Source organism: Ictalurus punctatus, chromosome 20, assembly GCF_001660625.3.
Source record: "Ictalurus punctatus breed USDA103 chromosome 20, Coco_2.0, whole genome shotgun sequence".
NCBI classification, from domain to species: Eukaryota; Metazoa; Chordata; class Actinopteri; order Siluriformes; family Ictaluridae; genus Ictalurus; species Ictalurus punctatus.
The window spans coordinates 17,254,778-17,326,866 of NC_030435.2; the positions used below are offsets into that span (position 1 = coordinate 17,254,778).

Here is a 72,089-nt window from a genome sequence, read left to right on the forward strand (position 1 = left end):
TGCTGTATAATTACAATATATTATCAAATCAATTTGATTTCATTTCCATAGCACTTTTAACAAAAGACACTGTCACAAAGTATTGCATCAAAGTTTTCTTCAAAATATTCTATTCATATGTTATAAATGTTTTTCTTTTTATATTTACCTGTCATAATGTTTGTCTTTTTTTCCATTGCAGCCACCAATGATCAAATTGTACCACAAAACAGAAAGAAAAGGCTTGATAGAAACATTGTGCAATAAATTGGACACCACACACTTATTTCACAAGGATGAAACCAACAAGGCATTTAAGAGTTGTACTTTCTCAAGACTTGTACTTTCTCAAGTAACAGAAGTTGTTAAAAAAAAAAAGTGTAGACTATGATATTAAAACAATAAAAATGACATTGGTGAATGTGATTTTTTTTTCTTATTCAGTTTTTCAGGGGTTCCAGTAGTTTGTTTTGGATATCCAGCAGGTATTCAGATATTTGACTTTTTTATTTAGTGCTTTATATTTATCTTAGTTCTTTATACACTTTGGTTGTGTCTTTGTATATATATTTTTTTATTTCAGAATGATTGTTTGTATTATTGGTAATAATATCCCTAGAGACTCCCTATATCCCCTAAAGATATTTTATATCCTCTTCCATCTCTACGAATGCTCAATATATTCAGTTTTAGGTTTCAAAATATCTGATTCTTCTAACTCATAATTTACAGAGAATTGGAGACTTATAAAAATGTCATTGGACACCTTAATGAGGCACATTGAAAGAAATTACCTAGAGCGTATCAACAGGAATCGAACTCTTGAGGAAAACTGCTGACAATGCTGTATGAAGAAGCAAGAAAAATAATCAAATTCTATTTTATAGATAACATTGGGCATTTTTTCATCGAAAAATGTTTTGTTTATTTTTAATTTGTGTATTGGACTATTGCTGTGCTTTTTCTGTCTTTTCCCTCATAATCCAAGTCATGATTGATTTGGATATCATTGTTTTCAGTGATATAAGCGCTGCCTTTCAGTCACAGAGCCTGTAAAACCTTTCTCTTATCTTTCAACACCTTCACAACAAACCCCATGGCCAAAAGGTTGACAGGACTGTGAATTTGCCAAGACTAGCATGAAAAAGCTTGCACAAAAATGAAGTGTTGAAGTAGCTGGGTGGGCTAGCAGTGGGTCTGTCATGTCATTTATAGCAATTCTGCCAAACTCTCTATCAATTATCATTCCAATCAAGACCCACTTACACCAAACGCATTGCTGTTTCATGGAAAGAAATCAGTTACGAGATGTCAAAAAAAGGAATGTATTGTCACATTATGTCAGATCTGTGCAATAAAGTCTTAGATTATTGAAAACAGTGTAATCAACTAATATGTTATCACTATGTAAGAATGGGTGAAATGCACTCAGATTCATGCAGACTTTATAAAGAGTCATTCACCTCTTGCCAGGTCTTACATAAGTAAAGATATTGCTGTAATATAAGGCATTAATGCGATAAAAAAAGTAAGCTTTATGGAGAGTTTTTATGAAACTCAATCCCAGCAAACAGTGCTGTTTCAACTTGTCAGGATGAGAAGTGCTTTCACTTGTAATTTCTCTCTGGGTATCAGTAAGGAGTGTCACCATTATGTGACAAGCCAGGTCAGCATTTCACGTTCACATTTTCAAACATGCACTCTCTTGTACAGTAGAGGAGTGGTCCTTCCATTTTTCTCATGCTTTGAGGCAAACAAGAATGGTCTAACATTTTGTTTTCATATCCCGAGGTTGTAATGTGAGCTTCTTTTGGCTTTGTTATGTCAGCATGCCCTGAAGCTATGGCTTTGTTCATAGCACAGAAAGATGTGAATACAGTTGCAATCAAAAATATTCAACCCCCACTGCAAATCATGTTTATTGTTAAATTTACAGACTTTCAGCTGTTTGCAGTGAACAAATCATGCAAAAGCAATTGAAATAGTTCAACACAACAAATGCTTCAAGTGGTTCCCCCAAATTCGACTGAAAATGCAACTTATAATGACTTCTCCAGTCTCAAAATTATTCAACCTCTTCATGGCAAGCATCTTTATTACTTAGTAGAGCACCCTTTTACTGTTATGACCTGCTCAAATGAGGTGCATATCCAGACACCAGCTTCTGGCAGCGTTCCTGAGGAATCTTAGCCCAGTCCTTATGAGCAATGGTGTCCAGTTCAGTAATATTCTTAGTTTTGCATGCTGCAGCCGCCTTCTTCAAATCCCACCAGAGATTTTCTATGGGGTTCAAGTCAGGTGACTGTGATGGCCCTATAGAATCTTCCAGGACTTTTGCAACCAAGCCTTGGTGGAATTTGAGGTATGCTTGGGATCATTGTCCTGTTGGAAGGTCCAATGACGCCCAAGCTTCAGCACCCTCACAGACGGCATGACATTTTCTCCTAGGATTTCCTGATACGTCAGTGAATCCATCTTGCCTTCCAGACGCTGCAGGTTTCCAGTGCCAGAGGAAATTTGGTAAATTTTGACATTAAACCTGATGTGCAATGGGGGTTAAATAATTTTGATTGCAACTGTAAATGTTTGACCGAGGTCTCATTTTGACAAGTAAAAATCTACCATTAGTTTGCCTCATATTTAATTGTAAACATTAACTAATTAATCTCTCCATCTTGTAACCACTTTAGGGTCATGTTGGATCTGGAAACTTTCCTAAGAACACTTCGTGCCAGGCGTGGATGCTAGTTCATCGCACGGCAGCATGTATACACGGGCAATTTAGCTTAGTTAATCCATTTACTGGCTGAGAACCAAAGGAAACTCGCACAGATACATTCTAATCTCTACGCAGATATTAACCTGAGCACAGGATCAACCTTTTAGCCTTTCCTTTATTAACTGTGTACAGTTTAAAGTTTATATACTGTATGAGACATGGAGGAGGATCTTTATTATTGACTAAAAATTTATACACACACCTATCAATTGTGAGAATGTAGTTTTGCTGGTCAACAGGTTTTTTAAAAATTATTATTATTATTATTATTATTATTATTATTATTATTATTATTATTATTTAACTGGAGGGATTCTATTGTTTTGTCAAGACAGCAAGCAAATACCAACTGTTTATTTATTTTAACAGAGAATAAAATGCAAAGTATTCAATAAAAAGGAGACTTTTTATATGCTTTCATATCTATGCAGTTCCTTTAGAGCTATTTTCTAGAAAAGCATTAACTTCCCAGAGTAATTAACAAGGACTAACCCAACCCAATCAATACAGAATACAGTAGAACAGAACACATTGTAAGATTCCTACTTTGACACGATTTCCCTTCACAGTCATACTGTAGAGATCTGCTGAATCATCACATTCTATCTCAAAACATTAGGCTTATGCAAACATTCCTCTATGCCCTCTTTGACATACGTCCAATATTCAAACATCTGTAGGCCTAGTTGAGTTTCACATCAGGATGACAAGGGCATGGCACATAGGTGGTATGGTGGAGGCACTGAAATAAATCTAATACTACCTGCTACTTGATCTCTAACCTCATATCACACATCTGATGAGTCTTATTCATGGTTAATCCTCATAGATTTGATGAATCATATCTGTGTAGTGTTGGTGTAATCGCCAAATCTCTTTTTTATATAACTATATAGCAGCTATACTGATATTATGTGGACATTCATTTTGAATAAAATAACAAATTCAAACAACCGTGTCCTAAAGAAAATTAGGAGCTGCTGCTTCTTAGTGTGTTCTTTGTAACCCAGTACAGGAAACTTGAATCATAAAGCAGCACAACATATTTTATGCTTCTACACTTCTTAGTATGGTTCTGTCAGAGCTGATAATCCATAAGTCATAGCTAATACATGGTAAAACTGATTGGATTTGTTCTCAAAGACCGCAAAAAAGCAAATAATGATTTGTGCCACACTAATACTTCTTCACACTAAAAAAAAATCTGTCATTACTACATTAATTAGTGTGAATTATTGTTTTTAAATCAACTTTCCAAAGTTTCATTCCTTGTCGTGCATCAAATTTCTAAACATGTCTTTCTCAGATAGTATATTTTGTGTAACAAGACTTTATACCATAATAGATTGATGTGTTTTAACGTTTATTTAAGAGTTTGTCCTGACATTTTAATCTCTGATGCGTTTCTTCAAGCTGGAGTCGCGGCACCTCGTGCTCGCAGGCTATTTTCTCTCTCAGGTTGGGTCATGTTCTGACAGTTGCTAATATTTCTCAAATTTCAAGGTCTCTTTGTTATCAGTTCTTGCAATGAGGCCTAATGTTTTGCTCATGTAGCCCCTAGTTTCCCTGTGCTTCCTGTGAATGACACTTAACAATTCCTCTTCAGGACAGGGTTTAAGGAAGTGGCTATTTGATAATGCTTCTGAAGTTTAGACCCTCACATTTTCTTTCAGCAGACCAGTGAAGCAAAATGTGTTAAGTGGCAGAACTATTTTCAGGAATTTTAGTGTTGACACTTATACTTTCCTCTTAATGGTTGAAGCAGATCCTGAAAACACACGCATGCTCCAAAAATGTTGAGTTCCTTGATCAAACATATTTAACTTATTCTTGCTCATGCTTCAACGATTGTCATGAAAACATGTTTGAAAGTTTTGGGGCACATTCCAAAATGTTCATATAAACTTTTGATACCTAGTATTTTACTGAAATGTGAGCCAATGATCTCTGCAGCCTCAGATTCCTGTTCTTGGCTGATTAACTGTAATGATTCAGTTGTAGGTTTAAGTGGTCTAATTCAGGGATTTTTCCCACCCAGGGACCCCTTTAATTTAACCCCTAAACCCATTAAACTCAAGTGACCAGTTAAACTTGGCTATGCTTCACAGACCCCAGACACCACTTTAAGAATCGCTGGTCTTGTTGTTAAAGAGATATGTGCAGTCAGTCTGGTCTCACGCAATATCTGCATGAATTTTGAGAACTGACAGCAGCTATTTTAACCACATACACCGGTCAGAAATAAAGTTGAATCTTGAACTGTAAATGTTGTTCTGTTATCCCTCAAGGGAAACCATTAAAAGTCCTGTGTAGATGCCTAAAACAGATCATTTCCCTGTCAGAAGATGAAAATCCTTAACTAACAATTACCGACTGAAGAACCTTTATAAATTTGCAATAATTACACAGCGCCTGTATAATCTTTACCACCAGCTGGAACTGTTTGGTGATGTTTCAGGTGTTATGATTATGTTATATATAATAATATATCTCATTAAAGGTCTGTTAGTCAAGCATCCATCTTAAAACATGTCAGTATAGTTCTGTGTCACCCCACCTAACTGCCAGGGGCGGTGAGAATCACCTGGATACCTTTTAGTGTGCATGCACATACCCACTGGGACCTTTCAACAAAGTCTGTCTGACTGACTATTAACTTTACTGTCACTCACATCCAATGTTGCTTTCCAATTTCTACAGCACTTATAATTTTTGTGCATTTTGCAGTGATCTTGGGGGGGGGGGGGGGGGGGGGGGGGGGGACTTGGTTTAACAAAATTACAATGTCTTAAAAGTACATAATATTAAAAAAGGACAAGGACAAGAGTTCCCATTGCACAATATGTTCACTTTCAGTAATGGCTTTATCCTGATCAGGGTCCTGGATCTGGTGCCTGTCTGGGGAATGCTTGGCATAATGCAGGAATACACCCTAGGTGGGAAACCAGTCCATTACAGGGCACGCTGCACACACACATTTGCACTTTCATTCACACCCAGTGATGATTTAGAATAGCCAATCCATCTCCCAACATGTTTTCTGAACATAGAAGGAAATTGGAGTACCCAGTGGAAACCCACATGGACATATGGAGAACATGTGAAAACCCACACAAAGAATAACCCGAGCTCAGAATCGAACAGGAGACCCTGGTGTTATGCTGCCCAGTACAAATCATGATGCAGGTAAATCCTTGAATGTGTCCTTGGACCATAATTCCTGGCATATACAGTATTGTGCAGAAGTCTTAGGCACATGAAAAGAAATGGGGCGACTGTGGCTCAGGTGGTAGAGCAGGTTGTCCACTAATCGTAGTGTTGGCGGTTCGATTCCCGGCCTGCATGACTCCACATGCCGAAGTGTCCTTGGGCAAGACACTGAACCCCAAGTTGCTCCCGGTGGATCCCAATCATCTACATTGTTTCCCACTCATGGTCATACCTGTCTTCATGGATTAATTGCAGTAAACTCTTAATGACAGTGAAAGCTCACAAAAAATCTCTGAAATATGATGGTCTATTGCCAAGCAGACTTGATGGTGCCTAAAAAAAACAAATGCATGAGTATTGTCCTCCACATTCCATCAGTTAAACATCACATATTATTTTTGTATTTCTGCACAAAGCCAGTGATCAGGTCTGCTTTGAAGTTGAAATCTACGCCGTGATGTATGAATGAACCATCCTTGACAGTAAGTCTGACCAAATGAAAAATATATTGACAGGCAGATGAAAACAAAAGATTTAATGACAAACGTAATAGAAATCCTGACTAAATGTAAAATGTCCAATTGACAGATAGGTTGACAAGAGATTTAAGGAGAAAAAATGGATTAAAGTGCTCTTAAAGTGCTCTAAAGTACTGTGTGTGTGTGTGTGTGTGTGTGTGTGTGTGTGTGTGTGTGTGTATGTGTGTGATAGATAGATAGATAGATATATAGATAGATAGATAGATAGATGAAGTGCCCTAAAATTTGGTGCACCAATAGTACAGTCTTAAATAAAAGCACATAATTCCCAATATGCCACTGATGAAAATTGAAACTGAAAGGAATGGTTTCTGCATATAGTACTTTGCTTGTGACATATTCACAAACAGTCAGCTAAACTGTTTAGGAAATTCCAGATTAAGAAATAAACTTTATTGACAGTAATTGTTTATAAGTGTTTGAATTGTATGTGGTAAGCAAGTGTGGGGGAGTCTTGACCTCTACTGGAGACATTAATGAGCAATGGAAGAAGCATTTAGAGGAACTTCTTAACCCAGTGGACATGTTCTCCCTTTAGGTTCCAGAATTTTCTGGTGTTTCAGAGTCCATCAGAGTGGTCCAACTTACTATAGTGGTCTGTGGCACTTTCAGTGTCAAAGTTGTAGGGGTACCTTCAGTGGCACCTTCAGTGGCAAGGTTGCAGGGGTACCTTTAGTGGCAGCTTCAGTGGCAAGGCTGCAGGGGTAAAAAAATTAGCACCCTGGTATAACGATCAAACGCGAACCTTAAAACAGACATCTCGACAATTAGAACGTAAATGGCATCAAACCAAACTGGTGATATTTCAAACAGCATGGAAGGAGAGCCTACAGAAATATAGGGAATCTCTTGGCGATGCTAGAAAAATCTATTTCTCCACTTTAATAGGAGAGAACAAAAACAATTCTAGATTCCTTTTCAACACGGTAGCAAAATTAACTAGGAGTAAAACCACTACAGAGAGAAACACTCAATCATTACATAGCAGTGAAGATTTCATGAAATTTTTCATTGATAAGGTTGAAAATATTAGACGTGAAATACAGGCCATTACATTAAAACCGGACAGTACTGTAACAAACCCATTACATGACAATGTAGCAATATCAGATCAATGTTTAGAGTGTTTTGCTCCGCTTAGAGAGACCGAACTAGCTTCATTAATCTCTTCAGCCAATTCATCAACTTGCATACTAGATCCCGTACCTACATGTTTGTTTAAACAGATTTGTCCAGGAGTAATTGAACCACTTTTAAATATAATCAATTCTTCCCTAAGCACTGGCTATGTACCTAAATCACTTAAATTAGCAGTTATTAAACCCTTGATTAAAAAACCTGACCTTGACCCATCTCTGTTGTCCAGCTATAGACCACTATCAAATCTCCCCTTCATCTCTAAGATTTTAGAAAAAGTTGTAGCAAAGCAGTTATGCTCGTACTTGCATAGGAATAACATTCATGAAATGTATCAGTCAGGATTTAGACCTCATCATAGCACAGAGACAGCGTTAGTTAAAGTAATAAATGACCTTCTACTGACCTCTGATCAGGGTTGTGTCTTGCTGCTTGTGTTACTTGACCTTAGTGCAGCTTTTGATACTATAGATCATACTATTCTCCTTGATAGATTACAAAATGTTGTTGGCATTAAGGGAACAGTCCTCTCCTGGCTCAGGTCTTATCTGACCGATCGTTATCAGTTCATAGATGTAAATGGTGATTTCTCCATGCGTACTGAGGTTACTTTTGGAGTTCCACAGGGTTCTGTTTTAGGCCCACTGCTCTTTAGCCTACCCTGACTAGATTCTATTTTACTACTTCGCAGTCATAATAATCTTTTTTCTCCCTCTCTCCTTTTGCCGAGCCACACACGAATTTATGGAGATACTAGAGATCCAGATCCTTTCTGCCTCTGGATGGAGCTCAAATCTTCTCTAATTCCAGACTGCTGGGACTACGGCTGCTCCTAAGGCCATACAGACTTCATATAAATCCATAATGAACTTTTTCACACTATCTGTTGTTACCCAGATGAGGATGGGTTCCCTTCTGAGTCGGGTTCCTCTCAAGGTTTCTTCCTCTTAAAACATCTTAGGGAGTTTTTCCTTGCCACTCTCACCACTCAATGGCTTGCTCAGTTGGGATAAATTCACACCTTTAATATTTGTATAATATGTTGATATTTCTGTAAAGCTGCTTTGAGACAATGTCTATTGTAAAAAGTGCTATACAAATAAAATTGAATTGAATTGAATTGAATCTTTAGTGGCACCTTCAGTGGCAAGGCTGCAGGGGTACCTTCAGTGGCAAGACTGCAGGGGTACCTTCAGTGGCAAGGCTGCAGGGGTACCTTTAGTGGAAAGGTGCAGGGATAGCTTTAGTGGAAAGGCTGCAGGGGTAGCTTTAGTGGAAAGGCTGCAGGGGTAGCTTTAGTGGCACTTACAGTGGCAAGGCTGCAATGGTTGATGAGATTTGGCCGGAGGTGTTAAAGGCACTGGACAAGGTTGGGGTTGAATGGCTAGCACGCCTCTTCAGTTTTGAGTGTAGATAAGGCAGTGGACTTTGGACTGGAAAACTGGAAAGATTGTCCCTATTTAAAAAAATAATAAATAAATAAATAAATAAAAAATTAACCTGAGAATGTGTAACCTGTAACCAGAGATTCCAAATTATAGGGAATCAAACTCCTCAAAGTCTATGTCAGGCTTCTGAGGAAACTGTATGTCCCAGAGTGTGGAACAATGGACACGATAATTACTCCTGCACAGCTTTTAAAATAAAGTCTATTGTGTACCCTTTAGGGTCCTTTTGATTGTCCCTCTGATAAAATCTGAAAAGGTGCATGACATCGTACAATAGGAGATATTATGTCCAATTTTTAACAGATTTTTTTGCAGTTCGATTACACCAGCCCCCTCAAACAAAGCCATTCTTTTCTGTAAAATAAAGCCAAAACAAATAATTTAATTTAAATCAATAAAAATCATATAAAATTATTTAGTTACATATTGAAACACTTACAAAAAAAACATTTAGAACGGAGATGAAGTTCACAGAGTAGATCAACAACACAACAGAGCACTTTTCATGTTTTGTGCTATTTTTCCAAACATAAAAATACCTGATGTTTGTTGTGGTGTAATATGATATGTAATATGAAGGACCCCTAAAATAGTAGGTTTTTGGTATTCCAGGCCTATTTACCTGTCATATGACTTGTGATTTGGCATACATAGACCTGACAGTTTGTGTGGTGGTGAGAGCTGCTTATTTTTGTACCTTTTTAATAAGTGCATGTCAGTGAAATGTTTTGGCCGTAGATGAGAGACAATTCACAATGGCAGCTTGATGACACTATTAAGCTTTGAACTATATTCCTTCCTAGTGAGCTTTAATATAATACATTGATTATATACTATATTGATCTTGGCAAAAAAACAAAACCCTTTTAGTGTGCTTAACGGTTTGTTAACAATCCTTTAGTTGAAAACATGCTTGTTCCTTGGCACCTCCACTGAATTTGTACTCAATTCAATGTATTCAATTGTGCATGTATTCAATGCACAATAGCTCAACACAAGACACTAGAGTGCAACACAATAACTCTGTCTGTATCCGAGTCTCTTTGGTGCTCCAAATATCTGTATTTTTATTCAGATTTAAACCAGAACTGGACATGGCTTAAACTAGAAGGGTTTTAATTTATTTAATAATAATAAAAAAAAAAAACACAATGGAAAAACTGGAAAACACTATAAACTAATCGCAGCACTGTAGGCATGGCGTGTATGTCCTGGCTGTGACAGTTCCTCAACCTAAATCAACCTAAAGCTAAATCACTCAATGTCTTGAATTGTCTCAACTAGAGATCCCACTCGAGCGATTATATATATTTTTTTCTTTTTAAAAAGAATGAATTTAGTTGTGTCTATTTCTCTATTAAAATATAAACAAACTAGCAGGCAAACCAATGCAATCTTTTAGTGGGAGTTAATTCAGTGGAAGACATGGTTTAATCTATCTAAATTTGTTGTGTTAGTTGTGGTGGCTCAGTAGTTAAGGCCTTGAGTTACAGATTAGAAGGTTTGTGTTCAAATCCGCATAGCAAGAGGCATCAGGATACTGGAAGATTGGCTAGTATTTGCCCCAAAACATGATATTTGTTGGGTTTTTTTTTTTTTTTTAAGTTTTGACATGTATATTGGGCATTGACAGTATTAAGATAACATTACAACTAATTGCATCAGTGATTTGTACAGTACTATGCTGTTATCAATATGTATAAACTATTTGAAAATGCACTACAATGTGTCATTACTGTAAACAAACGTTACTGTAGGAATACTATAAATACTAATTACAGTAACTACCTGGCTCTCAATCAGCTCTATTGCTGGTAGGATACTGCAAATTCTTTATTAGGTAGTTTTTACAGCATATCTTTTGGTAGCATTAAAGGAATAATAAATAAAAAAGTGTTAAAAAACCGCAAAATCGCCATGGGTGTTTGAACAAAAACTTTCACCATCAGCTCAGTTTGTTTACAGTGTAAGGATGTTGTAAAACACCCGCATGAAAGTCTTTGTTGCATTACACAAGACCAAATGCCCTGTGGACCTTTCTGCAAGCTTTATAAAACAAAACAAATAATGCACCACATGTTAATATCTGTATTTATATCTATTTAGAATACATTATTTGTTCATTCCCAATAATGTATTCAGATTCCCTTACATCTCTACTCCATACAATACCTTTATGCAATGTTGGAGTTATTCAGTAAAAAAAAAAAAAAAAAGTCTTAGGCACAAGAAATACCATAGAGCAAAAATTCCTTCAAAAATAATTAAATTAAATGTTTTTACATAAAAAAAAATACTATACAGAGCAGTAAACAATAATAAATGAACCATCTTCTTAAAAAAATAGTAGTCTCAGGTACACTTTGTATAGTTTTATAAGGAAATGAGATGTAGGTTTGATTGAGCATCTTGCAGAACTAGTCACGGTTCTTCTGGAGATTTTGACTGTCGCACTTGTTTCTTATTTTTGCAGCAAAACCCAGCAGCCTTCATTATGTTTTTTGTCCAAAAAGTGTCTCTTGCCATTTAATATGCTGCATTTTTTTTTTTTTTTTTTTTTTACTGACCTACGAACATTTTTCTTTAACATTTAATTTTGCGCTGGAAAACTGTTTGGAATTCTAAAAAGTTTTTGAACTGACTCGGTAATGTAGAAGTCCCCCTTTGGGGAGGGGGGTATTGGGGGGGCATATTGTAGAATTCCCCCCGGGGGGGGGGGGGGGGGGGGGGGTTAAGGTTGGGATTAGGGTTGGAAGAGAAGCTCACAGGTGTCCATTTGAGAGTTACAATGCCAAACCCATTACCCTAACCCCCCCCTCCCAGGTGAGCCCTGTGAGCTTCACTTCTCATCGCTATTTAGCAATCTATTTTTTTTTTTTTTTCATATTATTACATGAATAGGAAAAAGAAAGAAGCAACATGCAGCTGTTTTAAAAGGATTAACCCTCGATAATCCTGGCCCACAGCGAAGTTTGAATAGGTGTTTTGAAACTATTATCTAAAAGGTGTTTACATACACCATAATTACAAAGTAAAATGGCTTTGCAAATTCCTAAAATTTCTTTTATTTATTAATAATTATTACACAAATTAAATGTAGTAAAATATAAATATTTATAGAAAAGCTTCTGTCTGTATCTATCTTTTCCATCTAAGTAGATTGAAAGCTTTCACAACTAGATTATACCTGCAGTTGATTAGCAAAGAGTCAGCACCTCTGCACCCATCAATTCGCACTTTTTCTTTTATTTACGATGGATTTGTGAAGTTACTCCACTGAACATGTGAGTACATGGGGTTTGCCCAAGGGATGTGTCAAATGTACCGCACATACACAGTTAATTCTAAGAGGCATATCCTAATCACATACCCTTAATCCATTTATCTCTTTCTGCCTTTTTATTCTTTGGTGCATATACAGGAATGCCAAAATACCTCGGAATGATTTATGAGGCTGTTTTCTTTAAGGATCTCTTCAAACATCAAGCTGTTTAAAGTACTGTATAAAAATGTAATTAATTTAACACAACCAAATAACACTATCATGTTATATGTAATATAATTATTCATTCATTTCTTTAACCACTTTTACACTTGTCATGGTTGTGATGGATCCTGGGAGCACTGGATTGCCAAATGCATGCAAATCAGTCCTTGATAATCTGTCTTGTATGTCACGGTCCTTAAGAAAAATCTTAAGGCTTCAGAGTCTCAAAAGCAGCATGTCCAAATGATTGCACACAAAAAATCGGTCTCAATCGAGCCCTAAACAGGCAAAGTTACACCCTGGTGCTTCAGTGCTCCCCATTCACCCTGTGGGACATGTTCTGAAAAGCTGTAGTCAATTGCTCACTTCCTGACTACTTCCTGGTTTATAAGCATATGTCTCTGAGCAGTTTAAAACAAATTCTTGCTATTCTCTCAGGTTAGGGATGTTCTGTGCTGTGTTTCCTTGTTAATCTTTACCATGCTCTGACAATTTTTCTACAACCTGTTTGACTACTTTTTTTTGGATTTTCTTGTTAGTTTGTTGTTTGATGCCATTGTGTTTTCACAACACTGTTTTGTATTGTTATTTAATTATATTTAATAAACTCTGCACCTAACTTCTGATTGAGTCTGGTCCATTACAGGTTGCTAAAGCTATGGGATGTAACTCATGCTGTGCAGCTGCAGGACTCTTCATTTCAGTGGTTCAGTGTGATGCATATTTCCTTGTTCCCATTGCCCCAGAACACAAATGCTTTTGAGGCTCGCCTTCCAAAGACAGGCACATGTCAATGACATGTGACAATGTTCTACCCTTCAGTTTCTCTCTCTAGTGCCACTGATGTTCTCGAGATGAAGGAAAGCAACCCTGTGGCACCTCTGAGGACAAAAGGCATCAGGATACTGGACAATTGGCTCCTATGTGCCCCAGAAACCTCATGATATTCCTTTGCTGGATTTTTTTGCAAGTTTGGACATATATATATATATATATATAATATAATTCCTAATTACAGTAATTACTAAGTACAGTCAGTGGCTCTCAATCAGCTCTACTGCCAGTAAGGTACTATAATTTTTTTACAAGGTAGTTTTTAACAGTGTATCATTTGGCACCATTCCAGAAATAATAAAATGTTTAGAAACACCCCAAAAATCATAACGCATCAATGCACAGAACTGCATAATTTAGTTTCTTGTATATGTCACATTTAAAATCAACTATTAGACATTATCTCCAAACAAAACTATCTGTGTTACAGATGCCTTATAATTATGCACAGGTCCTTATTAGTGATAAAGGCTGTTCAGTACAGCTCATGGTATTATAATGAAGAGTGACATTTGCATTACAACATGATTATAATTTAACAAGAAATTACTTATACCATACCACATTAATAAACTTTATGAAGCATTTGAGTTTATAAAAATGATTACAAGGAAACATTACCAACCTACAAAGAAGTATGAGCACAATTATAATTGTTAAAAAATATAGGCTTCATAGAAAGTGTCACCTAGTTTTTGTATACTTATATTAGTTTTCTTAATTTATTTAACAAACTAGTCATATGCAATAATATTCAGTAATTCAAAGGAATGTGATCCTTTTACAAAATTTTATATACAAAATAATCCAAATATGTCCACAATTTTCTGATTTTCTTAAGTGTTTTACACGTTTAAAAAATAAACCCAATATCCAGTTGCTTGCTACCATGTGAATGTATTTAATGTCATTTTCGTGTCACATAAATTCTAGACAATACATGCTTATCAACAGGGTGCATCATGGAATTTAATAGAATATAACCTGTAATGAGTCTATTGACTTAGGGCAAGACACTACAGGTAAAAACCAAACACCTCTGTTTCTAAATTACCTGCATTCATGAATTTGTACCTGTTCATACATATTTAGAAGGGTATTAAAGTGAAACTTTCCAAAATGTTGACAATTGTTGGATTTACATTAGATTTTATACTAAAAAATGAAAGAAAAAAAACCCACCTACACATTTTTTTAATAACAGTCTGTGATATCCTCTTGGTTGAACAATAAATAAATGATTTTCATTTTAAAGGGTTTTCACAGTGACATAAACATTTTAATTCTAACATTATTCAAATAATAGATGCTTTTGGTTTTATTACGTATGAAAATGTATGCATATTTATGTAGATTAAGCCTGATTTACATAAATAAATGTAAATTTATGACAAAACAAAAATAATAAAATACATGCAAGAATACCAGCAATCAACTGGCAAAGATTGAAAAAATATCGTCATTTTGTTTATCTTCACTTGTAGATAGTTTTTGGCTTCAATAAATATAAATATTACATTAAGGCCAATAATCAAAATCAGACTTTTAACTATCCACATACATATTAAATCAAGGGTTTAAGGAATAACCATGTATCTAGCCCAAGACATTTTCAAATGTTCAATATTATATGTACACTTGCAGAATTGCACCATCTAGTGGTTGAAAAGATAAATGCACAGCTCTTCGAAATATGTGATGCTCTGGACTTTTTCAATGTAATTTATTGAAGGAAATGGTAAATGACAAACAAAAACCCACCACAAACATAAAAGTAACACACAAAACGTAGGATTTATCGCGTTTGATCTGAATAAACCTGTATCACATTGACGGAGAATATAGGGGTAAAAAGAAGCTTATTAGTTATGAATTGACTCGTAAATAAACAATAAATGTACAGAAATCCATTTACTGAATGGAATATTAAAACTGAAAAAAAAAAATAAAATGAAATAAAATAAACCTTAAGATTATATATATATATATATATATATATATATATATATATATATATATATATATATATATATATATATATATATATATATATATATATATATATAAACACAGTGAAGCCTATTCATCTCGATTTCTCTCCCAGCTTTTGTTTCTTAGCTAGAAATAACGCCTGTGTGGCGCGGTGCATTGTGGGTGTGCTTGGAGAAGTAAAATGGCGGACTTGGCAAACGAAGGTAGGCAAATGGGGCGAAGCAATGAAGCCACAAAACAAAAACACAAATGACTTAAAGAAGTGCAGAAGCATGTGGGTGTGTGTTGTAAGAGTGCTGTGCTCATTTTGCGCTTCGTTTCTGAGAATCGGATTTGATTTAATTCGCCTGCTGTTAATTTGGTGCCAATGTTTCAGCTAGCATGGTTAGCGTGAATCTGTTTAGCTTTAGCCTGGTTAGCTGAACTGAGAGGTGCTAGCCCTGGTTAAATAGCCTCCTCCGGAGCTAGCTAATGTTCCGGGCCTTTCTGTTTTCTTTGATTTTTAGGCGGGTACGTCTCTCTCTCTCTCTCTCTCTCTCTCTCTCTCTCTCTCTCTCTCTCTCTCTCTCCTTTTACTAGTTTCACGTCTAGCGATTTGATTTAGCAGCGTTTGGAGCATAGAAACACTTTAATGCAGCAATAAAGTCGCAGGTCTTTAAAGCTGCCTGAATGTTGTGTATTGGTTTATAGGTTATATTTAATGTTTAGCGGGGAATTAGTGATGTCAGATCTGTGTCAGTCAGTGCAAGCATTTTAACACAACCAACAAGGTCGATCGTATAGTTATCATCATCATCATCATCATCATAATTCCGCATCACTGGTTTAGCTCCTTTATTAGTTAGGATTATTTTGAGATCTGACTGGTCGGGATTTGATTTGATCTGATCACCCAGACAGGATTGCTTGCTTAGCTCTTAGCTAACATTAGCTAGATTCATTAATTCGCACTTGATTAAACCAACACACATGTATATATTTCCAAACATCTTATCTTTAGGAAACGATCTAATTTAGTGTCTCATCGTTAGTTATCACAGTAATCCAGAGTGTTCGTGATGTAAACAGTTAAGGCATTGCTGCTCAGTAAATAAACGAAGCAGACAGTCCATGTGCACACTTCTCTTCTCTTTTTTTTCTTCTCTTTTGATAAACACGATCAGATTGAGGTATAAAGAAAATCCGGGTACTTTTGCTTGAAGGTTAGTTTAGCTCACATAGCAGGTCTCTCTGATATCTCTGTGTATTTATTATTATTTATTATTTTACCTCTGAAATCTACAGCTCAGCTTGGCGCTAATCTTGTAACTGGAAATGGTCTTTGCTGTGCTTTTGAAGTGATGTAAAGAAACCGGTAGTGTACACAGGTAAATATTTGAAGGATGGATGGATGGATGGATGCATGCTTGTGTAATGACACGCTGTTCTTTGCTAATGCTGAGAAATGAAAAGCTCGCCTGTTAAATTAATTCGAGATGTCGTCATTTTGTCGTTCACGTGGGGTTGGGTGGTTAGGAAAATGCACATTTGAGTCATGACTTGCAGTACAGTTCTGTTGTGTGTGAGTGAGTGAGAGAGAGAGAGTCTTATGCATCACTTTAAGCCCTTTCAATACAAGTACTGCATCAGATCAGTGGATATCAGCATCTCATGTGGAGGCCAGTCTAGGTACTTGGGTAATGAACATTAATGCTGCTAAAATCAGGCTGTGAACTCTTGAGTGTAATAAACTCTTCTGCATATGAACATCCAGCCCAGTTATCTGGGTTCATTATGTTGTGGTGATATTATTATTATTATTATTATTATTATTATCATCATCATTATTATTATTAATTATTATACATAAATTTTTTTGCATTGGCCACTCTTAAACAGTATGACTAGAATAGTATCGACTGCCCCAATGTGTGGTGATGGGAAGGCTGTGTGTATGTTTGGATGGGGGTTTGATGGGAAATCAGAGTAAACCAGTGCTTATAGCGTACACAGAAACCGAGAGCATCTATAAACTATTTACAAGCCAGTGTCACTTTTTAGAGAAGTGTGTATCCTGATGATTACTGACAGAAGGTGCTGATGTACACATTGTGCGATTTATAGTTTGTGTTAAAAAGCAACCCCGGGGAAACTTGATTTAAAAAAAAAATTTTTTTTTTAAATAAACGCACAAAGAACATTTCTTATTTTGGTCCTATCTGAGTCTAGACCAAAAGTGATGCGAGTTTCTTGGAGGTGGGGTCTGGGGGAAGGGCTGCAAATTAACTTAAGGCGTGGTCGCACTACACTTTTCGTACCATTGACTTCCGTTCATACTTATGAGAACGCTGAAGACCGGAAACGCAAGCTCATACAAAGAGGTTCACGTGAATTCATTCACCGGAGTTTGACCTGCGGATTCGTGTCGCGTGCATTAGTTCACTAGTTTGACCTGCGGATTTGTGTCGCGTGAGCACGTGCGACCAATAGAAGATCGACACGTCACGGCGTGTTCAGAAAATTCAGGAAGTCTTGTTTTATACAACACCGCTTTAAAAGTATATAAAATCAACATCAGGAGAGATTTGGTGACCCCACAGCCTTCTACTTTGCAGATGCTCGTGTCTCCGTCGCAACAATAACAATTCAAGTGCGTCGGAATCTGTGACGTGTGGATTAATAAATCCGCACCGCTTTGGTGAGTGATGTCATATCCGGTCGTTGCCCATATTCGTAGCACTCTCTCTGAAGAAGTTTTGCATGCTGAAAGTGTTGTGTGACATGTCTGATGCACAGTAAAAATTGATCTGAAAACAAATGTTGGTCGAGTGGGTATACATGGCTGAACATACGGCGGTATGATATCAGTTTTGTCTTAAATTACGTCACTTTTCTGAGATTGTCGATATCGGGATAACTTTTTATAACGTTTTAAAATTTAATGAAATATAATTTAATAATATAAATAATTGCAAACTAAAAGGAACTCAGTGGATGTAGCTGAAGTGACTTACTCTTTCAAATTGTTAATTGTTTACAGATTTGTTTTTTCTGTTATTGGTTTTAGAAGTGGGGACTGTCTGTGTTAGAATTTTAGTTTTTTGAACATCAAACTCAGTTACAAAGGTTTTACGGTTTTAATGCTGCATTTCTGTTTTGTGTGCAGTTAGCTAAATAGTCTATCGTAATACATATTACGTGTTCTATAGTAACTTTAAGTGTTTGATTCCGATCCAACAGGTTTGACCGAACGCTACATATATTACCTGTGTGTATGTATGTATGTGTGTTTATATATGTTTATGTGCATGTCATTTATGCAAGTGAGAACACAGTATTCACACTTGGACCAGAGCAACCGTTCGGGGCCGTCTGAGCCGAGGTAGTCTTGCTCTGGTTCAAGCCGAACTCTAGCTTGGTTCAGACTCAGTGAGAAAGTGACTTGAACGAACTGCAGGAAGTGAACCAAAGATGCTGTGTGTTTTGGGTTGCATAAAGCATTTTTTGGAGCTCTGAGTTGCTAATCTGATCCATGAGGCACAAACTGAACCCAAGGGCATAGCTGTAGTGCTGCAGAAATGTAACGCGTTCTGGATATTTGGACTGACGAGCAAAAAAATAAATCATAAAATGCTGGATGCAGTACCTAAAACCGACTGTTTATTTAATCATCTATTTGATATATTCCATGTTTGCTGTGCTTGGTGGTTTTGGGTGAAGGCTTGTTTACCTTTATTCATCACTGTATGTTTGACTAATGATTGAGAGTTTTACAAGTGAGTTTTCGTCCCTATGCACCCCTCAACCAACCTTCTTTTGTTTTTGTTTTTTGGTTTGTATTTGAAGAGTGGAACCAAAACCTAAAATCAATCTGAATCAGACGAATGAATTAATAGTTATGAAAGCACACTTAAGCACCATGCTATGATATACCCATGAAGCAGGCACACAGGTTATTTGAGTGACGAGCTGCCCAAATGCATTGTTGTGCAAACTTGTCTTTCTGCTCCTAGATGGCATTGTTTGAGTGCCAGCTCGTGGTTTGAAGCTTTGCTAGATTAAAAACAACAACTGGAAGACTTTCGTTTCCCAATATAGGTGTTCAAATTGAGACAGGATGTATTTGAAATATTTGCATTTGTTTGCTTGATGTAAAAGTGTTGCACATTCTGACTTGACTCTCTTTAAGGTGTCTCTGCTTGCCTGTGTGTCAGTTCAGAAAGGGTCACGAAAGGGCAAAGCCAAGAGTTTGTGGTTTTCAGGCATGACATTGGCAAAACCGCTGTCTCTTTATCTTGTACCCAAGATAAACCGTGCCCGATTTTTTTTTTTCCACCTTTACTCTGATCTAACAATCAACAAAAGTCAAGTTGAAAGTAAATTGAAACATTTTAGAAAAGAATAAACTCGTAATAACCGGGTAGCACAAGTGTGCACACCTTTTTGCTCAGAATTAACCAATCACACTCAAACTCCTGTTCAAATGAATTGTCATACAGCAGTCATCAATAAGTGCTCCGGGTTAACCACAAATAAAGATAAACTGTTTCTGTAGGATTTTCTTTACATCGTCTTGGTTTCATCGACTGCTGAAGCCATGGTTCACAAAGAGCTTAAAGTTTGAAGGTATCAATCAGGAGAACGCTGACAGCAATCATCAAGAAGTGGAGAAAATGGGACCGCACAGTGACCTGACCAAGAACAGGACACCAAGAACATGAGGTCCCATTCAAAATTGACGAAAGGACAAGATGAAAACTTATCAGGGAGACTGCCAAGAACCCGAAGGCAAAACGGAGCTGCAGGAAGATCTACAATTACTAGTTACTCCCCCCATGTGGCAACAGTCTTTCTTCTCATGTTTGGGCTATGTGGTAGGGATAGAGATAGAAACCCTTAAAACCCCTCCAAGCTGGCATAAATCACCTCAAACCATGTGGCAAGATGAGTTATGGTCTGATGAAACTTTGGGTTTAACTAACATATATATTTGGTGCAAAAACAACCCAAAGAACACCATACTCGTGGAGAAGCATGGTGGTGGCAGCATTATGATGTGGAGCTGCTTCTCTTCAGCAGAGACTCTAGGTAAGATAAAGAGAATCATGAATAGCTCCAAGTACCAATATATTTTGGCACGAAACCGACAGGCGCCTATTGGACCGCTGAAGTTGAAGAACAATTTCGCCTTCCAGCATGATAACGACCGAAAGCACAGATCCAAGTCAACAAATCTTCAGATGATGATGATCAGAGACCTGTGCGCAGACGATGCCCTCGCAATTTTAATGATGGGGCATTTTTGCACGGAATAAAACGGCCAAATCAGGATGTGCTAAGTTGACAGACGCTTACTCAAAAAGAATGAGTGCTGGATACACAATAATAACCAGGGTATTGTAAGTTTTTTTATTATTATTATTATTATTATTATTCATTTATTTTTACATTTTCCTTATTTACCCTTAAAGGTTTTTTGTTTTTCAGTTGAATTTTGCTGGTTGCTATACCACATTAAGGGTGTTAAAAAAAAAATCTCACAAAACCTGCAGTTACAACAGGGGTGTGTAGACATTCGCTATCCATTATCTGACCAATAGGAAGCCATTTAAGACTCGCCTTGTGGTATCGCTAGCTAGCTAAATGTTCCGATAAAGTTTCCAGCAGTCAGAGCTCTACAGCGTATTTGCATTCTAGTTCACAAATGATCCTCTTGATCAGCTTTTAAGCCAAAGTGAAAAACGTATTGGGAATGTGTTGCCTACTTTCGCATTACCAAGTGCCAAACAACAGATGACCGTTAATTGTCTGTGTATGTGTGAGACAGAACTGATTATTTAATTGACAGGGCAACAAGTGACATTTGAAATGAGATCCCCCCCACCCTAACCCTAGTGCACATTTTTAACTAACAAATGAAACTGCAAGACAAACCTTGAAAACAACCGTGGCTTCATCTTATTATACTGTCCTACAAGGATTCCTTAGATATATACAGAAATAAAGCTTGGAAAGAAGTAGCAGAGATTGCTGGTCAGTGTATGTAGCTGGTACAGTTAGCTTGCTTTGCTCATCTGCCAATGAAGTGAGTATGTTTCAGACTGATTAGTGGATTATTTGTATTTGAACTAGTTAGTTTTAGAAGCTGTGTGTTTGTGTGCGTTTAACATTGGTCAGTGCGCGGTCACAAGAGACTTGTCACTTGAGAGTCTGAACTTAAGCTTAACCAACGTTATTCCAATGCCTTAGATTTGTATATAGATATTCTGTTTATATATCATTTATACACAAACAAGCATAGCTTGGATTTTTCTGTGTACGTTTACACCAGTATTTTTGAACCATTTAGTATCAGCTTTCATTTACAGCAGTTACAGCAACTACTACTGCTGTTAAAAATATCACATAGTGTCAGGCTGATCATGTGTCTTTGTTTATTTACAAAATGTTATGTGTATTTGAATCCCTCTTAACCATGCCAGAGTTTTATTAGGACCATGGGTCATTTCAAGTGCTTTAAAAAAAAAAAAAGAAGGAAAAAAAAAAAAAGGTTTACTTACTTTGAGGTCACTGGAGGTGTTTGCGTTACTGCTCTGTGAGTGTGATCGATCAGGTTTAGATTAAAGTTTGGGATATTAGGTATTAGTCAGTTTCATTACAGTGTAATGTAATTATTTCACAATTAATAGAATGCTGATGTCGCACATTTCCACAATGCACATCATTACATTTTTGCATCAATACACACTTATTTGATTTCCATTTTGCTTTCAAAATTGACCGTTCAGTAGTTTAAAGCCAGTGCACACTACATGATTTTAGGCCCAGTTTCCCAATTGTAAGCTAATTTTGTGTCTAAGTGACTCCATAGTACCCCCCGGCCCACCTCGATCTGTGTGAACTATTCAGCAATAAGAATTACCAAATCTGAGCCCTATCAGCATGTTTGATTTTCTCCTGATAAATCAAGTTGCAAGTAGTTGCAAGTACAACAATGAGAAACAGCCAATGAGAGTCGGAGAGGAAACGGATTCATCTGCAGTCATGTGCAGCAGATGCCTGAATCCAATTTATCATCCATCTGTTCATGTTGGAGGGTGAGAGCAAAATGTAAGCACATTAATAATGCTTCTATAAGAAATTATTTGGCATGTTTTACTCAAATGGTTGTTGGGGAACAGCGAAAATAAAAACAAACATGGCCCGGTTCCTGCTGGCACACAGAATATAAATAGCTCCCTTTTTACACTGTAGCTCCAGTTCTCTTTGCAGAACAGACAGTCCTCACTGCCTGCATTTCTAATCCTTCCTACACTATCCTTTCTCCTCTGGTATTTTCTCTTATTTCCTTTTTTTCATGTTTTGGTAAAAAATAGTGGCACAATCGCACAGCCACATGATTGATATTGCTCATGTTTATCTTCATGAGAAAGTGGATTTGGAGATTAGGCGTGCTTCGGCAGACATTTCTCCAGGTGAAAGGTCATGTAGCGCGTGTGCCTCATTTGCAAGACGGTGTAAACTGAGTGGTGTGAAAGGGTCAGAAATTCTGCTTAAGCTGTGGGCATTATTAACCCATCTACCAGTGGAAAAGTTGCTGGATCTGTTTAATCCCTGCTTTCATCTACCAATGACGATGTCAGACAGGAGAAGCAATTTTATTGGTCAGAATCTGTAACCTTTTCAGACTAGTTGACAACTTTTGATTGGACAAGAGCAGGTCGAAATATCAAAAACAGGTTACAAGCAAGCAGGATGAGTTTAAGCGTCCATTCACACTTTGTAACTTTAAGAGTGAGAACAGTAAGAGTTGTGCTAATTGGATTAAAATATTGTGCTTTCAACCTTTTGTTGAAAATCGCCATAACCACCAGACAGTACACGGTTGATGTTCTCGTTACTGTTAGGAGCAGGAAGTATGCTTGTGAAAGTTAATGAATGACTCAATGAACGGCATTGTTAATTAGTCCAAATGACGTTATTAACCTAATCACTTGTTTTTATTTGTATTTTTTTGTGTTTGTTTTTAGGAGAGAAGCCTGCCATAGCTCCTCCAGTGTTCGTGTTTCAAAAGGACAAGGCACAAAAGGTAGGCCTGATTTTAATTCAGTGAATGTTTGTTTTTCTAGTTGTTGTCTATAAATTCACTATCTGGAGGTATGGCGAGAAGGATGGGTTTACATTGTAAGTCCTGGATGCTCTCCATGGTTGTTCTTGCTACAGATCTTTGTGGTCTCAACATGGACGCCTTATGTAAAGCTACTTTGCCATTGTGACTTGCATAACAAATAAGGTCGGTAAAATGAAAATGGGCATTCTCTGAGAAAGAAGTGTGATGAGTAATTAGATTCTGCTTTTTGTTGAATAATTTATCATCTTAGTTTAACATTTCTAATGTGAGTCCCTTGATACAGTCCTGTGGCTCAGCAAGTGCCATTAGTTCAGGGGCATTAATATGAAGGACTCTGCTTAAGTCTACAGTAGGGATGGGCAATATGGACGTAAAACTGTATCATGATATTTTCTGGTATTTATTGCGATAACGATATCAGTGACGATATAAATATAGTACCATTCACCACTGTTTTTGGCTACAAATGATATCTGTGATATAGAGAGCCTCAGAAACACAAGCGTTGATCTAAAAGTAAAACTGATTTACTGTAACCAAACCAGTTCCAGATTGTAGAGGTATCTCCTCGTTTAGCAATAAACTCCTCAGCTTCACGTCCGTCTTCCGCCATACTCGTTTTCGCTCTGCACGTGAGCTACAAATGGGTCGCAGATCACCGCACACAGAAATGCGTCGTAAACTAGGCTTTACCGTTATTATCGCAGGAAGACTCATTCTTATTGTGGGGAGGATTTGTACCGGTATATCACAAACGATAAGATATCGCCCATCCCTAGTCTACAGTGTTTTAATGGTCATTGCTTGTTGCTCAGGTTCTGTCAGCGTGTTAGTAGCATGTATTCATTTATATAATTTCAAACTGCAAAAGCTGTGCCTTTTAATTGTAGCCTACGTTATTAATAATATCATCATCGATATCAAGTGGTTAGGGCAAATAAGCAAGCAGGTCCATCAATCAGAAGCTGTCCATGCAACAACAAAACCAACAATTACTTCCCAGTTATTAGAGCAATCTGATCTGAATTTGGGTTTTTTGATTTGATCTAGCTAGCTATTGAGATTATGTAGAAGGCTGATTTATTTGGTTATTTGTCTGCATTCTGATTCTTCCTAATATCCTTTCAGTGCAAAGCTGTTATTTAATTTAGCACATTATTTTATGGCATCGTCTCTGCTGTCTAGCTTCAACTAATAGAGCTTGTTATACTTTGTCACAGTTGCTTCTGAGAGCCAAATGAATCAAACTCTGGGAAAGCCCTGAGGTTTCAGTAGGCTGTCTTTTGGATCAGTAGGCTGTCCATCAAACAAGGCAGTGTAACAGCAAGGGGTAATATGCGAAAGGGATTGTCCAATCGTTAAAAAAGAAAAGAAGGTGGCTTGGATGATGATGGGGCCGTTTGAGCTGTGGTTTCATCAGCGGGTGGAACCGTATCTATGGTGACAAGATGGACCAGCACGGCAGGGTGACCATCACCAAACTGTACGGTCCAAATTCAGCTGACTGTTGGCACAGTTGACTGTATAGGACTCTGCACAAAAGCAGCACTTAGTCAATTGTTTTAGTTTCTTGCAGGCAGGAAATATTTGGCTGTTTACTGAGCTATATGCTGTTTTATGCTTGGATGTTTGTGGTTTGGCCAAACGTGTGTTTAAAAAAAAAAAAAACACCACATGTTTTGAATGTTCCTCAAATGAATTTTATTCATTAATAACTGTGTGTTTTTCTTTCACTTATGACTGTAATATTGCTTTGACACTAGTTTTAATATTAAGCAAAAAAAAAAAAAAATATATATATATATATATATATATATATATATATATATATATATATATATATATATATATATATATATATATATATATATATATATATATATCTCAGCGGTAATCATGTCTGTAAGTAATTACATCATTTGATTTCCATGTGGGAACCAGATAAATTACAATGTTATTGTTGTTATTATGCTTGATGGATAGGAGCATAATATCTGGAAACGTGAGTGCCATATTGGTTAGGCTTGCAATGAGATATTTTCTAGTTGTTAATGTCTCTCTCGTGGCACATTTTCTCCATTGCAGCGATCTGCTGATGGGTCCAGTGCAGAGGATGGGGAAGGTACATCTGCTTAATTTTCCGTCTCAAGCCACATTTAGTGTTACTTTGTATGTTGCATGCTATGATCCTGGTTTAAAAGGGAATAGGGTCTCCAGTCAAATCGGCCATGCAAAGTACAAGCAGAACACAAAGGATGCACATTGATTATGATATAGCATACATTCAAAATTAAATATTTATTATACTATAATAGTGTTATATATAGCTAGTACAATATAATATACGTTTCATTTTGAATGTACGCATTATCATAATCAATGTGCATCCTTTCTGTATATAAGTTTCCTGTAGCTTATTATAGCTATAGGAATCATTAGCTTGACCAACGATAACTGTAGGAGAGAAAATGAACTGGTGTCCCACCTGGGTGTACTGTACTGTACGCTCCAGATCCACCGGGTCCCAAACCTTTGCTGAAGATTAATGAATTGATACCATTGGCATCTGTGGATGCTATTTATCAATATAAATGCTTCTTTTTTTTTTCTTCTTTTTTTTTTTTTTGCTTAGGGGTAGATTTTTACAAACAAATATGATTTAAGCTGTGCATATATCTTAACAAATAGTGCCAAAAGGTGAATGTAATGCTGTAAGCATTTTGGATTATAGTGGATTTGTCTTGTCTTTAGACTCGGACAGAGAGGATGGAGAATACTGTCCTCCAGTGAAGAGAGAGAGAACCTCGTCCTTAACACAGTTCCCACCTGCACATGCAGGTAACGCAACAACTGTAACTCACTCGGATACGCTCGTGATGTAATTTGAACGTGTAAGCTTTGCTCCTGCATTCCGGTCTGACAGCCTTGATGTGTATTTATGTAAATGTCATGCTAATGCAAATATTGTTTTGTCCATGAGAAACACTGTGATTCTTTCAGTTCTGGTTCCTCTCTACAATGCTACAAACTACTTGGCACTTCAGCTGTGTGTTATTCTGACGTGACCTCAGTTTGGTGCCAACTGTTAACCAGCCATCTGTCAGAACTGTTGGCTCATCATGCTGTCATAGTCACACTGCCTCTTCCTGTGTGTGTGTGTGTTGCAGTTTCCAAGAATAATGTGTTTATGCCGTCAAGTTTCTGTCAATCTCCAACAGGCAACTCGGACTCAGAGCCAGGTAAGAGAGCATGTGAACATATTACTATATCTGATGCAAGTCAGAGTAAAACTACTATTTAAATCTCATTCAAGGTCGACATGATGTGATGGAAGGTTTAATTTGTAATTATAATTGGATTTCTTGTTAGTTGCACAGTGCTAAAAGATAGTTTGTCTGCTTATTATGAAATGATCTTTAAAACCAAAAAAAAAAAAAACCCCAGATATTTGTTCTGTAATGTAGAGGAATCAGTGCTCCTGAGCGCAATGTGAGATGCAACACTTTATTAATGTCTTGCGTATGGCACACTAAAAAGAAAACCAAAACCTTTTCATGTCACATAACCCGTATACTAAGAAGACAACCAGCAGGGATTTGACAAAATGCATCATGAAATACACACATTGTTTTTAATGAGTTCTGCTTCAAATGAGCCAAAACTAAATGTGAAGTTCCTCAGTGCATACTCCAAATGGTATTATAGTCTCATCTTAATCACATTTCAGGCTGATACAAACAATGCAAGCATAGTGCCGGGATTAAATTCCTTGTCTAATCCTTCCAGTGAGCTATTCATTTTTACACGGAAGTGACTGACTGTAATGCATTGATTGCATTTGCCTGTTCTACAATTCAATGAGAGAATTAACATTTAGTTTTGTTTCTTTTGCTTTTCATTTTTGTATGCTGCACATGTTGTATTTCATATTTTCTGAGGACTGTGTTTAAACATGACCGCTTCCTATCCATGTTTCTAAATAACTTTCTTTTGATTCAATTGTGCAAGATGTCTTTGCGATGTTTTCCCCTACCAGGCTAGTTTTATGTAGCAGAGGAAAGAGGAATAAAATAGTTTCGCTATTTTGAAATCATATCAAACACTTGCCAGGGCATGGCTCATGTTTATGAGCTTAGTGACATGCTTTTATCATGATTGTACACCACCCAGAAAAAGTGTGAGTAGGTGAAGTAGGGAGGAAAATCAGAGAAGCTTTCTATTTCTATCTCTTCTCTGAGCAGTCAAACAGGCGGAATCAAAATATGCCCAGATACCACTTCCGAGAGCGCAGGAATGTGCTGAAGTAGGTTTCTGGGCCAAAGGAGATTTTATATCTATTTTATGTGTGTGTATGTGTATATATATATATATATATAAGGAATAATATAGGAAGTGGTAAAACAGTGCTCTTCTGTAAGACAAACAGGGGAGAAATCAAACAGCTCTAACCCTGTCTTTTTCTGCTTCTTTGCTGCTCTGACCCTTTTAGAGGAGAAGCCAGTTGGATTTCGGTTGAAACCTCCAACTCTGATCCATGGTCAAGCGCCGAGTGCAGGTAAGACTTACTCTTTCCATGCAGTGAGAGCAAGTTAATCGGTCAACCTACAGGAAGAAGGGGTGTCGTATGCAAGGGGTGTATTTGTAAAGGTTTCATGTCGATTTTGGGAGTGTTTCCCGAATTGAGGTGGTTGTTTTCATGTACAGAATCAGTGACACTTTTATTTATTATTTTATTTCCTTGTGCATTGGGATTTTATTTCAGTTTAGATTCATTTCCTCTTAGTTTTGAAAGTAGAAAAATGTCTGCTCAATTAGCTTGACATCGCTCACACTGAAAATATTAGAGAAAACATTTGGCATGCCTGCATTTAGTCATTTCTGCTACTTCCATTTGCCAACATTAAACAGCATTGAGTCTCCTATACTGCTTGATGAGATCCAGAATACAGTGTGTGTCGCCAAAAAGCTGTATTTTTGTCTGATCTGGACAGTTACTGTCAAAGTTCCAATAGCTTTGAGGTTAGATGTAAGAAAACACTTTTCTGGGGTGCCAATAATTCTGGAGCTGAGTATATATTAGTAGAATAACACAAAAATAAAATTGGGTATGTATTACTTGATGCATAAACTGTTTGTCTCCCAGTACCTACAAACTTTTTGACAAGTTGTCATATAGACATCTAGTAAGCTGTTAAGCTATGGTTGCTTTTGAATAAATAAATAAATAAATAAATAAAAGACTTAAAAATACTGTCATTGAACTGGCTAAATCATCATTTTAACTCTTTACGCTTGGGCTGTATTTTCTATTGTAGATTCCCAGCATTGGCTGGCTCTTGTAGGATTTTCGGTTTCCGTTCCAATCCATTAGTAGGCTGTTTTTCAGGTGTACCTAGTCAGAAACCCAAGGAGCAGCAGCGTAGCGTCCTGAGACCTGCGGTCCTGCAGGCTCCACCCACTAAGACCCTCCCTGATCCCAGCAAGAGCAGTGAGTACACTCAAAGCAGCCTGCTATTCCTCTGATTCCTTAATTACATACTGTACACTAGATTCAGCTCATTAGTGCTGTCTGTTTTATTAGATTCATTGGGGGGGGGGGGGGGGGTCATTAAGTGACATTAATACTCTCAAAGTAACCTCCCACAAGGTGCGACCTCTTGCAAAACATTTGATGCTTTTGTTACACCTAGTTGGTTACTGGTCACTGTAGAGCTGAATGGTTACAGCTGTCTCATCTCACCTTTCCATGCAGGTGCTGAATAGTGAGTCTTTCTCTCATGTTTGTGGTCTTTTTTTTCTATGTTGTGAGCTAAATCAAAACTAAAGACTATAGTAATGGCTCAAAGTGACCGTGTCAGTGACTGCCCCTTGTCAGTTATAAATATGTGGGTGGCACTTATTAAATGTGTGAAAACTTATACTGGTGCACCTGTTAAAAAAATATAGTATTCACTAGTAATGTGTGGCATTACTAAAGGAAACTAGGCCTATGTTAAGATTTAAGATTCAAGACATTGCCTTGGGCAAGGAAATCCAATTATCCGCCAAGCAGTGTCACCTTAACATGCAAGATAAACATGGAATATAAATGTAAAAAAAAAAAAGACAAACATCCACTCTTTCACACATAACTTGCACACCTCCAGTATCCAGTATTGTAAATACACTACCGGTCAAAAGTTTAGACACACTCATTCTTTATTTAAATTTTTTCCCCACATTTTAGAATAATAATAAAGTCATCAAAACTCTGGAATAACACAAATAGAACTATGGGAATTATGTTGTGATAAAAAAAAAAATCCAAAATAATTTCATATTTTAGCGTCTTCAACGTAGGCTACCCTTTTTTGCCTAGAATTTCCAGAGATGTATTCTTGGCATCTCCTCAACCGATTTCTTCAGGAATCCCCCTGAGATGCTTTTTAAACAGGATTAAAGGAGTTCCCACCTATGCTCGACACTTGGAATATTTCGCTCCAAGCCATCCTTTAAAAAAATATCCAACTTTTTTTTTTTTTTTTTTTTTTTTTTTTTTTTTTTTTTTTTGTAAATAAAATCACACCTTCAGTTCAAAAAGTTTTTAAGATCCTGAGAGACATTTTAGTCATGTGTCTCCAAACTTTTGACCGGTGGTGTATTTTTGTTGCACACAGTGCAGTGTATTCAAAGCAAGCCAGAGCGTTGTAAACATTGCTATGTTGTGCAGCCCAGTGAATGGCATAGGGGCTGCAGTGGCCATATAAAGTGTCTGAGCATGTCAAATATAAGGTGTTGGACATGACTGTGGCATGAAGTTATCATGCTATAAAAAGTGTCAGAGTGTTTTAATTATAGACTGGATGAAATCTGACATCCTCTGTACAGTAGCGTTCTGTTTCAAGCTGTGATGTTCAGTGGAGAAGCAATATTATTAAATTCTTACCCAAATAAAGTTGTATATCCAGTATTACGTATGTCCTGTATTAACTGATGGTGTTTCCCTAATAGACTCGAGCTGTGGAACAAATGGAGTGGGCAAGTTTTCAGAGGCAGCTACAGAAGGCCGGGCGATTTTCCTGAACAACTCGGAAAGCTCGGAGAAATCACCGGTGAGACTTCTTTTTACTGTTGTAATCTCAACACACTGAATCATAAACACACACACACATACTTCCGCTTGTCTATACAGGGTTATTTTATTTGTTTAAGGAGACGATGCCTTAGTAATTCAGTAAACAACTGCTAAAAGCACTCCCAACTCAAACGGTATCTAATGATTCTGTTATCTTAGCTGCCTGCGTGTTTATTTTACATTGCATGATTGTTTTGTAAAATTGCTGTCAGTTGCTGACATGTAACTTTCTTGCAGAAGAAAGACAAGGAAGGAGCAGAGGATGACTTGGGAAAGACAGAGGAGAACACACAAAAGAAGGATGTTGTGGTCGACCCCGGTTTCGTTTTCGGACAGAATATCAAAGATCGAGCAAAGGTCAGTGAGTACTTATGGGCACTGTTCAAGTCACAACCCTTATGATTCTATACGAGTTGTTTAAATCTCATATTCTCCGCAGTTGGATGAGAACAGCACAGGCAGTGAATCTAAAGACGCCACACAGGACTCTCAGTCTGGGAGTACTAATTACTTCCTGCAGTACATGGGTACTTCAAGGTGACTCTCATCCATCTGTTTGTCTTTATGCATTTTTTTTTTTTTTGTCTTTCATGTTCTGATTTAAATAGCAGTAATTTTTGTCAGTAATTATCTAATTCTGTGCATGTTTGGCTTTCCAGCTCTCTGAATGCCACAAACAACACAGACAAAGGAGCCAAGTTTGTGTTTGGCCAGAACATGTCGGAGAGAGTGCTGGTAAGATGGATACAGTATTGCAAAAATGTTGGCACTACCTACTGGTTCTGGCTTCTAAATGTTAGAAAAACAAAGTATCGGTATGCTGTAGCTTTTACAACAACTTGGGGTGTGTGTGTGTGTGTGTGTGTGTGTGTGTTTTCAGAGTCCTCCAAAAGGTGGTGAATCAACAGCAGAGGGATGTAAAGAGACAGCTTCAGTATCAGAACCCTCGTCACAGGAAACCACCCCGGAAAAGAGTGAGCGCCCTTTGCTTCTATTTCAGCTAGCTAAAAAATAATGACTAAATAAAACGTTTTTAATTATAGTCAGTGACGGTTGGTCGTGATGTTGAATATATTTTTTTTTCAAGCATTTCAATTCCATAAAAAACATCCAGAAAGAAATCAGCCACAGCCTCTACTTCATACTTCATCTTTTTTTTTTCTTTTTTTTTTGGTTGCTGTTCTTGGTTCCACACATAGTCAGAAATAATCCACTTAGCCATTTGCTAACAGTGAATAGGACAATGTGGATGTCAAAAACTAAGCGTTATTTTGATCATTTTTTCATTGAAAGAGAGGGGGAGGGCCCAGCTCATTTATATCAGCTGCTATTGATTCAAAATACAGGTTAATGATTAATACTCTGGGTTTTTAATTTGACTGTAAAATAATCTCAATAGGAAAAAATATGCATCCCCTCGCTCTGCTCCTATTCAAGGTGCATCTGAATACTGTGTGTGTCCAGATCACAGTGTGACAGAATCTCTAGAGGAATCGGCAGCAGCGTACACCAAAGCCACGGCCAAGAAGTGCATTTTGGAGAAAGTGGAGGTCCGCACTGGAGAGGAAGCAGAGAGCAATGTGCTGCAGGTAAACTGCCACTTTCGGTTTGACGCAGAAAACACCGTACTCGTGCTTCGTACCTCTGTTCAGGGTATGAGGAAATGTAACCGATTTGTTTCAGTCAGTCAGCGAAGGTCATTTTTCACATTCCTGAAAAGCACCTGTTATGGATTTGGTCCAAAAAAGTGGAAAATCTGATTTGCTGGGTTTGTCGGCACATGTATAAATAGCAGCATTAGGTTAAAATGTTGAGTTATGGTTTTGTCTTTGATCTACAGATGCAGTGCAAGCTGTTCGTGTTTGATAAGCCAGCTCAGTCGTGGATTGAGCGAGGTCGAGGGCTGCTGAGACTCAACGACATGGCCTCTACCGACGATGGCACACTACAATCCAGGCTAGGTCAGAGCCTCAGTGTTTTGTGTTGCTTTTTATTGAAAGCAGATGCATGTTTTGAGGTTTTGAGTAATAGAAATGTAGCTTCTTGTTCTATATTTCCTTAACTTTTTCTTTCTCCACTTATTATTGATCAGTGATGCGCACCCAGGGCAGTCTGCGGCTGATTCTGAACACTAAGCTGTGGGCTCAGATGCAGGTGGACAAGGCCAGCGAGAAGAGCGTCCGCATTACTGCCATGGACACAGAGGACCAGGGAGTGAAGGTCTTCCTCATATCGGTATGTTGAGCGTGTGTCTGTGTGCCTCTGTCTGTGTGCCTCTGTCTGTGTGCCTCTGTCTGTGTGCCTCTGTCTGTGTGCCTCTGTCTGTGTGCCTCTGTCTGTGTGCCTCTGTCTGTGTGCCTCTGTCTGTGTGCCTCTGTCTGTGTGCCTCTGTCTGTGTGTCAGTTACTGTTCCAAGAGAAGCAAGTAATGTTTTTGTTTCGCTTTATTGGATCTTACATCCATGTTTTTGCTTGGTTATTAGGTTTAAGAAAGCATGTCAGAATGAAATTGTGGAAAATACTAACTCTTCAGAATGTTTCATGGATATTTAATCCCCATTGTCTGTGCTGTTTTGTGGAATGTAGGATCCAGTACAGTTTGACTAGGTTATCCGCAATCTGTTTATCCACAAAGGAATGCAGTAAATCCTTCCTTGTCTGTGTTCTTGAATTCCCTATTAGAGAAAAGGCAACTTGTTTTAGAAACGATCAAACATTCCCCAAATTGGAGGACAGAAACTGAAAATACCAGTGCAACAGTTGCAGTATCGGGTTGAACCTATACATCAGAGTCTACAGAGAATCAATTTCTCTGTTCTAAGACATTTGACTGTCAATACGTTTAAATTCACCCTGCTGAAGGAATAGTTTTAGGGAAATCTAATTTGTTCGGATTTACAGCTGGCCTCGAGACGGTCAAGTCTATCACTGGGCCAAGAGACCGGTTTTGTGTCCGGATTTTGCTTTCACTTTTTTACACAGCAGGATAACTAATTTAACAAATACTGGATGCTTATGACCACGAATTAGCTTCATGCAAACTGAATGCCCATATCTTCAGACTTCACAATTTATTTGATTGTATTTTAGGCTAATATGCAGTCATTTTGTTTATTTGATACAAGCTTAAAAGCAAACGCAATCGCCATAACTGGTACTGAGAATCTCTTCCTCAGTGTGTTTTGACAAGGAATACCCTGAGAAGTACTCTGACTCTCCTCTTACAGGCCAGCTCGAAGGATGCAGGGCAGCTGGCAGCAGCACTCCACCACCGCATCCTGGCCCTGCGGAGCCGCGCTGAGCAGGAGGCAGAGAGCACAGCCGAACTGCCCCACACCGAGATCACGCAATCCAACGAAGATGACAGCGATGATGACGTCGAGCTTGCTAAAAACAACAGCAGCAACATCGCCCCTACAGGAAATACCACCGCCAGCGGTACACTTCTCTGCTTCCCCTCACACTGTTGATCATTCTGTTGTCTGCTTTAGTTACATTTAGTTTAGTTTGATTATTAGTTTAGTTTTATAGTGTTATGTTAGAGAATGTATTATGAATGATCACATCACAGTAATTGCCCAGCGTTTAGTATGGTTTGTGTTGTATCCAGTTATGTACACTGCCTGCCAGTTTACATTGCTTTATACAACAGCACTGTTGAATTCGCAAATTGGATTGGTCAGAAGGTGTTGATTAATTTTCTAATAAGCAGCGTTGACAGTAATGCCAGCTGTAATTCACATCACAGGGTCATATTAATGTGCTTGCTCTAATACAGATTTACAAATGTGCCATTTATTCAGGGGAAAAAAAACAAACAAGTTGAATCGTTGATGTGGTGAAGCATTCTAGAGAGAGAAAAAAAAAAAAAGTGACTCCAGTGTCCGAGCTCTGTAAGAGTTTTGTGTCACAGGAGGAAGTTGAGCCATCTGTTTTCTAGGTAAAATTACAAGTTGATTTATTTCTTCTTGTCCTATGGAATTTAAGAGAAACAAACAAGAGAGGCTGGTGAGGGGAAGACTGTTTATAGCGGTCATAACGTAAGTGACAGCAGAAATGTCTCGAGGGCGTTTCATAGCTATGTAAATGGCAGTCCATCCAGGATTTACTGATCGAAAAAATGCATGCAAAATCAAGCGAACTCCGCAATATTCAGAGGAGCTTGCAATTTTTATAAATTACTACAGATTTGGGCCATCATATGTTCGACGTCATTACAACGCACATTCAGTCAAAGCCCTATTCGATTCACGTGCGTCAAACATGAGTACAGCTAAAAGGTTTCATTTACCAACAATCTGCTCGAAAGCGATTTTGTGCAATTGCAATTTCGCCAATTTAACTTGATTTACGCAAAAAAAAAAAAAGCCGCAGCAAAATCGAGCATTTTTGGCCGCAACAATCACACAAAAACCTCTGCGAAATCCTGTACGGATTGAAATGGTACTGCGTGCTGATCATTAAGGAATTATTTGTAATCATTGGTAAATTGCTATTTTATAATAGGAGCAAAGCCCACTGGGACGTGCTGTTATAGGAAAATAATCAACTTCAGAGTGGTGTGATGCAAAGTAGATTTGATTGTTTTACTATAACAGGACACTGCATTGTATTTTACTCTTTCCATATTTAACCATGGGACCAGCTTCTGGCAATCTATCAGCACATACCAGTTTTTGGTATGTTTTTACCCTCCTTTAAACCAAAGTAATATTTTTTTTTCCTTATTTGAAATGATCTACCATATTTACTTTGACATATTCATATCCCTGCACTGTATGTGTACCAATAAAATGTAATATAATTATATATCAGGATAATAGACATGCATGGTATTGTTATTCAGATTATTATCACTGCCATATGTTTTGTTTGCAAGGAGACTTGCAGTTTAAGCAGCATTTTGGGGTGTTTTTTTCCCCCTTTTTCTCAAATAAAGATTAGCCGTCTTGGTACAGCTATCATTTCACTCAAATGTAGTATCGTACAAACACAGGGCTCTGTAGGAGAATAAGGCTCCTATTTAGACTTTTTAAACCCAATATTTTGATAGTGAACTACCGTAAAAGCTTTGTGATCTGAAAATGTAACACATGACTACTGTGCATACTTCCTTTTTTAAAAAAAAAATAAGGCCATTTAAGGGAATGAAGTATTTGAAGTGTTCATCAACAGTAACACCTTTCCCCCCACCTCTTCCTCAGGCACTTCTGAAACCTCTGCCGAGGCACCGGCAGCTGAGAGCACATAACACCCTGGCTAGCTGCCTGACTAAAAACTGCTCAACAGGGTTTTTTTGGGCAGGCATCTGGGTGGACAGCCTTAACCACCGCAACTCTTTCAGCCCAGCGCTGTGGGTCCTTCAGCTCCAGCCCTGTAGCAGAGCTCCAGCGTCTCTCACTTAAAACTCGTAGTTCGTTTTTCCCCCTTCCTACATTTATTGTGAATCTGGAATTCAATATTTTTGTTTTTATCATTTTGTTTGCTTTTTTGGTTTTGTTTTAGTTTTCCGGGACTGCAAACAAACTAAAAAAAAAAGAGAAGAAAAAAAAAAAAAGAGAAACAGACTTTTCCATTTAAGGGTTTGGACTTGGCTCCTCATCATATTGATGAGTGTGAGGGTATTCCTCTCTCTGTGTTAAGATACGGCACATGTCACAGCTGCAATTTCTACCACAGGATTTGTCTTTTACTTTCTTGCTGTCCCCCCCACCCACTGTATTATTTTCTCCTAATCTCTCATGCTTGGCTTCAGACCACCACTGTATCACATTATTGCTCAAAATTGTACAACATCCGTTCAGTAACTTTGTGCCCTCAACCCAAAACCTCGCTGGACCGCAAACATGTTTATTTTATTTTTATTTTTTGGTATCTGAGTCTAACTCATTTCCAGTGGTTTACCATAAACCAGTACTTCTACTAGTCTGCTATGATGGTAGTTAGATCTCTTATTGATATAACGAATAAAGAACTAAACCAATACACGGACTGTGCTATTGTGGATCTGTGCTTCTCCAATGTTCCATCACTGAGAAGAAGATAAGAAAGGTAAAAGGGAATTAACTTTGGCCCCCTCACCATTATGGAATCACCAGAATCTGCCCTTTAGCTTTGCTTATGGACAGATATGGTTATTTCTGTTTTGATTTGATGAAAAAAAAAATTAAATCAACATCTCTGCAGATATCCATGTCTATTTTCCATATTCTGAATGTTTGTAATATGTTACTTTTTTAAAAAAAAATGTTTTATTAACTTTTTTTTTTATCCATTTCCGTGATATTGGAGACAGTACAATGGAGATGATTGTTTTTTTTGTGTGTGTGTGAAATACTGAGTGCATTTAGAAACGTGAATACAGAACTTCTCATGTAAATTTCTATGAATATATTATCATTTACTAGAACATGTCTCCAATCTCCTTTACAAAACAAATAGAAAAAAAAAATCAAAGTTAAAAAAGGAAAAGCTTTGAAATAAATTTTTGTGTAATGTCAAATGTGGTCTATCATTTACCTTTTTATCAGTCTTGATTTGTTAATGAAAATCAAAGTGCTTTGTAACATTAAAGCAGCAGACTGTGAATTAAAACCTGGAATCAGTTAACTTTGGTTTACACTGTATTAACCGGTGTTTTTATTCAAGGTTAAGTGCTGGCTATTTTTTTTTATTTTTCCTTCGAGGAAGGTGCACATTGCTTAATTCATAAGAAATAACTGCACAGTATTGGGAATACGTTTAAATGTTACTCCGTTAGCATGTGATTTATTATTAAGCACGTCTTTAGGAATTCACCTGTTCACAGTTGATGAGGTTCATCTGAACAGTACATTTGTGTCCACCAGGGGGTGTCAGATCATTTATTGTTGAACACTGGTACAGTGTGAGAAGTTTGTGTTATCTTGGAAGTAATTGTACTGCTCTTTGAGATATGCATGAAGAAATAATTTTTCATAGTCATTAGGACTGAAGTATTTTGGTGGTTTGCTGAGATACAAGTATGATTTATTGTTTAGGTGTACCCTACAAATATCTGCACAGATGCAGTTTTTAAGCACATTCAAATTCCAGGAAGTGAAACATTTTAGCCAAAAACATCATTTACTGCTTCCAGTAGTAGTTCAAGCAAAGTGAACAGTTTACAAATTTCTATCCTTCCAATGAAGAGATGAGATCCGTGGTGACTACAGCTTCCAAGCGTTCTGCATCATGGTCACAAAGTAATCATCGTTGTCTATGGAGGCACTGACTCCACTGTAGTAGTTCACAAACTCGTCCAAAGTGACCTGCCATGGAGAGGAGCATGTGTCAAGTTACTACTAAAGACTGCAACATTACATTACATTATACTACACACACACCCCCATAATAAATTGAATATATTTACAACTACTGCACCTACACATATGTGGCCTTTGGTTTTATATATTTACTGTCTGTAGGGTTTTGGAGAATTATCTCGACATGGTACACGGACAATATATGTGCAGCTGGTATGAGTGCATCAGGTCCAGTGTCTCTGCCAAGCTACGCAACAGTCCAACTACAGTATGATAAGCTGTGTTATATTTTCTACCTCAAAACCTACAAGGTTGCTCTAGTTGTGTTTATTAAAGTGATCAGTATGCGTGAAGAGTTGAGGTGTGTGTCAGGACTGTGACCCTCCACGAGTCCCAATAATAAAGTCACGAGAGTGAAATGGACAGATATGAAGCTCACAGGACAAAGAAAGGCCACATTCATTGAACTAGGAGCTCACTAGACATGACATTAATTTTCAGTAAATGCTTTATAATTAATCATTTAAATCAGAGTGATCTTGACTAGTTGAAAGGAGTTACTGAACATGGTAAATGTGTTGCACAAGCACCCAATATACTCATGTTAATGTATGTGATTCTTCTTTGTCCCATGAGCTTTGTATTTCGCCACCTGGTCTGGTGACGTTTTTGCTGGGGGTCACGGCTATACTTAATAGGGCACACCTATACTTAATAGTATGGCATTTTCTAATGAAAATTACATGAGCAGTTACAAACAAAAATAATACTTGCAATAATGTGACATCAAATTTTCTGTGGGAGTGGGTGAGCAGAGAGTAGGAGGAACACGACTTGACTAAAAGACGACATGTTGTGGTTTATGGAATTCAGTAACAATAACCCAGTAATCACCAAATAATCACATTGTAGTGGATATAACCCATTAATGCATAACCTGTTTTTTTTCTGGCTTTAAAACTACCACTACCACTACTATTTGAGTTACGGTCCTGTTTGATATAGAGAAATAACTATAGCAATACCTTTCCGTCTTTCTCATATGGCGAGTCGAAGCTGTCGAGGAAAGAGCGGAACACTTGTTCCTCGGTCCACTCGCCGCTCTTGTACTTGGGGTGATGTTTGCTGTTGTAGACTCCCTCCAAGTCTTGCACAGTTACCACTCCATCACCGGTACGGTCCAGCTTCTGGAAAGCCTGTTTGATCACCTGCTTTCTGGCGCTGGACATAGGGGGCTGGGGACACATGATCTGACATGAGCTAAAACAATAATTTGCCTGTTGCTCATCTGGACGATTACACCTTGTTTCTAATAACTTTTTTCTTTGACAAAGCTAGTTGTTACCTTTGGAAAAAAACATTTAATGGTGTCTTTGCACTTTGTCTCTTACCCTTAGTTTCTCAAGAAATTCATCGAAGTCAATGGTGCCGCTTCTATCTTTGTCTACGAAAGTGAAGATCTCCTTGACCTTTTCCTTTCCAATACACAAACCATAGGTCTCCAGACCCTTCTGAAACTCCTCCAGGTTTAGAGACTTACTGCCATCATCATCCATGATGCGGAAGGTTCTGAATACACAGTGGTGTCATCAATATTGTATTGTATGATTTAACCACAGAGTACTATACTAAATAGAATGTCACAATACAGTTGGTATGTGTATTACTTTGACATAATATTAAGCATGATAGTATGGGGTCATGTATGTATGTATGTATGCATGAAAAGAACAGTGTGGTCTCTTGCCTTGCCAGGCCTTTAATCCCAGCTGCTCCTCTACTCAGACACTGTTGTCTCAACTCCTCCAGTGTGTCTGCCATCCTCTCTCTTCCAGGCTTCCTTGTATGGACCCCTGTACCAAATGATCCAAAAGAGCAAGACACTTGCCAGAGAGTGTGTCCCTCAGTAGATTAGAGAAGCTACACTTTGATTCAAATGGTTTTCTATGTGGTTTAACTGTGCGCAGCAACCTCACTTGTCCGATCCGACTGTAATCTGAGTGAGAAGCTCTGAAAGTCTATAGAGAGTACAGGTTGGCATGGAAATAAACAAGTCACATGGGCAAACAATAAAGTAGATGCCCCGAGGGCTTAGTTGGCTTGGAAACCAAAATGCAAATAATGTTACTGGGTAACTGTAACGCAGTGAAACTGCAATAACTTTATCTGGGGGAAAAAGAAAGAAAGAAGAAAAAAAACAAGTGTTCTACTCAAGGTCTGTAGTGTTTCTCAGAACATATACTGTACATACACTACACCATAAACTATTTGAAACAGCTCTTACATGATGGATTCTGTTACCAAAACCAACTGCACTACTTGAATAAGATATGAAGCAAACAACACATTTTGTATATTATTATATGGAGTACATGGATAGTCATGTGATCAGTCGGGGTAAAAATCAAGTAGAAAAGGCATTTATTTAACTTGGTAGTGGTTGTATCCCTACAGTCCCTCTAAGATGACATGATGGTTAATTATTCATTAGACTTGGCCATAAATTAATCTACTGAGGCTGAGTTTTGAGACCAGAGACCAAAGCCACAATAAGTATCAAGTTACCACAAAATATTGACGTGGGTTCAATTTACACAATTCATGCTTATGACTTTGGTATCTCATGTTCATTAATTTTGGTGGGAACAGGTGAAGGTCTGTTCACACACTGGTGAGGAGGGACGATATCCATGTCTGAAAACCTGTGCCTCCATTTTGTCTTTCTGCATCATTCCAAGATTAAAGTAATGTGTAATGTTATCCCATTATCTCCACACGCCCTGCCCACAGTGGTTCAACAGATTGTTCTCACCTATTATAAAATACAAGAATTACCTGAAGTAGAAAATAAAATAAAAATAAAAATAAAAGTAATAAACATAACCGCCATGTTTACCTGAGCGGGTCCGTAATTCGCGCCGTCTTTCCAGGTGCTCTCGTTATAGTCCCGCCTCTCTACTTTTAGCGGAACTCCATTGGTTGCTTTCCACGTCAATCACGAGTGAAACGCTCGAGACCGTTCTGTTGAGAAATTTCTTGTTTTTCTTCAGGAAACGGCCATTTACACCACTAAGTTTAAAATACATACATGAACATTTTTAATGGACGTTTATTACCACCAACTTGTAAATACAAACATAAACAGTATTTGTTTTGTACATTGTTAAGGTGAGTGTCTTGACCGGTTTGTGAGAGTAGAATAACGTTACATTAGTTAGTTACATTATTAGCTAACTTAATCATATTGAATCTAATAGTTTACCTGTGACATTGGGTACTTAAACCATTACCTTTACTTGGATGTCACTATAAAACTAACATTGGAGACGCATTTTAAGTGTTGAGCTCAAAATTTAGAGTAATATGTCTGTTATTTCTGGCATGCAAATGAATTAAAGCATTGGTGACTCTAATTTAACTGGTCAATATGTTTGCACTTGCCTAGTGTTTATAACAGGATACCTGAATAATGTCCGGTGTCCCCTCGGTAAAAAAGGACAATAAAGAGACACCAAAAGGGGGGGGGGGGGGGGGGGGGGGGGGGGGAGTAGTAGACACACCCTGGGTACAGATTTATTTTACCACATTATCCAGCTGTTCAAACACTAGGACCATTATTTAAACGTGTACAGAAATATTTTTGTTTGTTTTCTGGAGCCATGAAGCTTTTTTTTATTCCAGAACATTCCACCACTAGTACACATTTTGTATTAGGGCCCGAGCACCGCGAAGCCCTATTGGATCTGCTCCGTTTATTATTATTATTATTATTATTATTATTATTATTATGTTCTGAAGTGAATCACATTTTAGAGGGCCCAAACATGCCCAAAAACTCACGAAACTTTGCAAACGTGTCAGAACTGGTGAAAATTTACATCTGATAGAGACTACAGAATTGAGTGTGGCTCGATAGCGGCACTTACAAAATTTCACCGATGTGGGCTTCGCGTCATGTTTCACCTGCATATATGAAATTCGGTAAACGTGTAACATGCCATTGTTAAACGCAACAGGAAGTAAGCCATTTTGATTTTTCTCTTAAAGTTTTGCTCAGATTTTGCCATTTCCAGGCCTCGTACTTTAACGAACTCCTAGAGATCTAATCAGATCAGCATCATATACACTCAGTCTAATCTAAAGGCACTGACGATGCTAAATTGCGACGTTTTAGAGTTTTCACTGCACGGCGTGCACGTGACGGTTTCTCCGTGAAACAGGAAGTTGTTATAACGCAAACTTACAATGTGTCCAATCTGCTTCAAACTTCGCAAGTTTGATAAAAGTCCCGGCCTGAAGACATCTACATGCCAATAATCAGTTATAATGATGGCGCCACCTGCTGGCAACAGGAAGTGACATGTTTTACACTGTGATGCACTCCTACCAACATTAAAATATGCCAGCACGTGGTAAATATGCTAGAAACATGTTACACCATGCTAGCAACACTTAGCTAAGTCCTAAAGCACGCTATTAATGCCACGAAACAGGAAGTTTTTTTTATAAACCTTTACCAAAATTCACATATTTCATACGTATGTGGGCCTGAGGCTATCTATATGTTCAGTTACAGTCATAGCACCACCTGCTGGCAACATGAACTGACATGTTTTACACTAACTCAGACATAAAATGTTCAGTCTGCACCAAACCTCAAGTTTCATATGAATACTGCCCTGATGACATCTACATGCCAATATTCAGTTATAGTCATAGCGCCACCTGCTGGCAACAGGAAGTGGCATGTTTTACACTAATGTATTCCTAACAACATATAACAAAAATATGCCAGCAAATTCTAAACATGCTAGCAACATGTTAAAACATGCTAGCAACACCCAGCTTGTTTTAGCTTCCCTAAGCGTGCTATTACTGCTATTAAACAGAAAGTTGTTACAACTCAAGCATACAATGTCTAATCTTCCCAAAACTTCACATTTTTGATAAATGTCTGGGCCTGAAGACATTTACATGCCAATATTCAGTTACAGTCATAGCGCCACCTACTGCCAACAGGAAATTACATGTTTTACATCGTGATACATGCCTAACAATATACAAGTGTAAGAGTATGGCGTTCCCCTGGCAGAGCAGCCCCAAGGTGCACCCGGGTCTGATGGCCTGTTCATTGTTGCTTGCAGCTTTAATTTGAATTGTCATTATAACCACTGTAACAAAATGAAAAAAATCACGGACCCCAGATATAATTAGCTATTTTAACATATTAAATATTTATTTTAAAATGATGAATTAATTTTGCCCCAATTTGGTCATCTGTCAGTTCCTACCCATTAGCCAGCATACATTCAATTCAATCAAAAAAATCTCATACATTTTCTATTATTTATTATTCTACATTTATTATTATTATTATTATTATTATTATTATTATTATTATTATTATTATACCTTACTAGTAATACTGTCAAAAAGCAGTACAGGCTGGCATAACGCATTATTATTATTGTATTGTGGGCACACGGTGGCTTAGTGGTTAGCATGTTTGCCTCACGCCTCCAGGGTTGGGGGTTTGATTACCACCACTGCCCTACGTGTGTAGAGTTTGCATGTTCTCACCGTGCTGCAGGGGTTTCTGCCACCAGTCCAAACACATGCATGGTAGACTGATTGGCATGTCTAAAGTGTCGGTAGTGTGTGAATGTGTGTGTGATTGTTCCCTGCGATGGATTGGCACCCTGTCCAGGGTGCCTGATGATCTCTGGGATAGGCATAAGCGGTATAGAAAATGGATGGAATTATTATTGTATTGTATTATATATTCATCAGTAACTGCTTTATCCTGGTCAGGGTCACCGTGAAACCAGAGTTTATCTTGGGATCTAGTCCTATACGAAGACACTACAAGTGACGCTACAAATTAAGATTCAATGACGTGTATAAACTCCAAGCAAGGTGGGAAAATTTTTACATCACGGCTATGCAGACAACTTGATGTGTTAAACATACATTATTATCAAGTGTCAGTTTGAACATGCCAAATAGGATGTGGTTAATCAGTCTATTGAACCTCATGAATCAGCCTGTCATCATCAGACACTATATCTTTACACGTCTTTCTACGCCCAGTGCAGCAATGTGTCTCAAAAACGGTGAAAAACGTCCTCATTAGGAAACTCATTATACAAGATTAAATGTTGGGTGACTGAGTGTTGTGGAATTTAAGGCGGTTCAGTTGTTGTAATGGTTTGATGATTGTGTGAATGGTATGGCCCCAGGGGAGCTGTTTGTGGTGTAGCATGAATAAACACAGGAGATACATTTGCCCAAACTTTTAGCAGTTGGAGCCATTTTCAGGAAAATTCCACTGAATCATTTACAGTTAGTTGTTGTCTCGATGGTATTAATTCACATTTTCCGTAGTTTTCAAATGCATACTGTTACTTGCTAGCTGGAGCGTGTACATTTATATACTGGTTGTAAGTAGAGGTTGCCGAATGTGTTGGCTTATGCAGTGCAAGCACACAACAAAGCAGACATAGTTTCCTCACTATGGTCATTGTTTATTGCAGAGGGCCATGCTTGTATTTACATGCATGTTTCAACAAAGAGTATGTTGTAATTCTTTTTTCTTTTTCTTTTTCTTTTGTATGAACTCATCTTATGGTTGATGGATGAGCTACTTGTGGTTGTACAAACATTTTCCCCACCGAAAAACTGGGATCTTGGAAAAAAGACTTATATTGTAACTGAAATTTTTGGAGCTGATGTAATGTCCATACTAATGAAGCTGTTCACTAATGCGTCTGGCTTCACTCAGACTTTAAAGACCACCTTGGAAGAGCTACTCTATAAAATCTCGGACAAGCTACTTTAAAAAAAAACAAAAAAACAAAGACTCATCAGTTCTCTTGAAAAGCTTACTTGCAAAGAGTTTTTAAACCATGTTTCTTTGGGCTCGGCACATTCATTTAAGCCATGTTTATTATTTTATCATTAGGGATGACGCAGTCAGCCATCCGTTTGCAATCTTCAGGAACAGAAAAGCAACACTTGGGGCGTAGATGCAATGAAAAGGAAAATAAGCATTGTTTTGTTTTTTTGTAAAGCTGAGTATGTTTATTCAGCAGTTATTTAGGAATAGTGGATTTGATAGAAAATACATTTGGCACAAGCTGTTTTTTTTTTAAATAAATAAGTCAATATTTCCCTTTCGTGTAAAGTATCTAAATAAATATGCACACCACTGTCCAATAAATATCGATTATTCACATCAAAGATGCACTGCATCAACATATCTGCTGTTGGTATGAAAAAGGTCCCAACGCTGCCAGATCTGTAAATTGGTAACTTGGGGAGAAGCTATCTATACACACATAGTACTGCCTCTTTCAGGTCATTTTTACACATAGTACACATATGAAACAAAATACAGTCCTACACTTTACGCTAAGAAACACTCCGTCCCAACAATAATACAAAGTTTTAACACCAAAACAAAGTATCACCCTCTGAAAAAGCACTTGAAACCATTGTTTTTTGAGACATACAGTATTTGAAAGAAATATAAAATATGAATATATTAACATATATGGTATTACCTATGAGTTGAAATATGATAAATGTGTATTGAAATCCTGTTGCATCACATTCCCCCTGAAGTTGCGTTTTCCAGAACTTTCATATTATGCCTCTGAACTGTAGCAATTTCTTCAAGGATGAGTTTGGGAGAATACATAATATTTGCAACATTCTCTTTGCAAGTATATAAATATATTTATAAAAATAGAAATCTTATTAGCTCATGGTAAAAAGCATCTATTGATGATCCATTTTTTTTTCTAAAAAAAAAAGTACAAGGTACAATAAAAAAAAATTCCATCAATTGAAGCCTCTAGACATTTTCAGTTTGGCTTTTTTGTTGTGTTGTATGTAAATCTACCTGTCTCTGGTGCGACTACGAGGCTGCATGTCCTTCAGCTCCTATTGCCTTGTGTTCACAGTAAATCCATTAGATTTTATGGCAGGCCGTGTTTAGAGCTTGATAGCTCTGTATATATAATAATTGAGGTGCAATTGGTCTGTGGTTGTGTGCTTAATTACCTCATGTATATAATTTAACAAAACTAGGGCAGTGGTTCCCAACCGTTTTTCCTTGGCAACCCATTGGCAAGACGGGGTTTAATTTCCTCCCGAAGCATGTTCATGTGCCGTGTAAACTCAGTGCATAAAGACGCAGGCACAGTGCCACAAGACTGTTTCATCAGCAGTGAAATTGTTGTTTCCCCACAAATGACACATTCTGGCCAAGTCCTGTCCTGTCCTCCATTAAAACCGAACTTAAAATAGCTCTCAAGATATAGCCTTACTTTATCAGCACTTTGATGTTTCTTAGACATATTGTTTTATTCATAAAATACTGATCCTCTGACTGCAGGAAAAATGAGCTGGTAGATGAAACTAATTGAGTGTGGGTCATTGACATGCACAGTTTTATTTTTCAGGGAATTACCGCTTTTATGTTTCTCTGCCATTATTATTATTTTTGCAAGCATGATTTTTTTAAAATAACATTTTAAAAGGTATTCGTTTTACAATTTAATTATAGTGGAACATTTTATGCATGTTTGACCTCAATGCAAATGAGATCACGTGCCCCTCTGTGAACTCCAGGTTGGGAACCACTGCTGTAGGGGAATAATCACATAGAGAGAAACTTTAAAAGTAGATGTGGAGGTTATCTAACTGTTCTGTTCGGTTATTTATGGCCGCTTTGACTTAAAGGGAATTAGATGTTAATGCTGTGTACAGTGGGCTTAAAATGTGGGACAATCCAACAGGCACAAGTCTCACTTAACCCCTTGGATGTACTAGAGCATAATCTTTAAGAATCATGAGCAGATTTAACCTTTTAAGGTATAAGTGAGCCACACAGTTTCAGGTAACAACAGTCCATAAAAAGCAGCACATTAGATTGATAGTTGAATATGTCAGAATCAATATAACAGATAATACAGACAACATATATATATTTTTTTTTTTTTACAACTATAACATTAACAGAAGTGTCTCAGACATCACAGTGTTCATGACCTACTATATGAAAGTTGGAGGAGTTAAAAAAAAAAAAAAAAAGACATCCAATTATGTATTTTGCTTGGGGATGATATGAACAATTAGAGAAGTTGGACTCTTGACAAGAGCAAATGAAATGAGTGTGTGAGTTGATGGGTTTTCACTTCAAGTAACAATGCATGCTGTTATTTTCAGTATTTGACCTGAGAAGACTGTATATTTAAACATTTGTATCAATGAATAGTTGCCCACAAGAGAGTTGGTGTGATGCATATTTCTGTAACAAATACAAATGAGGTAGCTGTGGATAACTTCATACTTGAATATGTAGATAGTATTTGTTACAAAAAAAACAAAAACACTTTTCTATACTGCTATAGTCCATATGGAAATTTCTTATTTCAAATTATTCTGGATTTTCACTATTGCAGTTGCCACTCAGTAACAGTTTCATGGCTTCAGTAAAAGGCCAGTGTTGTGTCTTAGCACTGAAGGTTGCTACTTCACATGCCGTCAAATCATTAAAGCATCTTTTTTTTTCTCTTGAGCTCAAAACTGCTTAAGACTCTGCAGAAACCCTTAAAAGCACAAAACTTCCATCTTCCTACCTTCTGCACTGCCAGAGGGTCAGAATCAACCTTCTAGCCTGTGGCTTGGATTATGAAATGCATGGATTCTCCAAGTGAGATTTTCTGGATATGATTTACCTTCCACTTCCACCTAATTGACTCTAGCCTCTTTCTGAAGCCCCATCCATACAATCATCTAATCGCTTAGATAATCCCATGGCTGTAGTGGTCTCATTTGCTTCAGTCATCTCAGCGAACCCTGCAGTGTCACACACAGCCGCACTTTCTGGCTGACACGTCCTGAATGGTGAAGAATTTTGCCTTATTGTCAAAGAATGACATGTTCTCGTATTTGGTGGGCCGGCAGCAGCGGATGTAGGGTGCCCTCTCTGTCTTAGCAGTGCCCCCCTTAGTGGTTATGTCTTTCTCGGATGTCTTGCTCATAATCACATTTTTCAGCACCATGTCATAGTTGCCGAGGCGTCTGTTGCACTTCCCTCTGCAGTAACGGAAGCGCACTGTCTCATCGCTTTCATAGCCCAGGCCCAGCTCACTCACTGTTAGCACCACCTGGTGCAATGAGCATGCCTCTGCGCTTTTCGCGCGCTTGGTCCTTCTCCCAACTTTCCTGTCCACCAGTGACCTGATGACCCTCCGAAGCTCACCCTCAGTGAAGCTCTGAAACAGGTAGGAAACTGAAAAAGATTTGCAAACACACAAACATTTGAAAAGAAATAAACATCTGTAGATTAGCACTATAATAAAGTAATGAGATGGGAAGGTACATGTGTCTGTGCGCTAGATGGCAGAGCAGTTGGCCTGATTTCAACACCTATGAAAACATGTAAAGAGGGATTATGTCTCCCTTTAAAATACTTTTTTTCACAATGGCCTCTTGACTGATACCTTTTGCTTTTTAACTTTGAAGCTTGTTCAGCAACATGAAGCTTCAGGGATCAGGTAAGTGTATCTTTAGTGGTTCACTGACATTAAAATAATTTAAAACCAAAGCAAAGCACACTAACACACCGAGAGAGTTTTAGTGAACTCCCGAAGAGCTGATTTTTCACTCATTATCTAAATGTGTGGATTTTGAGTAGATAAATTCTTGTAATTAAAACCATAATCTCACCATCCGTTTATAATTGGCCTGATTCTAAAAGACCGGGCTTTTTTATCCCCCTAAAATCTGGCTCAGGCCCTTGTGACCAGACACATGAGGTGTGATGTGAGTGAGATGTGTAAATGAAACAGCACGAACTGCTGAGCAGTGCACTAATCCCCCCATCAGTTTATTTTGAGACCACCTAATCCACATGAGAATAGTGTGTGTTTATCTTACACTCCGATAAGAGGGAACCCATGTCCTCAGATTCTCTGGCCACGCGCCGATGACTGGTCACCTTGGGCGAAGATGATGATGATACTGGTGATGATGGTGCTGTTGTTGAAGGATGTACAGACACAGCTGAGGCCCAGGGGATGATGGACCCAGCGGGTATCATTATTATGAAGAGCAGGAGAAAGAGAGCAGCACTAAGGAGTGTAAAGGCAAAAATGGCCTTTTTCCATAACTTCATCTTAGAGCAACGTGGAGCATTGAAACGCTATAAGACAAAGAAGAGAAGACCAGACATTAGGCATCATTATATAAAGCCAAGGCCAACACAATACCAAACTGTTTCCTTTCAGGGGATATCAGGTTACACCATACAGATGCTAGGAATTAATGTTTAGACCTATAGGTGAACTGGTGTTGTTTACTTAAGAGCCTTGTTGCTGTTCAAGATTTGATCAGTGCCTGCCCCTTTTGATAAAAAATAAAGTTAGTAATAAGTCAGTATGTGTTGAAAGAAACAGGTTTTGTCTTTTGCATTAATAGATTAGCACTAATAGGTTTTGTGCTCATTACAGGTTTTGGGAAATGAAGTCACTCTTTTTCCCATTAGGAATTTTTCTCTTATGTCCCATTTGTGTTTCTCTTTTCATTGCTACTGAACACTTCTGTATTTGCTCAAGTTGAATGCAAAGAGAGTTTTCTTTTGATGCCATAGGTCATACTATACTCTTTGTGATCCTTTTCTCAGTTTTGAAGAGGGCGTAGAACATCCGCCAGGGTGGGGACCCCACATCAGTATTTACAAGCATGTCCAAACATTCAGCGTCAGTATTTGTGAAAGTGAGAACCCAGTGCAGTCCCTCTCTGTATTATAGAACTGTTGATTCAGTGAATGGGGGCAGATTTGGCCTGACAAACATAGTTATTCCTGTTGACATGACTGTGTGTGTGTGTGTGTGTGTGTGTGTGTGTGTGTGTGTGTGTGTGTGTGTGTGTGTGTGTGTGTGTGTCAGAGAGAGAGAGAATTCTGAGTGGCATAACAAAAGACACTGCTTTCCCTAAGCTACATATTTGCTGTGCTCGCATGACTGCACTTCCTGTACTTTTATTTCATTATCTAAGTAAACACATGTTCATATGATCATATACATCATCACCAATCCCTTTTAAAGATCCCTGTGTAATATTGCAGTCGTATTACTCCCTACAAATAGTGGCCTTCCACCCAGTGTATGCCATCTACTGCCTTCCATGATCGGCAAGGGGGAAACATTTCCCCAGATCAGGATGTGGCAGATGTAAAGATGTATAACCACTCTTTACAACCTAAGAACAAATCCAGACAGGCCTCACAGTAAAGTGTTTTGGCACACTTACTGTGTGGTGGTCTCTGTGTGCTGTGAAGTATGAGCTGTTTAGCCTTGGCTGATACAGATCTAGAAATGGTTATGCCATAGAGAGATGGATGGTTTTTTAAAATAAATACTTTAACAGCAGAAGCTTTTGCAGGAAGAACCACAAGACCACCCTTACTGTACATGCATGTCTATTTAAAAGTAAACCCAATGTTAGTTCTGTAATGGACAAGGCACAGTGTACGTGACAACAAAACCGGTTCATATGTTAGTGGTAAGAAAACAAGGAAGATTAGCCCTCTTTCCTGTACTGGCATCGAGGTGATGGAATAAACTGTACGTGGCTGTTTGAACAGCTGGATCTTGTGCTGTCTTCAAACATAGACTGAAAACTCTATGTTTGGAGAAAATGGAGAAAAATGTAATCGCAGTGACTTTGACCATGGCATGGTTGTTGGTGCCAGAGAGGCTGGTTGGACTTTTTCAAGAGCTGCTAGTCTCCTGAGTTTTTGACTTACAGCAGTCTATAGTGTTTACACAGAACTCTATAGAGTTTACACTGCAGGTGGAAACCTTGTTGATGAGAGAGGTTAGAGGAGAATGACCAGACTGGTTTGAGCTGGAATGAAGGCTACAGTAACTCTTTACAACCATGGCGAGCAACAAGAGCCGTAGACCACATCAGATTCACTCCTGTCAGCCAGGAACAGGAATCTGAGGCTACATTGTGCACAGGCTCATTAAAAATGGACTGTTGAAGATGAGGTCTTTTTCTAAATTTCAGCCATGATGTAAACATTACCTGAGGCATTTGACATGAATTTGCATGAGTTTATGCATTGCTCTGCTGCCACATGATTAGCTGATTAGATCATTGGTTGAATGTGCAGAGGTACAGCTGTTCCTATTAAAGTGGCCGATATGTGTATAATCACTGTTTCCTCTTAGCTTGTTGGCCAGTCTGCAGAGAGCCAATCACTTTTGTAAGTCAAATGTGGATAAGACCATCTGGATAAAAACAGCCTTAGGTTTGGACGTCTAATTTTCTAAAATATCATCTGAAACCTGAAAAATAATATCTGGTATTACTTTACCACAGAAAATAAATCACATTATTTATTCCCCTTAGTCTCTCTCTCGCATACAACCTTCGGTATAAGACATCACTAAGAAGGTTTCTCTGAAAGTTCTTGAGACACTTATCTCCATTTATGAGAAACATGTTCCAATTTTGGATCCATTTTTATCTCCTGTTCTGTGTGTTTTGGATTTAGTACCACCTCAATAAGCTACACCACTGAATCTTGTCCATTCTGAGGATGAAAAATGCAATACTATTTTGGCAGGTTTTTAATCTCTGTTTCTCACAAATTAAGATAAATTATTATTTTATAATTATTTATTCATACAGTCAAGCACGTAAGTATTTCTTTACCCAAATCCCCATTAAGCCAGATTGCGTAACGTCGTAATAACTTAAAAATGATGGTATGTCAATAAACATCTCCAAAAATGGAGCATATTAGCCGATGTGCTGTCATTAACATGGAAATCCAATAATCATTTTCTGCTCTTTTAATTTGTCATTTGATTGCAGGATGAATAATCAAACACTAAGCTTGATTGATTGCTTGTTGATCTGCATTGCTACCACCACCACCTTTAACCACTTTGTTTAATTCATGCATTAGACTTGGAACATTATGGGCACCTGGTGTTAATGGGTGTTTATGTACTCACTATTAGTGTTGTAATTAACTGGTCTATATACACAAACTGTAAGAATAGCAGTAAGAGTATGACGTATACTCTAGGAGCTGAAGTTGCGACAAAGTAAAATTGGCTATAAAAGAATATGAAGCCTTGCTTCATCAGTAAGTCATCTGTTTGCATTGACGCTGCCAAGAGACAGAAGCTATTGATACGCACATCCATCTTGTAAGTGTTTCCCTACCTATTGTTTAACAACCCACAGCCAAAATGACACGTGATTATAGTATAGTGCTGCTAATAAAAAAGCCACAGCCTTCTAAAAGTCAATTCCAGCACTCCTGCAGTTAAGTCACATTAAAAAAAAATGCATACTACAAGACAGTAACTCATGTAAATGTACATTTAGGGGTACTCAGAGTTACTACAAAGCACACTTCACAGATAAGAAAAAATGTGAATTTTAAGTGAGAAAAGAAAATAGCGCTAATAGTTTTTTCAGAAGCTGAAAAATCGAATGCAATTAGAATTAGTAATTTGATTTTAATGGATTTAATAAGCAACTACTCAAGAATTACTGAGCACCAAAATGTAATCACGTGTGAGATGTGTTGCAACAAAGGCATAATAGCATAAGTGGTTACTTGTGCTTGTGGTAAAAAAAAAAAATGAGTAAAACAAATACAAATCACACGCCTTCTACAAATAATAGAAGTTAAACACAAAACCGCAAATGAAAGTTAAAAATAATGTTCATTTAAAAACAAACATTCATATTCATACATTGGTCTTCAGTAACCACTTTGTCCTGGATCATGGTCAAACTTGCACTGAATCCTATCCTGGGAGCAGTAGGTGTGAAGTCAGTAATATTGGATGGGATGTCAGACACACACATTTGCGCATTCATACACAGGACAACTTGGTGTCACCAGTCCACCTAGCAGCATGTTTTTGGTAGGTAGGAACCCAGAGAAAACGCACACTGGGAGAACATGCACAGGTTTGGATGCCATAAAAATCGAAAACCACCATCTTAAAACACATCGTAGTCTTTATGGGATCATTTGTAATTAAATTCTCCACTAGTGGCACTTTATTTCCCCTTTTCCATTGACATAGATTTGGAAAACGCTGTGCCACATTTCTGTCAGTTTAAGAGACAAATGATTGTATTATCCATCCATCCATCTTCTATACTGCTTATCCTCTTGGGTCACGGGGGACCTGGAACCGATCCCAGGGAGCATGAGGCACAAGGCGGGGTAGACCCTGGACGGGGTGCCAATCCATCGCAGAGCACAATCACACACACATTCACACACCCATTCACACACTATGGACACGCCAATCAGCCTATCATTTGGACTGGGGGAGGAAACTGGAGTACACAACACATTAAACCTTGGGGCAGATCATCTACAACTGCAGAAAACCACATCAGGTTCCACTCCTGTCAATTGAAAATTGCCATTTGACTCATAATTGCCAGTTGAGAGGACATCTAGGATGTGCTTGATATGTGTGCACAATACAGAGAGGGTAAATCACACAAACGTGTTCATCACTCAGTTTAAAGATTGAAGAACAAAAAGCATTTTCCATTAGAAATGTGTTCCAATTTCAAATTCCCCATGTCCACCCACATCAGTTTGATGGCTAATTATTTTCCTCTTTGGACATGAATACGTGCTCAAGGTGATTTGAATGTGAAAGCAAAATCAGTATAATGTCTGTCATTAAGTACCTTTCGTGTTAGTATCGTGTTAGAATGTGGTTCAGGCTGTCAATTTTTATCAGTGCAGCTGGTTGTAATTGGTGTTACAGCTGACCTCAGGAGGCTACAAATACACACTATGGGTTTGAATATATTTGTTTTACACGGTTTTGCTCCAACCATCACAACAGGCTATTAGCTACAGTCATAGCACTGGGGGAAAAAAATCAGACTTTCCAAAAGTAAATTAGAGAATTTGGTTTGTGGTGGTCACGATATTTAACTGTTAATTATTTTGACAATAAGATGCTACAAAGAAGATGCACACTGGTCCACACATGGGCTCTAGATGAAGGCTCTCATGTTGATACACTTAAGTGCACTTATTGAATATACTGAATCATAAAAATGTCGTTTTCCATGAACACATGATACCCTTTCCAGTGTGATACCCTACTTGACTTCTTTCTGTTTATTTCTTCCTTCCTTCCTTCGAAAGAAAGAATTTGTATTCATCACATTACACAATAAATTAAAGTAAAATACAACTACACTATAAAGTAAACATATGTGCCTATGTAAATAAAACGAATTTCTGCTCGGCTATTATTATTACTACAGTGATGGCAGTGCAGTGAACTTCAACAGCCATTCAGCTTCACATGTTGATTTTACCTTCACAGTGCACATGTAAAAAAAATACTTTGTGTGGAGTACATTGTGATTATTCAGCACTTATTGCAAACTTTCACTCAGCATAATTATCATTCACTGTCAACAATGTTAACATTTGTGGGCGAATTATTCCTGGATCTCAGAGCTGCAGGAGCATAGCCCTATTGTCTTCACAATGGCTTTCTGAAAGAGCAGAATTTTATCAACAGAACAGACCCAGATTTTTAATTATATTCGTTAAGGAATGAAAATACAGTCCACACAAAACACATGGATGGCATATTTTACTTAGTTGGTCCAGCAGTCCAAATGCTGTGGCTGTGTGGAATATTCCAGGTTTTGATTCATGATCCTATGAAAGGACCCCTGCAGGTTCAAACAGAGTTGACACAGGAGTATCTTCATGTGTGTGAGTGCGTGTGTGTGTGTGTGTGTGTACATACTAGAATAAAGGTTTGAGTACTCGGAGAACTCAAACCTTATTTGAGAACTATGCTACCTTATATAAAAACCTCTGCAGTACAGAGATCACAGAAGCCTGCATATGCAAACGACCCCTATAAGAAAACAGAATATTCTACTGCAAACAAACAACATATAACAGCTACTAACAGGGGAAGGTGAAAGTGAAAATGTGCTTCCTCCAAGACATGTGAAGCCAGCCAAATGCATCTTTGCAAACTACTTTTCATGCAGCGTCACAGAGCAGCATAACCCACCCAGAGGGAAGTGCTGTCTGCCCTCTTCCACATTCATGAGCTCAAAGACACCCACGATTGTCTAGTGTCTCTGTGATCGACAGGATAGAAAGAGTAATACATCCCTCCCACCTAGCAAACACGGCCAATTGCTCCTTTGTCTTCTGACCATAGATTTTTGTTCCCTTCACTTTTATGAAGAACTTTTTAAAAAAAAGAAAAAGTAGGTCATGGTTCACTGTCTGCTATCCTTTCAGAGAGTGTGGAGAAGAAGCAGGGGAATGGAAGAGGAGTGTTCTGCAAAAATCAGGACAGGATTAGCGCTAATGCTGTCTGCTTTATCTACAGTCACATGGGCAAACACCTGGGATCAGCTCTCTCTCTCTCTCTCTCTCTCTCTCTCTCTCTCTCTCTCTCTCTCTCTCTCTCTCTCTCTCTCTCTCTCTCTGGGAAGCTGCCGGTGACGCTAATCTGGCAGTTTCCTCATTTGACACCACACACAGCGCACCCACATATGCTAACCATTTCAGTGCACCTTCCCCTTACAAAAAAAGAAAGTTAATGTACTCCAACTCGAAATGTCACTTAAATGTATCTTAACTTGTGCCTCATTTCCCAGAAGCTTTGAATTATGTCTTGCTTATGTTACAAACTCATTCAGATTCCTGTGTGCTTTGAGTAAAAGCTTTTTAAAAAGTTATTTCCCCTTAATTCTTGACCTGCTCCTTCAGGCAATGTTAAGACAGATGGCTGCACTACTCAAATCAGATTTGTTTTTTCCTGTCTGTTTTAATATAATCACATTTGTGTATTTGTTCAGGTTAGCAGCCTGTGAAAAGAACTGGAACTGATATCACAGAGCTGTTGTCTATGAGCTACATTTGATTACCAAATTAATCTGTATACAAAAGGGGTCCAGATCTGAATGAAAAAGATATGGTGATGCGTGTGATTGTTTTAGGGATATGAAGCTAAAGAAATAGGTCCACTATATGATGGATTTGTGAAAAGCTATTACATTTCACAGCACAGATGTTACAGTGGGCTAAAAGGGGAAAACATATCAGGTTTACATGTAGGCTATATATATAGGGACAGACAGATACTTCTGTACAGGTCCTTGAGTCTACAATGGCGACAAATTTTATTCTACTGCATAATTTGATTCTTCTCAGTTTGCCTGGTATGATAGGAAGACTGAATACCCTGTATTGTCATAGCCAGTGTTTCCTAATTCATGTATGCCACAGAGTGAATCTTGTTTTTCAGTGCTCTGAGGTCATGACAGGATAATCAGAGCTCACTTGAACCCTGCTGCTGCAGCCCAAATTTCACAAAGCCAAGCCTTGTTGCCTGTCGCACGGCTAAACTGTGTCATACATTAAATACTCTAATTCTTACTAGCCCTGGGAGATCATGTGCAATAATGCATCATCCCATTACATCCCCTAGCCATGGCAAATTGACAGTTTGGCCAGCTGTCAATTGGGCTACTGCACTACTAAACTCTGTCCACAAGGTGGCAAAATTAAATATTACAAGTGTCCCGTCCCGTCCCCCCCTATTCTGAAACATAAAAGAATTTCAAAAGCACTGGCAGTAGACTCAAACCTAATCCCTCTACTTACCACTTGTTAGTCTGATTATGCCATGCAGGGATCAGGATATCTGGCTGATCATGTGTTAGTTTATTTAGCCACAAGTTGAGCTAAAATAACAATGCATACTTACTTGACATTACTGACTAACTCTATTGTTATATCTAATGCAATATTTACTCTGTCATTTTTTTTATCGCAGATCACTATAAATTAAACACAACCTTATTTCGTTGTACCATGTATGAAATTTAGGTTATCTAACTTCCATTATTACTTGATGCTGTTATCTACAAAGCCATTTCTGTAGAAAAACAAATGCTACAGTATTTGTGTTTGAAGGACTTGACCTTAATTCTCCATACAAGCAAAAATCTTTTCTATCTATATCAACAAATAAGCCCCACTTTACTACACTTCATTTCCACTTTGTCCCACAATATTGCTCATGAGAATACGTTCATGAAGGTGTTACTGCAGCCATAAATTTGCTGAAGGCTGACCATAAAATGTCACACAGCTGTCTGTCATTTAACATCCATGAAATTAAAACCAGCTTCAAGGTTTTATATTTTAGAAATGGGAAAACTGGCACTGGTAAGTCCATCAAAAGGCACAAACAGCGATGTTGGAAGGTTTTTATTTCTAAATAAAGTGAAATTTAATCAAGATATCATCTCACAAGTACTAGTCTGTTTATAGTAACATGGATATTGCACAATAAATGCTGGTGTCTCTATGACTAGATCAGAATATACTAATGTAATTGTGTTAATCATGTTAACACCTGGCTTATCTGACCAGTAAGTATTTTACATTTGATAAACAGGTACAGATGTTCCATGTAGTCTGGCTGTCATTCAGCAAGAATATTTGCAGTGCAGTGTTTTACATTTTCACTGTGTGCAATGCAGACTGTGTATACTTTCAAAGTCATAAGGTTAGGTATCTTGCGCAGGCAGGATGATTTGTGGATCCACGGAGGTTACTGGAAGAGGAATTTGATATTTTTATAGATTTTTCAGTACCCGGGACCTTTGAAGACCCAAGCAAGATCTTGACCCCTTTCTTTCACTTCTGTTTATGTCTGTTCACTTGTTAAAATGTGCCCTATATAAGAAACCATGAAACATCTAACACATAAGAGCCTGGGTGCACAAAGGAGAGATGTGTGAATCTATTAGCTGCATTTTGAAATTCATGCTGAATTCTGAATACTATTTCAGATTTGACAGTATTTGTCTCAACGCCTTTATAGCATTTATACACTTTTCTGAGGACTCTTGATAGGATCTGTATACAGTGAAGAGTTCACATTCCTACAAAACATCCAAAGTTTTTTTAAACGTGATGGCAGCTTAAAAGCCTAGTTGACTAAGGCTTGGCTGGAGCTAAATGCAGTGCCTCTGAGCATGTCAGAGCAGGGAAGACAGAGAAAACAAACCTCAAATGCATCAATGTAAATCATGAATGCATCAAAACAAAATGCCAACGCATAAGGTAGAGTCATGCCCCACATGGATTGGGATGATTTGGAGGTTTCACCACCAGCTAGAGTTGAAGGATGAGTGAAAGCATTTAAGTGCAGAGTGACAAATTTTGTAGTGTGATTGATGGGAAGGCCTTCATAAAACTCAACCAGATGGAATCCCAGGTTACAGGAGATTAAAAAGGATAAATATTATCCTCTTGTACCGCTACCTCTCCTACAGTGTACCACAACTCACCAATACAATTACCACCGTATCACAGTATAGTTTGACTGCACAATAGCAGATGAACCAGTCCGAGTCATAACACGAGGAACTGGTTCAAAGATGAGACCTAACAAATATTTTCTCCCTTTCTGATCTATACAAGTAAAAGCCATTAAACACGCAGGTAGACAAATGTAATTACTACGTGATCCCAACTTGCATTCAAATACACCCTACCTTCTGAAGTGGCATACCATGAATTGCATGCCATATAGTGCAAAGTTCAGAGTGGATGACTCACAGGAAGTTAACAATAACTGTGGATCCTCTACAGGGATTTAAGTCTGGGAGTATTTTGTAGAAACCAGCAAACATACATTTCCTGTCTAAGGTAATCTAACACTTTCAGCCTATGGTTAACTCAATAAAGTTTTATACACAATAAATCCTAATGTATACAAAAACTCAATGTTTGGCTAGTAATGTGCATGCTCTGGCACATTGGAGCCTCCTGGAACTTGAGCTATTTGTGGCGTTTACCACCCAGACTATAGGCAGCAGCTTATGTTAACAGAAGAAGATGTGTCCTTACCGAGTGCCCCGCTAAGTTGGACTTATCAGGGTGGCGTTGTGATGTGTTGACCTCAAGGAAGAGGTTGCGAGGGGAAATCCCTCATTTTGTTCTGTAAGCCAGGACTGGGGACGATAGATCATGCTCCCCCTGTGCCTTTTACCTCCATGTATTCTGGAAAGAAGGAAGGAACCCCCTGGCTAAGCTGGGCTCGTCTGGGCTGGTTTGGGTTGGGTTGGGTTGGGAAGGGTTGGGTTGTCCGGATGTAGTATAAATGGTAGACACAGTTTACTACTGAAGCTTCCTTGTCATGGTAACGCCGTTTCCAGACTTTTCTTGAGCGCTTACATCATTCATATGAGTCAGGATACCCTGGAGGAAATCTAGTTTCTTCCACATCCTTCAGCATAGGCACGTCCAGGGATAGAAGAGTGAATTTTTCTAATCTTATTCAGCATGTAAATTGTCTGTTTAAAAGCAGAAGAGTGTGTATAAATCCGGGTGTCCTGGGTACCACTTAGCCAGGTAAATGATGATGATTCCTCACTTATATGGATTTGGACTTTAAAAAGAAAATGAAGCAGGAATTCATCATACGGAAAGCAAAAGGCAGATCATTCATCTGAAACAGCAGATCATGAACAGAGTGAACAGTCAAGAAAGAATTCCATTATAATTTTCATTATTTGTTGTAGATTTGATTGAGTAGAGACTATTTAAAAACACATTTACTACTAAAATTATGAAATTGTTTATAGCTTTAATTTCTGGTTTTGTAGAGTATATATACATAGAGACTTTGAAACAGATAACAAACTTCACATGTAACAACATTATCCATGTGACAAGCTGCCCAATAAGAAAGAACCACATTTCTTTCATAGCTTCACTTACCTCAGTAAATAAGAAGAGCTTTGTACACCCTCACTGCATCTCCTTTGGTGTGGTGGATACATTCACAGGATAGGCTGTAAGCCTCTGTAAATATCTGAGTGTATTGGAGTGTAAGGATTAGACTGTGTGAATATGTGTGCTCCTCCTGGTAGCACTCCTTCTCTCCTCCCTGTGTCCATGGCTCCACCTCAGACAGACCAGCCATCACACACTATCTCAGATTACTGTTGTCTTACTAATCATTTGCGGCATTGCCCTGGCATTCCCCCCTCGGGTCAAGCAGAACATGCTGTCCAGAGGCTTCTCATACCTTATAACTACTGTATGCTTCAGTCTCACAATATATAAGTGGGCCAGGTTTTGGTGTTTAGGTGCCAACTTTCAACCTGTCACAATGGTGATGATGGAAGCTGCACTATGACCTGCCAGTACGAATAATCCAAGGGCACTGACACTATGCTTTAAGCTGGATGGAGCTCATAGAGTTCTCCTCTATTGCGCAAGGCACGAGCACCACAGCACTCATGGCCTTCAGCTGTGCTGGCTAATAAGGAAAGTCTTCAATCACGTTGGAGAATGATTCCCTCTGGAAGCCATTCCAAAGTAAAACATCTCACAAGCTGAGGACATAAACCAGAGGAGATGTTTGCGAGAGAGAGAGAGAGAGAGAGAGAGAGAGAGAGAGAGAGAGAGAGAGAGAGACAGAAAGGAACTGAGTGAGAGACATAGACACAGCTCTTTTGAAAGAGGCCAGCTCTTTCTTCTGTGTGAATATTGGGTGTGTAAAAAGCAGCAAATGGTGAACAGATGGAGGGCTTATGGGCAGCCCTCCAGCACTCTAATCTTCAAAATAAATAAATACCTGAGTGTAGCATGAAATATCCGAGCATACCATGTGCACAGCACTCAATGCTCTTACAACGAATGCAAGGGTCAGTGCAAGAAATGAATAACATGTCTCCAGTTCATGTCCGTTTCACTAAGCACCCTTTTCATGTGTGACAGAGCATTTGCTACTACTTTGCTTTCTAATGTCAATCCCTAAAAGTAGTTGAGATTGGGTAATGGAATATATCATGTTCAGTTATATATTTAATCTTAAACTACAAATTACTAGAGGAAAAAAAAGATTAGGTCAGATTAAAATAATCTAATTTGTAACATTGCATTGAGTTGACTTGTACTATGTCTGGAGTTTCATTTATCTCGAATCAAAAGTGTAAATGTGCCAAAACTGCATTGCACTCTTCCTCTCATTGTTTGTCTTTCTTGCTCTTTTTACACTCTTTTACAATCCAGATGCTTGTCTCTATATATTAACTATACTCCTTTATTAACTGGCCTCCATTTTTCTAAGACTACACATCATTAGTGCATTTGGTTTTTTTTTATTACCCCATTATATAAATTAAAGTTTATATGTCTGCCTAATGATACAAAAAATCATGAAACCAAATTTTGAGGCCACCACTTACTACTATACATTTATTCTTTCTTTACCATCTTTATGACAAATTTAAATGATGGAAACCAGCCGTTTGTTTAATTGACATGCCCCAGCTAAAACATATCAAATGGAATGGGGTAATTTTTTCTGGGGAGTCCAAACTGCCTCTAAAAATGTTCACCAAGATTTGAGTTGTTTTTGTGGCTTTGATAATTATGTTTAGCATTTAGCAAGAAATAAACTCAAACTCAAGCTGACATGAAATATGAACTGAAGAAACAGACAAAATAGTTGAAGGCTCCATTTTAGAAGCAAACCATTGTTCTCTATGCATAGAGAATGTGTTATGAGAACTTGGGAGGAGTCCAGCAAAAGATGACTGATAAGTCAGATTTACTGATAATTTCTTTATATCTTCTCTTAAGCTTTCTTAAAATGTCAAAGGGCAGAGAACCCACTAAGAGAGCTGAAAACTGAAACAAATATTTTGTTATGTATAAGAGTGTCACAAGAGGTTCTCCCTATGGGTTCTCCGGTTTACTCCCACTGTCCAAAGAGGTTCTCTCTCTGGGTTCTCTTGTTTCCTCCCACTGTCCAAAAATGTGCTTGTATATGGACCTAAGTTGCCACTAGGTGTGAATGTGTGTGTGGAAGGTGTTCTGAAGATTGGTGTCTCATCCTGAGTGTTCCAGAATTGGCTCTGGATCCCCTACAACCCTTTACAGAATAAATTTGTAACCGAAGATGATGATAAATTCCTTAAAATGCAGTTGAAGAAAATGCAGTCAAATACAATACAATTAAAACAGTTTTGAAAATTAGATTTAACCTGTATTAGATTTAAAGTTAAAACTTGGTTTTAATTATTAATTAATTAAATTAATTATATTTATCTTGCAAATTTTGAATTTTTGACATTTCATTTCTATAAATGACAGAAAACATAGCTACTTAAAATCATTTACAACAGCATGGGCAAAACAAATTATTATGCGTCTTGATGGATATTGTTCTCTGTATGATTTTGAAGTTTTTCCCAGGATAACCACTTGCCATTAAACTTGTCATGTCACTGACATTACTTAAAAACACAAACTCCGTTTCCCAGGAACTGTAAATCATGCCACAACCTGCATCAATTAATAACACTCCATTTCCTAAGATACTCAGCCAGTCAACTATTTACAGACCTGATTTATCACATGACCTGTATCCTGATTACTAATGATGCACATTACAGTATTTTCCACTTCTAATTATTCATTTAAATAACGCATCTTGCTCCAGCTTTCTGCCAGTGATCAATTTTGGTTGGACAAATTGGTTTTGACTTTGTTTTGTATAGTGTACAAATATGTCCAAGCCATATTCAGTTTTATTTATATAAAACTTTTAACAAAGGACATTGCCACAAAGCAGCTTTACAGACATTTTATACAGGATATAATATTTAAATATAATTGTATCCCTAATGACCACGTCAGAGGCAACGAGCAAAACAATTCTGCAGAAGCAGAATCACAGATTATAAATAATTCCTCTACTATGTCTGCCTGCTTTTCACACTAAATTTGCTTTACTCTCTGGACTGCCTACTTGATCTTTTAATAATCCTGCATTTGCATCCAAATCCTGTGCAAGATGAGAATGAATTTGATTAAATGATATTCAGTTGTTTTCATCATAATATTTATGTATTTAAGTATTTATGTAAGGTTAAAAAATAGTAGGAAAAATGTTTTTAAAATCGTAAATGCGTGATAATGGCATTTATTGTATTGATGCAGAACCAGAGCGCATCCAAGAATCAATTTTCTAATGTTTTTCATGTAGCCTGTCACAAAATACAACATGAACTGTTCTTAATCTTCTCTTGTCACTTGAGTGTTACCATAGTGTTTATCTTTCCTCCTGAATGCTACCTCATCATCTAAAGACTGTTAGCTGGAATTCAGAACGTATGTTTAATTATAGGATTTCAAGTGTGTTCTTTGGAAAGCAGTTCAAGAGTTCCAGCTAAGTCATAGAACAAGACAGTATCATTTTCAACAGAACTGACAGGAAGTGCTAGAGATATATAAAAAAAAATATATATATATATATATATATATATATATATATATATATATATATATATATATATATATATATATATCGGTTTTGAGAGGGTAAAAAATTTATTCAAATCTCAAAAGAAAAATAAATAAATAAAGATTTAATAAAAATTAGGCCAAATGATTCCCATGGATGTGGGATCTCCCAGAGTGGTCAAACATTTAAAAAAAAAAAAAATGATTTTGTTTATTTTCTTCTCAAATACATAGTTTTCTACAGTGATTACAAAGGTTAGTGAATGTTACATAGCTAATGTTACATAGAATGTTACATATTTAAGTAACGCTCTACCCATTTAGCCTATGCTAACATTAGTTTGCTGGCAATCATTAGCTCCAGTGGATATAAAAAGTCTACACACCCCTGTTAAAATGGTAGGATTTTGTGATGTAAAAAAATCAAGATAAATCATGTCAGAACTTTTTCCACCCTAAATGTGAAATTGCAACGTTTAACAATTAAGTGAAAAACAATCGTTTTAGGGAAAATATAAAAGTTTCAATAACCTGGTTGCATAAGTGTGCACACTGTTTTATACTTGGAGATGTGGCAGTGTTCAGAATGAACCGATCACATTCAATCTCAGGTTCAAAAGTATTAATCATACAACTGTCATCAATTAATTTATTTTGATTAACCCCAAATAAAGATCAGCTGTTTCTGTGGGATTTTCTTACCATCTTCTTGGTTTAATCTAACTGCTGATGCCATGGTCCGCAAAGAGCTTACAGTGAGGCAAAAAAAGTATTTGATCCCCTGCTGATTTTGTACGTTTGCCCACTGACAAAGAAATGATCATTCTATAATTTTAATGGTAGATTTATTTGAACAGTGAGAGACAGAATAACAAGAAAATCCAGAAAAACGCATGTCAAAAATGTTATAAATTGATTTGCATTTTAATGAGGGAAATAAGTATTTGACCCCCTCTCAATCAGAAAGATTTCTGGCTCCCACGTGTCTTTTATACAGGTAACGAGCTGAGATTAGGAGCACACTCTTAAAGGAAGTGCTCCTAATATCAGTTTGTTACCTGTATAAAAGACACCTGTCCACAGAAGCAATCAATCAATCAGATTCCAAACTCTCCACCATGGCCAAGACCAAAGTGCTCTCCAAGGATGTCAGAGACAAGATTGTAGATCTACACAAGTCTGAAATGGGCTACAAGACCATTGCCAAGCAGCTTGGTGAGAAGGGGACAACAGTTGGTGCGATTATTCGCAAATGGAAGAAGCACAAAAGAACTGTCAATCACGCTCGGCCTTGGGCTCCATGCAAGATCTCACCTCGTGGAGTTGCAATGATCATGAGAACAGTGAGGAATCAGCCCAGAACTACACGGGAGGATCTTGTCAATGATCTCAAGGCAGCTGGGACCATAGTCACCAAGAAAACAATTGGTAACACACTACGCCGTGAAGGACTGAAATCCTGCAGTGCCCGCAAGGTCTGCTGCTCAAGAAAGCACATATACATGCCCGTCTGAAGTTTGCCAATGAACATCTGAATGATTCAGAGGACAACTGGGTGAAAGTGTTGTGGTCAGATGAGACCAAAATGGAGCTCTTTGGCATCAACTCAACTCGCCGTGTTTGGAGGAGGAGGAATGCTGCCTATGACCCCAAGAACACCATCCCCACCATCAAACATGGAGGTGGAAACGCTATGCTTTGGGGGTTTTTTTCTGCTAAGGGGACAGGACAACTTCACCGCATCAAAGGGACGATGGACGGGGCCATGTACCGTCAAATCTTGGGTGAGAACCTCCTTCCCTCAGCCAGTGCATTGAAAATGGGTCGTGGATGGGTATTCCAGCATGACAATGACCCAAAACACACGGCCAAGGCAACAAAGGAGTGGCTCAAGAAGAAGCACATTAAGGTCCTGGAGTGGCCTAGCCAGTCTCCGGACCTTAATCCCATAGAAAATCTGTGGAGGGAGCTGAAGGTTCAAGTTGCCAAACGTCAGCCTCGAAACCTTAATGACTTGGAGAAGATCTGCAAAGAGGACTGGGACAAAATCCCTCCTGAGATGTGTGCAAACCTGGTGGCCAACTACAAGAAACGTCTGACCTCTGTGATTGCCAACAAGGGTTTTTCCACCAAGTACCAAGTCATGTTTTGCAGAGGGGTCAAATACATATTTCCCTCATTAAAATGCAAATCAATTTATAACATTTTTGACATGCATTTCTCTGGATTTTCTTGTTGTTATTCTGTCTCTCACTGTTCACATAAATCTACCATTAAAATTATAGAATGATCATTTCTTTGTCAGTGGGCAAACGTACAAAATCAGCAGGGGATCAAATACTTTTTTCCCCTCACTGTACAAAGTATGTACGGTATCTCACTTGCTGAACGATATCGATCAGGAGAGGGGAAAGAATTTCCAAAACATTAGATACACCATGGAACACAACAACAAACAAATGGGGAAAATGGGTCACCACAGTGGCATTACCTAGAACAAAGCAAAAATGTACCAGGGAGTCTGCCAAGAAACTTACGACAACATTAAAGGAGCTGCAGATATATCTGACAAGTACTATATTATTCTCTGCATGTTACAACAATCTCTCATATGCTTCACATATCTGGGCTATGGGGTAGACAGGAGAACTTTCTCACAAAACAACATCCAAGCCCAAACTAAATCACCCCAATCAATGTGGCAAAATGTCTTAAGGTCTGATGAAAGTCATTCCAAAAGGTATGTTTGGCACAAAAAAGCACATCGTCAAAAGAACACCTTACCTATGGTGAAGCCTGGTGGAGGACCATCATGCTTTAGGGCTGCTTTTCTTCAGCCAGAACTGGGGCTTTTATCAAGGTGGAGAGAATCATGAATAGCTACAAATACCAGTCTATTTTGAGTGCAAAACTTTCAGGTGTCTGCTAATTTCACCTTTCAGCATGACAGTGACCCAAAGCATACATCCAAATTAGCAAAGGAATAGCTTAACCAAAAGAAGATCAGTGTTTTTTTAATGGATTATCCAGAACCCAGACCTAATTCCAGCTAAAGAAGTCAACTGGAACTGATGCATGCTGGTAGGCTGATAGACAACTGGAACTGATGCATGCTGATAGTCATGCTGATAGACTCCTGCCCAAAAAGTGTAAAAAAACACATTTTGTGCTTCAACAAAGTATTAGTTTAGGGGTGTGCACACTTATGAAACTTGTTTATTAAGTGAAAGTTTTTTCTTTTTTTTCCTTAAAAAAGTTTCTGATTGTATTTCCACTTTATTTGTACTTTGAAATTTCACATTAAAGGTGGGAAAATATCTGACATGATTGGTTATTCTTTTACTTCACAAATCCTGCCATGTTAACAGGGGCGTGTAGACTTATTACACCGATCTGACATAACATTAAAACCACCTGCCTAATATTGTGTAGGTCCCCCTTGTGCCACCAAAATAGCAGTAACATGTCAAGGCATGGACTTCACAAGACCTCTGAATGTGTGCTGTGGTATCTGTCACCAAGACGTTAGCAACAGATATAATAATGTGATATGATAATGTGATAACATGAGAATGTTCACTTGCTGCCTAATATAGTCATGTAAAAAAAATTGTACGCCCCATGGAAATTTTTTATTATTATTATTTATTTTATTTTTTTTAACATATCTGGACAAGAAACATTTGCTCCTCTTTGAAAGAGTGCCTATTAATGAAGTTGATACACTCTATCTAATGACAGGTAAAATTGACATTTTGTAGTAATTTTCACAATTTAAATTAACAAAAAAAAAAATCAGTCACATGGAAAAAATAAGTATACCCCTACATACCTTAAAATCCATAAAATTAGAATCAAGTGTTCAAGATTGAGTGTCAGTGATTAGAACCTGCTTAGGGAATGCAGGGGCAACCTGTCTTATGTATACCCCTCTCATATCTAGTGTCTGGTGTTCCCTTTGCTATTGAGGTATGTGGTGTCATTATGCCAAAATCTAAAGAGTTCTATAAGGCCTCCAGAAAAAAAGTCTGTGGATGCCTGTGAGTCTAGCAAGGGATTTAAAAAAATCTCCACATTATTTGAAATACATCATTCCACTGTAAATAAAATCATCTTCAAGTGGCGCAGATATTAAATGACTGACCGTCCCAGCAAATTCAGCCCAAGAGCAGACCGTCTGATGCAAAAAGAAGTCTGCAAAAACTAGTGATGCACCGAAATGAAAATTCTTGGCTGTAGCCGGAGCCGAATATAATGAAAAACCTGGCCGAAGGCCGAATACCGAACACGTTTTTTCGCGTTTTTTTTATTTATTTTCCCATTTTTTTCACCATTGCATAAATTAAATGGTCAAAATGTGCTTTTTACAATTTTGACTTGCTTTTCAAAGAAAAAAATCAATTACAAAAACTACAATTTCGAAATATTTATTTAACACTAAACATTTTTTTTTATTCTAGCAGGCATAGGCTACCAACAAGGCACAATATAACTTTAAATAAATAAATTACTAAAATAAAAATATTTTGATGTGGTCATCTTTGAGTCCCCCTTGAATAGCCTATGTTAGGACTATAACTGACTGCTGAAATAATGTAACACTCTGTAGCCTACAACAAAAAAGTGCATTGACAAGAGTGCAAAAAAATTGGATGGACCCACAACAAATGAATAATTGTCCTAGACATATGCCTACTTCTTTAACGGCCATTCTTACATCTTTCTCTGACACTTTAAAATGCTTCCACACTGCCGACATGTTTACTGCAATTAAAGCTTCGCGTGTCTCACTCTGGTTGCTAGGCTATTTGGTCGCGTCATCAAACACATAATTTTTCTGTCAAATTTATTCGGCCTTTTCACACCGAAAGTGCTTTTTTTTTTGCTATTTTTGGCCGAATAATTTTAGTTGCCGAACATTCAGTGCATCCCTACCAAGATCCCCAAAATTTCATCACAGGATCTGCTATTAAGTCTTGCAATTGTTGGTGTCAAAGTGCATGCTTCTACCATCAGAAAGAAATTGTACACATTTTACCTGCATGGGAGGTGCGCCAGGAAAAAGTCTTTGCTGTTTAAAAAGAACATTAAAACAAGACTACAGTTTGCCATTGAGCATATAGACAAAGACCAGGCCTTTTGGAATAATGTGCTCTGGACAGACTAATCAAAGATAGAGTTGTTTGGTCACAGTAACAGCAGACATGTTTTGCGGTGGCCAAAGAGTTTTCGGGACAGGTGGTGGAAATGTTATGGTTTGGGGTTGCATTACCTCGGGGACTGAACAGCTTGCATTTATTGATTCAACTATGAATTCTGAATCATATCAAAGAGTGCTTAAAGATAATGTGAAGCCAGCTGTCAGAAAGTTGAACCAAAAGTGGACCTTTCAACAGGATAGTGATCTTAAGCACACTAGCAAATCCACCAAGGAATGGCTCAAAAAGAAGAAATAGAGGGTTATTGAATGTCCTAGTCAAAGCCCAGATTTGAATCGCATTGAAATGTTGTGAGGGGATTTGAAACGGGCAGTACATGCAAGGAAACCCTCAAACATCTTTCAACTAAAAAAAATATTGTATGGAAAAGTGTACAAAATTATAGCAAGCCGATGTCAGGGACCAGTGGACAATTATTCAAAACGCCTACAAGAAGTTATTTCTGCTAAAGGGGGCAGTACTAGCTTCTGATGCCAAGGGTGTACTTACTTTTTCCACAGAAGAACATCATATCTAATGATATTTCTTTTGAACAAATTATTTAAAAAGCTATTTTTACTTGTAGTTTTGTTCAAGTATATTAACTTTATTAATAGGCACTGTTTCAAAGATTATCAAATGTTTGCTTGTCCAAATATGTCAACAACAAAAAAAAAAGCCTACAATTTCCAATTGCCAATTTCCACTTATTTTTTCACATGACTGTATTCCACCCCATGACAGTTGCCATTGTAACGAGATAATCAATGTTATTCACTTCACCTGTACATGATTTTAATGTTATGGCTGATCCGTGTATATCTACTGTCAGCCAAAGTTAGTTGCTTAATAGGAATTTAGCTATTTCAGTAGAATGTAGAAACTTTACAGTAGATGTACTTTTCTCATTACGGTGCATATCTACTAGATTCTTGATTCTGGTTGATTCTACTGTATTCCATTTTTCACTGCACAGTCATGGATGTGAGCATGGCAGATGACTGTGATTGGCTAAAAGCTGAGTTTGACCACTCTGAAAGCATCTACTTGTCCCTTGGATTCCCAAATATTTAACATTTGGCCTAATTTACGTATAATCTGTATTTTTTGATATTTGAAATTTTGAGATTTGTATTCAGGGTTCTAAAATTTAAAAACCTCAACAACCTATAATTTTTTAATGATATGTTTTTAAAGGTAAACTGTACCTCTAATAAGTTCAAAACATGTACTTTTATTAAATACACTACAGGGGGGGAAAGGAGTTTTCTATAATGTGATGTATAAAATTAAACATGAATGGTTATTTGATTTTTGTTACAAAATCCAGGCATGAGAAACCAAAGAAAAATAAGTTGTTATTAATCAGAAATAGCAGATACAGAATTTAAATGAGACTTTTGTTTTTAGTGTTTTATTTCTTGCTTTGTAAATCAATGAAGGAAATCTTAAAATGACCTAAATAGAAAAAGTTGTTGCTGATAGGGCCTTAAATAGCTTGGTCAAGGCCAGCTAGTACGCCTATGATGATTTGCTAGCTTTAGGTGTAGCTTTGGAACTATATTCCGAAATGATTACCGACATGGTGAGAACATGATTTCCCTCCACAAAATATAGTATGTTTCATGATTGTGGAGAAGCAAAAATGCATTTTCGGACAATATAAGTGAAAAATTACTTTTGTTTATCGTTTCTCCTACCTGGACTTAACTATAACTATTCATGTTCTATTTTTAAATTTCTGTTACTGACACAAAAATACTATAACTAAAAACAACTACGCCTTTTGGTATGTGTTTTTTACACAGATTTTTGGTCACCCAAAAAACAAAAAAAAAAAAAAAAAAAACAGTATCTGTGAAAAAGCCTTCATTGATGTTTGTCATTAAGCAAGTCTGTGTATTTTTTATTGAGGTCAGTACATGCAAGAGGTAATTGTGTGCATTGGTTTGCTGTTGCTTTAGATTTCTGCTGTCTGTAGGTAATATGAGAACTATTCAAAATCAAATGTTTGTCACATCGTTATTTAGAACAAACCCATTGTGAGCATCTGTGGTGGAAACATGTCTAGGTTAACCAGAGAAGCCTACTATGCTGGCTGGCTGACAGTTCTTTCTGTTCTGGGGATAAAGCCTCAAATCCTCGAATATTGACTGAATAGATCCTGAAAAATTGTCAGAGTGTAGAGAAGAATCGCATCAAAGGCTTTCAGAGTTTGCATTAATGATAACGGTCAGTACATTCAAGATTCAGATAACACAAAATGCAAGTTCATTCTTTTTATAACAGATGGAGTGGAAAAACTACAGAGAAACTGTAATTGAGTATAAGTATGGGGTGAAAATTTAATTAGAAGTAAAGTATGGAGCCAAAAATGTACGACGAGACGGCCTCCCAAGCCATGCTCCAGTCTTAGGGCGACGAGATGGCCTCCCAAGCCGTGCTCCTGTCTGAGGGCGACGAGACGGCGTCCCAAGCCATTCTCCAGTCTGAGAGCAAGGAAACGATCTCCCAAGACACGTTCTAGTCAGAGGACAAGGGCACTGCTTTAAGCCAGGTTCCTGTCTGAGGGCAACAGCACTGCCTCCCATATCATGTTCCTGTCTGAGGCTGGCGTCACGACCAACCAAGTCATGCACATGCCAGAAACTGATGACACGATCAACCAAGTTCTGCTCACACCTGAGTCTGCCGACACGATCAACCAAACCCTGCCTACACCTGAGTCTGCTGACATGGTCAACCAAGTTCTGTTTACACCTGTGTCTGCCGAAACGGCCAACCAAGTTCTGCCTACAGAGTCGATGGAGAACACCGCTCAGCATCCCCATTCAGCTGAGGACATTGCTCAACCTCCCGTTGTGGCCAAGAACTTCACTTTGTTTCCCTGCTCCGCTGAGGACGTCGCTCTGCCATCCTGTTCCACAGAGGATGTCGCTCTGCCTTCATGCTCCACTGAAGACATCGCTCTGCCTCCATGCTCTGCTGAGAATGTTGCTCTGCAATCCTGTTCCACTGAGTACGTCATTCTGCCTACATACTCCGCTGAAGATGGCACTCCACACTCAGGAAAGGCCAACAAGACGGCCCACCAAGTCAAGTTCCCGTCTGAAGCTGGTGACCCAGCTTCCCAAAAGCTTGCCAAAAGATTCTTTGGTGTTGGGGGGGGTGACGGTTTGGACTCTGTCACAATTTCCCCCTAACGCAAAGCACTGGAGCAGGCAGCGCACTCTGAAGCCTAATTCGTGAAGGCGCACTTCCGAGTTTGCATTTGACATTGACCCTGTTTACCTGACACACATTTATTTCTTATTGTTTATGTCCTGTCTCCACCCCTGTTACATTGTTGGATGTCTCCCTCACGTGTTTTTGTTAATCACAGCTATTTTGTGTTACACCCTGATTATGTTCTTTATTTAAACCCCCTTTGTGTCGTTGTTCAGACGCGAAGTATTGAGTGTTTTCACCTTACCAAGCCTTTGTCCCATGTTCTTTTTTCTGGTTATTTGAGCCTGTTTCTAATTTCTCGTTGTATACTTTGCCTTGCCAGCTTTATGCCCATTTGCCGATTGCCTGACCCTTGA

The 72,089-nt window shown here is 38.0% G+C and overlaps 3 protein-coding genes across 9 annotated transcripts; 1 reads left to right on the forward strand and 2 right to left on the reverse strand.

The window, feature by feature from the left end:
• The first annotated feature begins 15,541 nt into the window (after positions 1-15,541).
• ranbp3b (RAN binding protein 3b) lies at positions 15,542-36,613 on the forward strand. 5 transcript variants are annotated; one of them, XM_017496081.3, is made up of 17 exons: positions 15,542-15,608; positions 23,415-23,473; positions 25,601-25,637; positions 26,267-26,353; positions 26,683-26,754; positions 28,005-28,070; positions 28,890-29,003; positions 30,506-30,606; positions 30,870-30,986; positions 31,069-31,166; positions 31,289-31,364; positions 31,510-31,603; positions 32,067-32,218; positions 32,470-32,590; positions 32,722-32,864; positions 33,856-34,066; positions 35,833-36,613. In XM_017496081.3, exons 1-17 carry the CDS (start codon positions 15,587-15,589, stop codon positions 35,877-35,879), a joined length of 1,617 nt encoding a protein of 538 aa, XP_017351570.2. In that variant the 5' UTR covers positions 15,542-15,586; the 3' UTR covers positions 35,880-36,613. The 5 variants fall into 5 exon arrangements, with proteins under 5 accessions (XP_017351570.2, XP_017351569.2, XP_017351572.2 ...); XM_017496080.3 differs by having other exon boundaries at positions 15,544-15,608; positions 30,867-30,986; XM_017496083.3 differs by having other exon boundaries at positions 15,544-15,608; positions 30,867-30,986; positions 32,094-32,218.
• Positions 36,614-37,603: 990 nt separating this feature from the next.
• capsla (calcyphosine-like a) lies at positions 37,604-40,845 on the reverse strand. Of its 3 annotated transcripts, none has more exons than XM_017496087.3 (5): positions 40,808-40,845; positions 39,659-39,921; positions 39,303-39,480; positions 38,937-39,146; positions 37,604-37,917 (listed from the first exon to the last, which is right to left on the reverse strand). In XM_017496087.3, the coding sequence occupies exons 2-5, from the start codon at positions 39,730-39,732 to the stop codon at positions 37,816-37,818; spliced, it is 564 nt and encodes a 187-aa protein (XP_017351576.1). In that variant the 5' UTR covers positions 39,733-39,921; positions 40,808-40,845; the 3' UTR covers positions 37,604-37,815. The 3 variants fall into 3 exon arrangements, with proteins under 3 accessions (XP_017351576.1, XP_017351575.1, XP_017351577.1); XM_017496086.3 differs by having other exon boundaries at positions 39,659-39,929; XM_017496088.3 differs by having other exon boundaries at positions 39,659-39,764; positions 40,808-40,839.
• Positions 40,846-46,884: 6,039 nt separating this feature from the next.
• On the reverse strand, positions 46,885-60,386 carry LOC108280202 (glial cell line-derived neurotrophic factor). The gene is made up of 4 exons (XM_017495028.3): positions 59,771-60,386; positions 58,898-59,498; positions 48,859-49,123; positions 46,885-48,211 (listed from the first exon to the last, which is right to left on the reverse strand). Exons 3-4 carry the CDS (start codon positions 49,094-49,096, stop codon positions 47,784-47,786), a joined length of 666 nt encoding a protein of 221 aa, XP_017350517.1. The 5' UTR covers positions 49,097-49,123; positions 58,898-59,498; positions 59,771-60,386; the 3' UTR covers positions 46,885-47,783.
• Positions 60,387-72,089: the final 11,703 nt, after the last annotated feature.

Excerpts from the sequence above, each read along its gene's own strand:
- capsla (XM_017496087.3), bottom strand. The coding sequence starts at position 39,732 with ATGGCAGACACACTGGAGGAGTTGAGACAACAGTGTCTGAGTAGAGGA. Across the intron at positions 39,481-39,658 it reads GGGATTAAAGGCCTGGCAAG|AACCTTCCGCATCATGGATG; the intron begins GCAAGAGACCAC and ends CTGTGTATTCAG. Across the intron at positions 37,918-38,936 it reads CATATGAGAAAGACGGAAAG|GTCACTTTGGACGAGTTTGT; the intron begins GTATTGCTATAG and ends TCTCCATGGCAG.
- LOC108280202 (XM_017495028.3), bottom strand. The coding sequence starts at position 49,096 with ATGAAGTTATGGAAAAAGGCCATTTTTGCCTTTACACTCCTTAGTGCT. Across the intron at positions 48,212-48,858 it reads GGGTTCCCTCTTATCGGAGT|TTTCCTACCTGTTTCAGAGC; the intron begins GTAAGATAAACA and ends AATCTTTTTCAG.
- ranbp3b (XM_017496080.3), top strand. The coding sequence starts at position 15,587 with ATGGCGGACTTGGCAAACGAAG. Across the intron at positions 15,609-23,414 it reads GGCGGACTTGGCAAACGAAG|GAGAGAAGCCTGCCATAGCT; the intron begins GTAGGCAAATGG and ends GTTTGTTTTTAG. Across the intron at positions 26,755-28,004 it reads CAACTCGGACTCAGAGCCAG|AGGAGAAGCCAGTTGGATTT; the intron begins GTAAGAGAGCAT and ends TGACCCTTTTAG.